The 70,311-nt window shown below is 39.1% G+C and overlaps 9 protein-coding genes and 2 pseudogenes across 11 annotated transcripts; 6 read left to right on the top strand and 5 right to left on the bottom strand.

The window, feature by feature from the left end:
- Positions 1-12,032: 12,032 nt before the first annotated feature.
- Positions 12,033-12,786, top strand: LOC125193142 (uncharacterized). The gene has a single exon (XM_048090885.2). It carries the CDS (start codon positions 12,098-12,100, stop codon positions 12,593-12,595), a length of 498 nt encoding a protein of 165 aa, XP_047946842.2. The 5' UTR covers positions 12,033-12,097; the 3' UTR covers positions 12,596-12,786.
- A 3,420-nt stretch (positions 12,787-16,206) lies between these two features.
- Positions 16,207-16,938, top strand: LOC125192957 (uncharacterized). Its single transcript, XM_048090643.2, has one exon. The coding sequence runs from the start codon at positions 16,266-16,268 to the stop codon at positions 16,818-16,820; it is 555 nt and encodes a 184-aa protein (XP_047946600.1). The 5' UTR covers positions 16,207-16,265; the 3' UTR covers positions 16,821-16,938.
- A 9,373-nt stretch (positions 16,939-26,311) lies between these two features.
- LOC148927446 (uncharacterized) lies at positions 26,312-28,093 on the bottom strand. Its single transcript, XM_089056597.1, has 4 exons — positions 27,563-28,093; positions 27,327-27,483; positions 27,101-27,165; positions 26,312-26,446 (listed from the first exon to the last, which is right to left on the bottom strand). Exons 1-4 carry the CDS (start codon positions 28,091-28,093, stop codon positions 26,312-26,314), a joined length of 888 nt encoding a protein of 295 aa, XP_088912723.1.
- A 1,087-nt stretch (positions 28,094-29,180) lies between these two features.
- Positions 29,181-32,458, top strand: LOC125196458 (alkaline/neutral invertase A, mitochondrial-like). The gene is made up of 6 exons (XM_048094979.2): positions 29,181-29,984; positions 30,378-30,537; positions 30,700-30,911; positions 31,115-31,608; positions 31,699-31,747; positions 31,836-32,458. Exons 1-6 carry the CDS (start codon positions 29,319-29,321, stop codon positions 32,160-32,162), a joined length of 1,908 nt encoding a protein of 635 aa, XP_047950936.1. The 5' UTR covers positions 29,181-29,318; the 3' UTR covers positions 32,163-32,458.
- A 242-nt stretch (positions 32,459-32,700) lies between these two features.
- PGN (Tetratricopeptide repeat (TPR)-like superfamily protein) lies at positions 32,701-34,995 on the top strand. The gene is made up of 2 exons (XM_048089256.2): positions 32,701-33,454; positions 33,547-34,995. The coding sequence occupies exons 1-2, from the start codon at positions 32,867-32,869 to the stop codon at positions 34,747-34,749; spliced, it is 1,791 nt and encodes a 596-aa protein (XP_047945213.1). The 5' UTR covers positions 32,701-32,866; the 3' UTR covers positions 34,750-34,995.
- Positions 34,996-35,090: 95 nt separating this feature from the next.
- LOC148927445 (pentatricopeptide repeat-containing protein At5g48910-like) lies at positions 35,091-35,789 on the bottom strand. Its single transcript, XM_089057660.1, has one exon. It carries the CDS (start codon positions 35,787-35,789, stop codon positions 35,421-35,423), a length of 369 nt encoding a protein of 122 aa, XP_088913786.1. The 3' UTR covers positions 35,091-35,420.
- LOC125191833 (pentatricopeptide repeat-containing protein At2g22410, mitochondrial pseudogene) lies at positions 35,752-37,809 on the bottom strand (annotated as a pseudogene).
- A 565-nt stretch (positions 37,810-38,374) lies between these two features.
- LOC125191663 (AP-3 complex subunit mu-like) lies at positions 38,375-43,214 on the bottom strand. 3 transcript variants are annotated; one of them, XM_048089055.2, is made up of 8 exons: positions 43,068-43,214; positions 42,459-42,558; positions 42,221-42,331; positions 40,746-40,835; positions 39,946-40,193; positions 39,246-39,455; positions 38,962-39,169; positions 38,375-38,797 (listed from the first exon to the last, which is right to left on the bottom strand). In XM_048089055.2, the coding sequence occupies exons 1-8, from the start codon at positions 43,172-43,174 to the stop codon at positions 38,552-38,554; spliced, it is 1,320 nt and encodes a 439-aa protein (XP_047945012.1). In that variant the 5' UTR covers positions 43,175-43,214; the 3' UTR covers positions 38,375-38,551. The 3 variants fall into 3 exon arrangements, with proteins under 3 accessions (XP_047945012.1, XP_047945013.1, XP_088913825.1); XM_048089056.2 differs by having other exon boundaries at positions 39,246-39,320; XM_089057699.1 differs by lacking the exon at positions 39,246-39,455.
- Positions 43,215-47,839: 4,625 nt separating this feature from the next.
- On the top strand, positions 47,840-51,922 carry LOC125194458 (Golgi apparatus membrane protein-like protein ECHIDNA). The gene is made up of 6 exons (XM_048092683.2): positions 47,840-47,999; positions 50,377-50,433; positions 50,538-50,741; positions 50,825-50,884; positions 51,165-51,291; positions 51,624-51,922. The coding sequence occupies exons 1-6, from the start codon at positions 47,985-47,987 to the stop codon at positions 51,710-51,712; spliced, it is 552 nt and encodes a 183-aa protein (XP_047948640.1). The 5' UTR covers positions 47,840-47,984; the 3' UTR covers positions 51,713-51,922.
- A 420-nt stretch (positions 51,923-52,342) lies between these two features.
- LOC125194456 (chloroplast stem-loop binding protein of 41 kDa b, chloroplastic-like) lies at positions 52,343-54,489 on the top strand. Its single transcript, XM_048092682.2, has 10 exons — positions 52,343-52,514; positions 52,741-52,875; positions 52,955-53,041; positions 53,113-53,203; positions 53,290-53,344; positions 53,425-53,485; positions 53,562-53,783; positions 53,875-53,991; positions 54,075-54,164; positions 54,245-54,489. The coding sequence occupies exons 1-10, from the start codon at positions 52,413-52,415 to the stop codon at positions 54,422-54,424; spliced, it is 1,140 nt and encodes a 379-aa protein (XP_047948639.1). The 5' UTR covers positions 52,343-52,412; the 3' UTR covers positions 54,425-54,489.
- Positions 54,490-54,519: 30 nt separating this feature from the next.
- Positions 54,520-55,603, bottom strand: LOC125194457 (putative carboxylesterase 18 pseudogene; annotated as a pseudogene).
- Between the last annotated feature and the right edge of the window lie 14,708 nt (positions 55,604-70,311).

The following is a 70,311-nucleotide window of genomic DNA, read 5'->3' as shown; positions in this document are numbered from 1 at the left end:
ACATATCTACCACTTCATAAATAGCTTGCGCCGAATGGAGTGGTGTTGCCATGTCCAATTTAAGGAGATTAAATGAAGCCACTTTGCGTACTTGATAAGTCGTATTCTAAGCCTTGGTTACTGGTCCGTATGTCGTGAAATGCATGTATTATCTGCAAAACAGTTGCTCAAGTGTGCAGGATTAAGGGATCCAAGTCAGTAGGAGACGATTCAGGTGACGCAAGTGAAAAGGGCGCCAGAAGGGTGCAATACTGACCAGGATGCATACCAGAGAAAAGGCTCGAGATGGAGAAGAAGGATAGCTGGGATGATCATTAACAAGGGCAGAAAAGTCAAAACGTGAAGGAAGTCTACCCTAAAAGCAAGGGCAAGCCTCCCTATAAAAGAAGCCACTTGGAGAGAGAGAAGGGAGTTGGTTCCTTAGAGTTCGGTTAGGAGTTCCAAGTTCTCGGTTCTCAAAACACACTTAGTAGAATTATCTCTAGAAGATCAGTCCTTCTGCATTATCCAATCTCTCGTTCCTCGCCACAGCTATGGTCACTTGACGTCCAAGAGTCTGCCGGAGAAGTCATCGATCCACCGTTACAGCCAGTTGCCGTAGTAGTATAGCAGTATCATCGCCCGGAGTGGCAAAACAATCGTTATTTTGCTTTCTAGTTTAATCTTTACCTGTTTCCGTTGTTGGTTTTGTTGCAAACACTCATTGTTGTTGCCTTTTGAAGTACTTTGTGAAGTTCCAACGTTTAAGTTATGAAGTTTCTATTTCGTATGTCGCTTTGATTCGAGTTTGCTTCATTCTGCCTAAGAAAGTTAGATCTAGTTGTTGCTTTTAATTTCTGAGTGTTTTCTTATCTGGAGTTGTGGATCTAAGGTTGTAGTGATGTTTCAGTCTAATTTTCGTGCAATAGTTTCTATTTTGCGATGTGATCACCGCCTTGCATGTTAATCAGTAGAAGTAAATTGCAGTTTCACCGTTTATTTTAAGTTTGAGCATTTTAATCAATGGATCTTGAGTTTGAGGTTATGAATCTGAAGTTTAGTTATGGTGTTTGTGTTCATCTGATTTTTATTAATGCTTGGTGAAGAAGAAAATGTCAAAATCAACTTTAGTTTGGACCACTTTACTTTTAAGTTACTTTTGCTTTTGTCCCCTACTTTTCAGTTGTACTGTCCAGACCTGTCAGAGAGCCACCAGCCCCCAGATATACCCTTGTTGTCTAAATTTCCTCTTTTAGTAACTGTCTACTTTTCATATGCCTCTGAGACACCTTGTCCCCTATTTTCACGAACACCACCACATGCCTGCTATTTTCACGCCTACTAGTCAGTAGAGTACCACCTTTATTTCTTGCCTAGGTAAAATCTCAACCCAAGCGTGGTAGCTAACCAAAAACACCCAGGAAAGTCACCGCAGTTATCCAAACGTGTCCATCCTTGTGGGATTCGACCCTTACCTCCACTATACTAATCAGTAGAAGTGGGTTGAGGAAACTTGTTTGAAGCCAGGTCCCGGTTGTCGTACCAACGACTCAGCTGGGTCAGGAATCTCTTCCTGATCAGTTGGATACACTCTGCATTTGCATACGTTGACCGAGGGAAACACCTATATCACCCTTCAAAATGGCGCCGTTGCCGGGGATGGATGGCGTTCATACCTGTTATTGTGTGTGATCTTTTTGGTGTACATACTGTTTATAATTTTCCTTTTCTTTTTGTTTCCAGTTTATGAGAAGTGGCTCGGCTCCTGGCCAGTGGAGACCAAGGATACTTCCCCGAGGAACAATACTCGTTACCACTCATTCTGGCCGACAGCACTGTCCGACCTAGGCACGAGCAGTGATGAGGAGAAAGAAGATCTAGAGTACCAACTTCCGGAGCTTCCACCCCAACCAGTAAGAACACACTAGTGAGAATGGCTGACCAAGGTGAGGACGATCCCGAGCTCGCAACACTTACTGCACATGCTGACGGAGATCCCCCACAAGCCATAGTGGTTACCCCAGGCCAGACCGCCTGTGATGTGAAACCCCACGTTATCGCAATCCTACCGACGTACTGTGGGAAGAGCTACGGGGGACCATACGAATTCTTAAATGAGTTCTGTAAAATCTGTTTGTCGAATTAATATGGGGGGATGAAGGGGGTATCGTGATAGGGCTTACCGTTCACGCGCTATTCGATGGTAGATTCAATTTCTGGTTGTGGATGAGCCTAATTTGTTGCTGCAAGACGGAAAGGGGTAAGAAGCAGATCAGGGAAGCTTTAATTTGAAAACCTGCCTACAGTAAGGCCAATAATGGAATTTGGAGGACTTAAGATGTGCATATATCGAGGCATGTTTCTAAACGCCACCCCAAAACTGAGATAGTTAACTTGTGCAACTTGTTTCTACAGTGCAGGCAGACCGGGCCAGAAGAAAACAAACATGGATACCAAACACTCGGTTAAAGTGTGTTATGAGGCTGAAACATAAGATAACATGGGAACCAAACGACCCCTAATAGTACTTATCTTTAGTTGAGTCATATCCATTTAGGGTTATTCTACTATAGTCTATAACTAAGTTATTTCCTTTTTAATAAAAAGCAATACATTTTATTTTATTTATTCTATCTTCGTACCTTGGGGTGGGTTGATACGATATACCTTATCGAAAATTTTGTATCGTTATCGTATCAAAAATATCGATATGAAATTATTTCATATCGTTACCGTATCGAAAGTTTCAGTATACCGAAATTTCGGTATGGAAAAAACTATACCGTTACCGTATCGAAATTTAGGTATATCGTATGAAACTTCGGTATACCGTTTTGAACGGTATATCAATAATTTTTTTTAAATATATAAATAAATTAATGAATATTTATATATGGTTTTAAACTTTTAATTTAAAAAAATTAAATTATATTATTATTATAATCGGTATAACGGTATGTATCGATAATTCAATATGTATTGAATTTCGATATATTTAGATATACCGATAATATCGATATACATCGTATATTCGATATAAAACGGTATACCGCGGTATAAGAAAATTCTTATCGTTATCGTATCGGAAACTTACGATACGGTATTGTTTCATACCAAAAATTTCGGTATACCGAAAATTCGATATTTTTTTATATTTTTCAGTACGATACGATCGATATACCATTTTTCGGTATATTTACCCAGCCATTTTATGCCTTTTTCTACTTTATTATATTATCTCTTTTCTTAATCCACTTAACACAATTTTCTTAAATTTCATATTCAAAAGAAATGCTTTTATTACAGAGGGAGGAGGGGGTATTTTTCTTTTTCTAATTCAGGGAGTATGTGGCGATATATTTCCTTATTTAGTGAGCTAAAATGTGCGAAGTGCATTTTTTTGGGACTAAATTTAAGTAAAATATAAAAATTATACAAAATATTTTTTATATATAATATAAGATTGTATAAAAATGTGCTCCTTGTGTACTATTCAAGATGTCCATCTTTTCTTTTTAGTTGTCTCACTCAAGATCTCTATTTTCTATATTTGAAAATAATTTCTCCTCTCTTCTCTCCTCTCCCCTTATTAAAATGATCAACTATATTTTTCTCCCTACGTACTCCATCTAACAATTCCTAATATTCTATTTACTCCAGCTAACAACTCCTAAAATCTTGTGTGCTACTTAAGAATTTAGACATCTTGAATAAGATGGAGGGAATAAGTGAAGGGGAAAGAGAGAAATTAAAACATAATTTTTGGAAGCGAGAGAAAGAGAATAAAACAGTGGGAGGAAAATAATAGAAGTATCTGCTCTCGAAGTCAAAAAAATTTGGATAAAAATGTCCCAAAAATGTGCGAAAGGAATAAAAACGTGATCACCCCTATGTCTAGATACCATAGATACAACGAAATTTATCAGGAAGCGCAAAAATGTAGTAGTAAATGCAATTGTCCCTGGACCTTTAATTTATGTACTTCACTCATATTTCTTTTTTCTTTTTCTAATTGGTATCCAATTTTATTTTTGGAAGGGGGCACTCGTATTGTAACTAGTTGTCTTTATTTGTTTCCAATTACTTCAATTTTACGAAGAGTACTCGTATCCAATTAATTGTAGGTAGTTACAATCTTTATTCATTGTCACTAATATAATTAATAGGTAATAGAAGAGTTGTGCCACTAAGGACCAATATTTTTATTTCATTAAGAGCATCCGTAATGGTGCTTAGGCCAGCAATAAGCCAGTCATTCTCTCCCCTGCCACATCAGATTTAGGCTAGCCATAGGCCAGCCGCAATAAAAATAATTCAAAATATACTATATTTACGGAATTAAAATTACGATTAAAATACGGAATTAAATTTACGACACATATACGGGAAAATTAATCCATTCCATTAAAAAAAAGTACAAAGATTTAAAAAAAAAAAGTACATGTTTTTTTTTAAAAAAAAAGGGCTTCAACACACGAGCCCCGCCACTCTCTACTCCTCATCGCCGTCGCCGTCGCCGTCGTCCTCGCCGTCGCCGTCGCCGCGCCGCCGCCGCTGCCGCCGCCGCCCGTGGTATCTGAGCCCACGTCGGAACCCGCTAGCCGTGCCCTCGCGATTTCCAAATCAACCCGCATGCTCTCGAGCATCTCGTGAAGAAACATCTTCTCCGTGGGGTCAGTGGCGGTCTTCCACTCTTGGAAGACCTTGTACATCTGATCCCGCGTATGGTTACGCGAATGGAGAGTGTACTCGAGTGGGGCGGGTGGGAGGGCGGAGGACTGGACCTCGCGAGGCGATAGGGGGGATCCGCCCCTCGCAGCCCGCTGCGCCCGCTTCTGTCCAACCGGGCGGGGGCGATCAGTAAATGAAGGAGGGGATGGAAACTCCTCAGCATCCGGGGGGAGGTCGTCGGATCCGCCGTTGCTGCCGCTGTAGTCGCCGCTATAGTTCAGTCGCTGCTTCTTCGGCCACCCAGCGTCGCACCCCGCCCGGAACTTCTCGGAGTCCTTCAGCAACAAGAAGCACTCCCAGAAGTTGAACTCCTTATACTTCCCGTGGAAGGGGAACTGACTCGCGGCGATCCTCCGGGCGTCGTCCTCATTCTGCCCACTACTGAGCTGACGGAGGGCGTTGGCGTACAAATTCGCAAAACGGCCCACCGCGGCCCTGGTGCGCTCCCACCCCTTCCGGACCTCCTCTGGGCTGAAGTCCTTCCCGTGCGGGCAGTGCCTCCTATAGGCAGCTCTGATCTTCGCCCACATGTTGACAATCCGCTGGTTGTTCGCATCCAGCGGATCGTCGCACACCTCCAACCACCCCCTGGCCACCCCGGCGTACTCATCCTCCGGCCAGGGGTGTCGTCAACAGCGGGCTGCGATGACTCGCCGACCGCCTTGGCCTTCCCCCTCGTCTTCTTCTTCGGCGCGGCCCGCCTTGCTGGAACGGGAGTATCCGGATCCCCGAGATCGATCCCCATATCATGCAATGACAGAAGGTCATCGCCAGTGAACTGCGTCTCCACTGGGGTCGACGTGTGAGACGAAGCCGTCAAAAAATCAAGCGAGGGCCGATATACCGTGTCCCCTCCCGGTGACCCCTGAACCCCCCCTGCATCCCGGGATGCATACCGTGCTGCATCCCCCCCTGCATCCCGCCCTGCCACATCATCCCCATCATCTGCTGCAGCATTATCTGCTGCTGCATCTGGGGCATACCCCCCCACCCGGGCGCTGACTGCCCGCCGCCCGGCATCCCCCACGGCATACCCCCCTGCCCCCCCCCCCCCCCCCGGCGCACCGGCCATCATCCCCATCATCTGATTCCAAGGGATGTTAAACCCCGGGCCCATCTGCCCCCATCCAGATCCCACAGGTACCGTGGGAGTCTGAGATCCACTCGTCGCTGGACTGGACTCGTTGTTGTGATCCATCGCTCGATGATGCTCTTGTACAGAAAGTTAGAGAGAGAGAAAACTCGTTAAAACAAGTGGTGCAAATGAAAATGAAACGAAAATCGCGTTTATATAGGTTTTAAAAAAAAAACAAAAAACAAAAATCGGCGCTGGCTGATCGGGCCGCCACAATGACGGCTAGCCGATCGGCCAGCCCACGCCGAAGCGCTCGCCGATTTCGCTCTCGCCGATTCCAATGGTTCGGCTAGCCGATCGGCCAGCGCGACGAATCGGCTAGCCGGTCGCTAGCCGACCATTAAAGATGCTCTAAAACTAGCTAGTACCGAATACCAATAATAATAATAACACATTCTTGGTATTGTGTTAATCTTGAATCTTCGTCATGATTAGTGATGTACTACTTCTTAGAGTTGTTCATAGCATGCATTGTGAGTTATGATAAATATTCTAATTGTTATGTAATAATTTACTCAAGCTAAGTCGTGTACACTTCATCGTAAAATTAGGCCATTTGACATATATAGCTTCTTAACTATTTTAGTCTCTTTCTTCTGTTATTTGAAGGCATTTAAAACAAAATACTTTATGTGATTACAAACGTACTACTATCATCTTAAGAATTTATTTTTAATAAATTATACAATTCATATTGTATGGCGAACCGAGTATATATGATAGGTATTTAGATAAATGAATTGAATGTAAGGAGAAATTGGGAGGCCCACAGCGTTATTGTTAATTATGACGTGAAATAGATATTTGAGCCAACCAAGAATTATAGGATGACGAATTGTGATTCTACTGTTCTAACTGTATCGGTTGCCAACACTCATAGCCTTGTCGAAATAGTTGTTGCCCATTATAACTCTCTTGATATGTCGACAATGATAAAATTAAGGGTATTCACAATATTAGTTATATATATTAGTTATTCATTTTTACACTCAATAGTCTTGCACGGTTGCAAGTTGAACTAATATAGGAATACTACAAACCACTTTAAAGATACTATTTTTTCTCATTTTTAGAATTCTTTGTAATTAAATATTCTAATTAAATTGATGAGCAATTCAATTAAAATGCATAATAATAAAATTTAAATAAAAATTTACATAATTTAAATCCCAGACTTCATATTTAAAAATTCGATAATTACATAATTCAAATGTTAAACTTACATATTTTTAAAAAATTAGAACACGTAGGGGCAAAGCTCATTAACAGCGTCAGTGCGTGAAGCACACATGGTGCCGATTGGCCCAGCCACGAAAGCGAGTTGCGCCATTGCGAGGCGAGAGACGTGTGTTGTGCGCATCTGTATTTTTACATAATATAGGATTGTGTGTAAGCACTATCACTACAAAAAAAATGGCTAATGGCATTTTAATGCTATTAAAGACGCTAATTTATGTTTATAATTATACCACCAACGCTTCATAAAATGTCTGTATTGTTGGTGTCACAATTAAAATTAGAAGATACAAATAAAAGTGTACTAAAAAACAAAAATTAAGATAAATTTTATCCTCAACTTAAGGACGCTTTCTTTTGCGTCCTTAATTGTGATTATCTTAAAAATTTTCAAACGCTAGTACTAAATTTTTAGTAGTATATGTGTAAACATAGCTGCAACATATGGTGCACACTGTATGTTACACTTGTGCATGTCTTAATGTACATGAAAATACAAATGAATAAATATATAATTATTATTGGAATTAAATTTATCATATTAAGCCTTCCATTAACTATGGTGGATGTGTTAATTTGATATCATGTGTTATGATACAATTATGAAAAAGATCACATGTATAAAATGATATTTTGCCTAACTTTAAATTGTCCTTCTTGTTCTACTTTCTTTCGATACCTCGAGTAGGATTGGAATTAACTGTAATTAAATGAAATGTCAGAGTAGTTGATACATGTCATTAATTTCTATAAGACCAGATGATTCTCATTAAAATTATACAGTCCTAGTACAGTACTAAGTACTTATTATTGTTTAAGTAGTTTGCAAATGAATTTCTGCTCGTGAATATACAGCTAATATGGTATAACCGTGCCAATATTAATCACTACCAAATTGAAAGAAAATAATCGATTTTTGTAGTGTAAAATGTGTTAAGAATATGGATAAGAGATAATGGATGGGCAGTGAGAGTTGAGGGAAAAAAAATTAGAGCAATGAATGTGATTTGGTATGTTGCTAATATTGCCCTCATTTATGACTTTTGTTTGGTGGTCAGTTTTTGCAATTGAAGTATTGAGTAATGCCACTTCATTTCTCAACTGTATTCATTTATTGTGCTACCAATTCGTTTTAGGGTTACAATTACAAGTATGTGATTCAACCAAAATATTATGACAAGTCAACTTTTTTCTGCAACCTTGTCATGTCCCCAATTATGGAGGCATCACTATTTTTAGTTTTGGGTGTGTAAAATGCTAAAATCAATCAAGTTTTGAAATGTAAACCATATTATATGTTCATTCAATAGTATTGTAGTACTTGGGAATATTTATACTTTGTTGATAAAAAGTGATAATTATTATGAATAAAAATAATATTTGTTCGAATAAATTTGAGAATGCTGAATAAAAGTGAATATGGGTGCGCTTCATGGTACTTTTACTTGATACCTTGACAATTTTAATTGTAGACAAGTTTCATTGAGACATTATTTTAGTAGGGGAATGGGCCGGTGGGACTGAGAGATTTGTACCAAAGTTTCTCATTATTAAACAAGGAATATCTCTAAGTATATGACTATTAAAAAAGTGATCATATTCCGCAAGATGTATATTTGATCAATCTGATGAATTTTCTATTATGATTTATGCAATTGAAATACTAGTGTTTATTATTCTATTCAAATTAAAGATTCACAGTCTTATTTATACACATAAAATGAGATTATGTTGATGAAGACCATCTCTTCATCAACTATAAAATCAAGAAAACAAAACGTTAGAAGGCATAAATATTAGTCTTTTAATATAGTTACTTAACTCTAAAAAAGAACAATTATAAAATAAAAAGTCAAAACATAAATAGTAAATAGACGTAAATACGTAATCAATTTACTGAATAGGAGAATGATCAATTGCTAACTCAACATTTAATTGCTAACTACAACTAATTTAAGGTCATAAGATTTTAGAAAACGTGTGGTCTATAATTTGTCACGTGTAATTTTTGTTTTTATTAATTAAATTGCAAAAGATAAAAAAAAAAACTCCAAATTAGAGTTTTTGATGAAAATGTCAATATAGTGTTTCAAAAATATCAACACAAGCTTTGAGAATGCCAACACAATGTTTTAAGAATGTTAACTCATTGCTTATATTGACATTCTACATGTATTATATTAATATATTTTATATAGTATGTTGACATTTTTGCTGTACGAAAAAATTAAAAATTTTCAATTTTTTTTTAAATTTTGACTTCGGAACATATGCACGTAGTATATCGTTGGAATCCTTATAAAATTATCTTTAATTTGATATATGTTATATGAATGTAAAGTTTTGGGATTTCTTTTAAAAGTTAGTTATAACTAATTTTGTAGTTAATTGACATTAATACCCCTATTGATATTTTTTATGCATGATATTAATACTCAAGGGTTGAATGATCTTCACCTTTAATTTAAAAATCTAATGCCTATCATTTAGTTGTAGTTAGCAATTTAGGGGTGAGTTAGCAATATAACACGTACGTAGTCAATAACATATATATTTACTTGAGCAAGAAGACCAAATTTTGGCATAAACACAAATCAAACGTGCATAAATACATAAATTTCATAAACAAATTTAAAAAGAGCGAATAAGCATGAGAGTTCAAATCCCATTAAAGACGAATCATCTGTTGATATCATAATTATGAAATTATGTGTTTGTGTAATTTGTGTGTATGAATGATTATCAATTATCACAAGATCTCAACTTTAATATAGAATCAAGTTTGATCAAATGGAAACTTGATTTGGTGCATTGAGTAAGAATCATCCTAGCCATTTACTTATTATAAAAAAAATGGCTAGTGAGAATAGGTTGAATAAACAGTCGTATATTATAATTTTTTAAAATATTCATAATTTTTTTTAATTGTAGGATGATTATATTTTTGCTAATACAAAAATGAGAATATCTGCCTTATTCTGATTCAAAACATAATCACTTTATCTCTCTGTGGCTGCAACTCCCTCCTCCCAACTACGCAGGAATAGTCACTTTTGTTTTTATTTCACTCCTTCCAACCACCTCTTCCTTTCCTTTAATGTGCTGATAAACAAATTCAATTTAATTAATTTTCATGCCTGCCTATCTTTTCCTTATTTATTACTACTATTCGAAATTGATTCATTTAACATGTAAGGCTTTTAAAAAAAAATAATCAATAATAATTCGTCATTTATCTTCGAGATAACTCAAATTCCCAACCTACAAGATCTAAAAGAAGCATTTTACAAATTGAATCAAGTATGGAGCTAGAAATTTATACCGAGCGTATCACGAAAATAAGCAAAATTGATTATGCTTTTACTTGATTAAATAATGCATTAGTAGTGTGAATATTCGTCAAAATAATATAGTAGTATCGAAAATAGAAGACACTATCATCATCTCATCTCAAAATCAATAACTCGGAATATTTCAAACGTTATATGCCCTTATTAGTTACTACTATAAGGCAATATTTATAATTAATTATCATTGTGTTGAAATGATATCTCATCGGAAAGATTAGAAACACGAGCATATATATCGCCACACTGCTACCACCTACCACGGCCCTACGATTTAAAGTCGTAATACAACCGACATTCAATTTTTCAATTTAATAATAAGATTGAAAACATAGGGAGATTGTGATCATGCAAGTGTCGTACGGGCGACTTAATTGACAGTTAGTTTACCAATAATTAGGCAGATCAATATGCCTAAATAGATTAACTATTACATTCAAATTTGATTTCAATGGTAGTAAACCTAACCTAGTTAATTGAGAATTTGAGATATAGGCGCGCACACACATATTAGAGAGTAAATTAAGAAATACTACTAATTTTTTATCTTGTGTAATAAATTGTGAGATATTCATTCAACAAGTATCCCATTTTAATTGTAATAAATGAGATCAAGTATCCCATTTTTAATTTTTTTCACATTCTTTTGGTTTTTTTGGTTATTTTATTTTTATGCACTTTAGTCGATCGAATTCTAGTCTCAAGAATTTATTGCATCAAAATTAGGTTACATAGTCATCTGTGGGAATCTATTACTGTTACTTTTAATAGAATTTATTTTTATATTAGTAAAAATTATTAGAATGGTTGATTTTGAGAAAAAGGACATGCCGATGACACACCAACAAATAGGGACAACATGGGCATGGGCATGGCACACACTCTCAAATGAAACACACAGCAAATTTATGAATAAGCAAGACCCGGGGACAAAAGCACAAACCAACAAGCCAAAAGACAAGAGAAGATAACCTCTTCAATTGTTTTGATATTCATTGATTATTATTCAATCGATCTTTCAAATCTTGATAAACTCTCCATACATTTGTTTTGGTAGAAAAAAAAAATTCTAGACCTTACTCATTGATTGATTCATGCAAATATGATATACCCATGGTTTCCAACAAAATAACCTTTTTCCTACCTCTCAATTTGAATGATAGAGTGCGCATATATATTGTAAAATAGGTTAAATTGTTGTAGATGATATAATCTAGGCTGAATCATAATCAAATCAGCACATGAATTTTACTGGTCCAATTCTAATTCAGAATATTTGAAATCATAATCGGCGTAGAATTGTTGATTTTGCCCCAAAATTGAGAAAAATCTGGTAAAAAAAATTAACGATTTTTATTCAGGATCGAAACATTATTTCCTTTAACATGGCCAATTTAGTCGTAATTATATTTTTAGCATTACAACCATAAATTTCAAACTATAACCGACAATTAACAAAATTCCTTAAAGTCAAAGACACACTATATTACTAGTGAATAGTGACATTATAGTTTAATACCTCCCTTGAAATAATAGAGATAAAATTAAAGCAAAATGAATTGGGGCTGTCATCTCTATATATAGAATAACATAGAGACCATATATGAACATCCCCATCTCATTAGAAAAGCAATCAAACACTCCAATTGAGAGAGAAAGGAAAAACAAAATGTCTGTGATCACCGAAGAAATAAGAGCCGCCGCATCAGAGATGTACCGCGGGGACGAGATCTGTCAGGAGAAATCGAAATTTCTCCTGACAGAAATGGGGCTCCCGAACGGGCTCCTCCCGCTTCGGGACATCGAAGAAGTCGGGTACATCAAGGACACGGGGTTTGTGTGGCTGATCCAGAAGAAGAAGTTCGACCACAAGTTCGAGAAGATCGGGCGGCACGTGCAATACGGGGCCGAGGTGACCGCCTACGTGGAGCAGAAGAAGATCAAGAAGCTGACCGGCGTCAAGGCCAAGGAGATGATGATCTGGCTCTCCATCTGCGACATCTACATCGACGATCCCCCCACCGGGAAGATCACCTTCAAGAGCCCCACCGGCTTCTCCCGTTCCTTCCCTATCGACGCCTTCGTTGTCCAAGACAATAAGCCTCCCATCAAGGACGCCGTTAACCTCGCCGCCAAGGCCGATGCGGTTCAAGTCAAGGAGCTTTAATTAGGCTCATCTTCTCATTAATGTGTTACTATCATTTATTTCATCAAAGAGCTTTATGTTGTTGTCTTTTGTTTTTCTTTTTTAATTTGATCCACCAGTGCTAATCTCATGTGTTTTAAAGGTTTAAGTGAGTTTTAATCCTAATAATTTCTTTATTTATTGGCTAATGAATATAAATTTAAAGGCCGGTATGATTCGAATCTGAGACCTTTGGTTTCAACATTTACTTCTACTATAAGCTCGTGTCCACAATTTTTAATTAATTACTAGTATTACACTATCGAAATGAAATTTAGTCATCCGTTATCAAAATGTAATTATATAAAGTTAAGATTCTTAAATTGATCTAATTATTGTATTGGCAAATTGAATCCTAATAATTTGTGATTGATGCGCCCGTTTGTAAATTATATACGTCTACATGTGCAATTAATACTGATTGCTATATTGATGTGACAATAAGTACGGATGCGATATCAATGTACCAAAAATTATACTAATATGCTGCAACATTGGTATTTTTACGGAATATTTTCTTTTGATATACTCTCTCTGTTCCATAGCAGTGGATGCATTTCTTTTTGGCACGGAGATTAAGAAAAAGTTATATTAGGAGAATTAAATAAATAAAGAATAAAGTAAAAAATGAAAAAGGTAGAGAGATGTAGAGAGAATAAAGTATGAGAGAGTAAAGTAGGTGAGAAGAAATGTGTTGACTTTTATCAAAAAAGGAAATGATCCTGCTACTATGGAACGTACCAAAGTGGCAAAATGACTCTACCACAATGGAACGGAGGGAGTACTAATTTCGCTTTTGTACTGAAATTGATTCCAGCAATTTTCTTAATTAGTGTATGTTAGAAGGTTCCTGGTCGAGGCCCAATTCATTGTGTGGTCTCGTCGGTCTTATTGACTTAACCACACTATATCACTCCATTGAGGGTTTTATTTCTTTCAATTATTGTATTGAAATGAATAAGATATTAGTTTGCTTAAAATGTTGAAATAAATGTATATCTACATTTCTTGTTGATTGTTGATCGTTGCAACGAGATACCAAATGAATGAATTAAATTTTACTTATATGCACTTATGAATAAGATGTCGGTGGTAAATTGTGTAAATAATTTCTCCAATTCCAATATAAATTTGGTGGGAATTAAAAGAATGTATGATTATGGTGGATTATAATTTATCTCTAGAGGACTCAAACCTTAGAATTATTAAATGGAGGACATAAATTGTTCAACTAACTAAGCTACACTTCATTATCTCTTTTAGGGAATTTTACATGTATAATATTTAACCTATATGTAGTATCTTATAATTATACTTCCTAAAAAGTCTAAATCTCTAAATTTTTTAATTTCTGTATGATTTATAAACCTCAATAATTATGACACCACTTTCTAATTTATGAAGTAATAATCAATGCATCACAATGTGAGACTGTTTAATAGTGCGATACGCTAGATACCATTAAACATTATCAATTTTTTTTGTAAATGATCTATGGTCGACGTCACAGCATCACTTGTAACAATAAACATCGTTCACCATCTCATTATTAAAGATTCGGAAAATTCATGGATGATGGATCGGACTTGCTAATAATATACCCATTTATATATGTATGTATATTCGATCATAGAAAAAAAAGAATTATTTAAAGAAATTTGTTTCGTTAATGGTGGTTAAAAAAAATGAGGAGTTTTTCAGAAAACCATTCTCCCAAATTAAGGAGCCATAAATGTGTACAGCAGTGCTAAACGAAGCTCACTATCTCCACCGTCACAGAATTTATGACAGTTTATGGAAAAAATGAACAGTTTACAGCTGTAGAAAACGACACCGTTTCAATATAATGAGTATTTAAACTTACCCACAGTTAGATACGAGCTGACAAAAATTGACTTTCTTTGCCACGTTAGTTAGACATTAATTCTGCAATTAATCTTCTAACGACCTTCATAACTAAGCAAACATTACGAAATAAAATTTCTGAATTTACAGAGTGAAATTGATAAATTGCGTGTAGTGGAAAGTTGTGATTTCTTTTCAAGGTGTCTTATGTAAGACATGTTTATCCTCCCGCGGATGAGAAAACAAAAAAAAATTACTATCAAGTTAACAGTGAGGGTCTTCTAATGATTAACATGTTAAAAATTCATTTCAGACTTGGAGTTACAAGTGAGTGAGAATCCACCGGTTAACAATGAAACCCATGACAAGATCCAAAACATAGCAATAATAGCAAATTAAATACCAACTACCCTCTAATAGTCTAATGATATATCCAAATTAATAGAGAGAAGCGTCAAACAAACACGGAAAACCAAGAGAAAAGGAGCATCTCAACACATCGGAAGATACTAGCAAACAAGTATCTTATCCTTCGGTCCAACTTCTAAGGTCGCTCAAGTTGTTGGTGAAGGACTCTGGTTGGGTGGTGAAGCCCGGACTTCAACTTTTAATACACAATATATATATATATATATATATATATATATATCTCTTAGGTGTCAAATAAGTTTGTTTTTTCATAACCTGATCAAAGGAATATTCTCCAAGAGATAAAAAGCGTTATACTGCAGTAAACATTATTTGTGTACCGTTCTCATTTAATCCATGTTTACTATTTTATATGCTCCCTCTGTCCGCCATTAGGATTTCCATTGACTTTTCTGCATTCGTTTTATAAAAATGATAAATAGTTAAATTGTAAAGTAAGAGAGAGAATAATACAGAGAAGAGCCTCAAACATATACTATCTCCGTTCCACAAGAGTATACAGCCATTTTTTTAGTCCGTCTTACAAGAGTATGCACTTTCTAATTTAAAAAACTATTTTTCCTATCTAATGAGGTGAGACTCATTCTTCACTACTAATACTTTAATTATTTTTTTATTTCTATCTCTTTTGCGGGATGAAGGGATTATTAATTTCACAAATTACATACAAACAAAAGCTCGATTTTATCCATTTTATTAAATAATTTCAAATTCATACATAAAAGAACAAATTAAACATTAATGTCCATGTCATTTATCAAGATATTAAAAAGTACTCCCTCTGTCCCACAAAAGATGTCACACTTTCCTTTTTAGTTTGTCCCACAAAAGATGTCACATTTCCCTTTTCGGAAAAAGTTATCTCTCACATGAATATAAAAATTATATTTTCTCTCTCCATTTAACACACAAAACAAAACCTCCTAAAATCTCGTGTCGTCCCACAAGTGTGACATCTTTTGTGGGACGGAGGGAGTACTGTACTAAATAACAAAGAGAGCAGTGCTTATCGATGATACTCATATTTAGCAATTTCTAAAATGTGTATGTGTTTTTTGTTTAATACTAGCTGCCTAATCTATGCATAAACTTGAACCATGTGTATTACTAGCTATCTTGTACTTACCCTTTTGTTGAAGAAATATGTACGTAGCCTGGCCTTATTAATTCATGATCTCGTGTTAGCTATTTGATAATAGGTACATCTAAACCATAAAGTAGTTGGTAGGTATTGATAACATACATACAATTAATGCACCATGATAATGTTAAAGCTAAGCCATCCCTATATCCATCTATATAACAACCTATCTACTCCTTCATCTCTCAACTGCATTCATTCATTGAAACCATTTGCAAAAATAAAATAAAATAGAAGATGTCTCTAGTAACAGACGCGATCAGAGCGGCGGCGTCGGAGATGTACCAGGGCGACGAAATCTGCAGGGAGAAGTCGAAGCAGCTGCTGACGGAGATGGGGCTGCCCAACGGGCTTCTGCCGCTCAAGGACATCGTGGAAGTCGGCTACGTCAAGGAGACTGGATTCGTGTGGCTGATTCAGAAGAAGAAGTGCGAGCACCGCTTCGAGAAGATCGGGAAGCCCGTGCAGTACGCCACGGAGGTGACTGCCTACATTGAGCCCAACCGGATCACCAAGCTCACCGGCGTCAAGGCCAAGGAGCTCCTGCTCTGGGTCATGCTTAGGGAGATCTACGTTGACGTTCCTCCCACCGGCAAGATCACCTTCAAGACCCCCACTGGCCTCTTCCGCACCTATCCCGTTGACGCCTTCCAGCTTCAAGACGACGACGACAACAACAACAACAACAAGATCGAGAATGAGAGCGAGAAGAAGCCTGCGGTTAATGGACTCAAGGAGGAGCCCAAACCGGCCGTGGAAATCAAGCCCACCGTTGAAGTCAAGGAGGTTTAATTTTAATCTGACTAGTGTCACAAATCAAAATATATTGGACTTGTGCTAATATGTATGTTAAAATATGCCTATGCTTTGATTAATTTTATATAACATGAATTCTCAATTTTCATTTTTATTTGAATGTGTTGGATTAATTTATGGAGAATATATTTGTATGGATGTTATGGAAAAGTTAACTTTGCTTGATTCTAACTCCTAACAAAGACCATTTACCAACTGTCTAATTTAGTGATCTAATGACTCAAACTATGCCACGTGGAATTTTGAACAATTCAATATGAGTAGTAAATACTACCTGAAGGCTGAAATAGTGAAATCTCTCAAACATTGACATATTTTCATCCTCCATATTTTTAAACAGATATTTCGTCCAAATTAATTAAAAGCTGTGGATGTGTGATTTATTACAACTTAATTGTTATTTTATTCCCTATATATTGATATCTCCGATGCATTAAGATTCACTCCATGAACAATTCGATTTTTGAATTATGTTGACAAGGTTAAGGTCAACAGCCTTCACTAATTCTTGTTACTTTCCTTTTTTTTTTTTTTTCATTTTCAAATTTCGGACAATATTATCCAGATAGTTTCCCTTTCAAACTTCTAATCATCGAGTACTCTATGTCTTTTACATGTTTAATACATATACAATAGTCATGTAATCATATTAATTAGGGGTGGCAAAATGGGTACCGGGTAATGGGTGATTCCCATCTCGATCCATTACTCGACAATAACGGGAAACGGGGCGGAATCAGGTAGTGTGTTTTAGAATTTTGCGGGTAGCGGGTATACCCGTTAGTCCTGATAATACCCGTTATTATTAGTATTAGTCATATTCCATCTTTTAATACTCTCTCCGTTCCATATTAATAGAGGTGTTTCAAATAGTTAAAGTGGAGGAAAAAAAAGTAAATAGTTAGATAATGATAGCCATATACACCCTCATTTTGACAAATTAAAAATAAATAGTTAGAACGGAGAAAAAATAAAGTATGAGAGATAATAATGTAGAGAAGAGTGTTTATATTATTATATTTCCAAAATGAGTAAAGAAAATGAAATGCATCTATTAAGGCGGACCAGTGGAGTATTTTATATAATCTAAGAGCATCGGCAACGCGTCTCGTTGCCATCCCTATCTCGTCCCGCAGAGACGAGACGGCGACGAGACGCCGTTGCAAACACCATCTCGTCCCGTTGGGACGAGCCATCCCGTCCCGCGTCGCGCGCGGAAGGGCATCGCCACGAGACAGCGCCTACTCGCCGGCCCGCGAGTGGGCGTCGTAATTATGACGTCATAATTTGATTTTTTTTAAATTCGATTTTTCAAAAAAAAAAAATTAAAAACGGTAATATGACCGTTCAACGGTCGAATTTTTTATTTTTTTATTTATTCTATAAATACTCTTCATTCTCCATTTTACACACAAACACACATCTATTCTTCTCTCATCTCTCTTTCTTTCCTCTCCAATCACTTCTATAAATCATTCCCACAAATTTTTCTTTTCCCAAATTTAATCCATTCATGGATCCATTTGAGCAAATGCGTCAAATAATGGAAGAATCGCTAGAAGAAGATCGACGTAGGGAGGAGGAAGCCGCCACGCCTTCTCAAAGGCGATCCCGGACTTACATCCATCGTAACCGGGAGGAAGCCGCCGCAAGGTTGGAACGCGATTACTTCAGTCGGAACCCGGTATGGGGAGATATCTACTTCCGTTGTCGTTTTCGTATGTCACGCGCACTATTTTTGCATATCGCGAATACATTGGCGGCCCGGGAAGAGTACTTCATAGAAGGGTTTGACGCTGTTGGACGTCCTAGCCACACGACCCTCCAGAAATGTACTGCAGCGATCTGTCAGCTTGCTACTGGACAAACGGCGGAGTCGTTCGACGAATACCTGCACGTCGGAGAAACCACTGGGAGACTTTGTTTGATGAACTTCTGCAAAGGCGTCCGGGCAACCTTCACCGACGAATTTCTGAAGAAGCCAACCACCGCAGATTGTCAGTTTCTGCTCCAACTTCACGAACAAGTGCACGGATTCCCCGGGATGCTCGGGAGCGTCGATTACATGCATTGGCAATGAAAGAATTGCCTCGTGGAGGGGGTCATACACGAGAGGCCACAAAGGCACCCACCCCACCGTTATACTCAAGGTTGTCGCCGACTACCGGCTATGGATTTGGCATGCCTATTTTGGGGTCCCCGGCTCGAACAATGACGTCAACGTGCTCAACCATTCCAACCTCTTCAGCGAAGTTCTGAATGGTAAAGCACCGGCCATCAACTTCATCGCTAACAATCGCCAGTATATAATGGGGTACTATCATGCCGACGGCATCTATCCGAAGTGGCCAACCTTCGTGAAGACGTTCAACAGGCTTGCGAACGAAAAACATGCTCTTTTTGCGCAGAAGCAAGAGGCTGCTCGCAAGGATGTGGAGAGAGCGTTCGGGGTTCTCCAAGCTCGATTTAACATTATCAAAGCCCTGGCTCGTATGTGGTTTATGGATAATATGGTCGACATCATGTATACGTGCATAATCTTGCACAACATGATTGTCGCCGGCGAACGACCTGAGGCGGGAAATTAGTTCGACCCTGAAACCCCGGGAAGCTCAACCGCAAGTAGTCCGCCTCGAAGGGGAGTGCATCCGTCTTTGAAAGAGCGGTTGTCTATTCGGGCAAGGACACGTGATTCTACCGCCCACGCCCAACTCCAGGAGGATCTAATGGAGCACATTTGGGCAAAATTTGGCAACTGTTAGATGATCGTCACTAGAGAACTCCTTCTTCTACTTCTTTGCCTCCATTTTTTTGTGATTTGAATTTAAATTTGCAATTTGTAATTTCTAGTTTTTTAAATTATGTCTTTTTTATTTTTTTAGGTTTTTAAATTGTAATTTTATTTTATTTAATGAAGTGTGTTTTTATTAATTGAATTTGTTGGAAATAAAAATAAAAAATGAAATTGAATGAATAGTTAAGGGAAGAGATGGAGGGATGCAGGTATTGTCTCTTAGTTAAGAGATATGCTGAAAAGTACAGTGGGGCCCATGAATAGTTAAGGGATGAGACGGTTAATGGATGAATAAGAGATAGCGTTGTGGAAGGCCTAAGAGATTTTTTAAAACATTTTTATATTCTAACGAATATACAATTGAAAACTCACTGGAACTAGCTATAGAGCGTCCCCTCACTTTTATGCTCAATCTATTCAACGTTTGCCATCGATATTAATAAAGTAAATTATGGAACATTGACGGTTATTATGATTTATATATTTTTTATTAGGATTTCGGATTAGGTACCCGCAATGTCGGGTACGGGATACCCGACACGAGTATCGGGTAATCCCGGTATGTCGCGGAGTGGGTATTGGAACAACAAATTTGGCTAAAAATCGGGTACGGGTACCTAACTTGTCGGGTGTTGGTACCCGCAAATATTAATGTATTATATAAGACATAGATTTTAATATGAAATCGGTAAAGTAAGTTAGAAATAGAGAGAAAAAGTTATTTGAGGTAACAAAACTTCGAACTCAGGACCTTTAGCATCACTTAAAATCATGTACACAATAATATTCCCTCTGTCCCGAAATAAGAGTCCTATTTAGTTATGACATGAGTTTTAAGAAATGTTAAAGAAAGTGAATTGAATAAGTTAGTGGAATATGAGTCCCACATATATATATATATTACTCCCTCCGTTCCCCAATGTTGTCCTACTTTGATCCAGCACGAGTTTTAAGAAATGTAATGAAAAGTGAGTTGAAAAAGTTAGTGGAATATGAGTCATATTTATATATATATTAGTTTTATAATAAAATGTGACTAGGAATGGGTTAATGGAATATGAGGTCCACTACCAAAAATGGTAAAAAAGTGAAATGAGACTAATTTTGTGAGACGGGCGGAAATGGAAAAATGGGACAAACTTTCAGGGACGGTGGGAGTAGTTTATAATAAAATGTGGAGGAAATACGATGGTGGAATGTGTGCCCTACATACCATTTATGGTAAAAGCGAAATAGAACTCTTATTATGGGATGGACCAAAATGGCAAAACAAAACTCTTAGGGCTTGTTCAATGTTTCTAATATGGGTTGTTCTATATAAATCTGGTTTAGATTTGATACTGTAGGGCCCACCAAAATGGGGCCCTATTTCTGCAGTTCAATGTTTTAGATATTGGGTGGCTTTTACCACCAAAATACTGGCATTATTTTAAAGGTAATTATTGAAAGACGGAAGTGCCCCTAAAATTATGAAAAAATTGAAATTTCGCGGCTATAGAAAATGAGCACGGCAGAGTGGGTGTGTTTAATTTTTTGGGTGTATACAAATAAACCAGGCAGAAGGCGTTCAGTAGAATAAATTCTGCAAAATCAGAGCGCATTCAATCTAGGGTTTTGTCGAAATGCAGGTATGCCATTTTCGCTTCTCCTTACTGGCTTAATTAGGTTAGGCCTTATTTTTTTTTTGAAGAATCGAACTGGTTGTTACGATAGTATTTGCTGTTACGATATAAGGTATGCGGTTGGATGAGTTAGAGGACTAACGATCATTTAGTTTGTGATCAAGATGCTCCTTTGAATTCTGTTGAAATAATTTGATAGTGTTATCAAAACAACCCACGCTTTATTTTTATTGTGTCTGCGAAGCATTTTTCCAACGTTTTGTTGAGTAACTGATGTCTGATTTGTCATATTATTGTTTGGTTGCAGGGTGGGATGTCTGGGTCTTAGAGGAGTTTCATGGTTCATGATAGTGTAACTGCAAGCCAAGGTATTTGGGCCTACATAGTGGATAAATTCCGTTAATTTATCGTCCTGTATTCCAAAATTCTCCTTTGTTTTGTGTTGCTTGATGTAGGTCTTCAACACACACCTCGGCAGAAGTACCGCAAGGGCGACCACACACGGAGAATGTGGGTTGAACGTGAGGAAGAGATTTTGGCAACAAGTTTATAGGGCTTGGTTGCGACGGGATGGAAATCCGACAACAGATTTCGCTCGGGGTATCTAAGCATAATCGAGGATAACCTTCGTCAAGAGTTCCCGATCACCGACCTGAAGGGAAACCCTCACATACAATCTAAGATTTCAGTATGGAAAAAGAGCTATGGACTCCTAAGATCAATCCTTTCGCGCACCGGAATTGGTTTCAATTCTGATGGAGATCATAAGATTGAATGCACGGATGAACAGTGGGAGCAAATTGTTGCGGTGAGTAGCCGGATATAACTAAAGTGTTCGTTCATATGGATAAAATTGATTTCTTTGGTACTTGATGATTAAATACAGTTTTAAATGTATTATTGTAGGCTGACAAAGAAGCTAAATTTATGCGAACCAAGTCATGGCTTTATTGGGAGACATGAAAATGTATCTTTGGTAAGGACAGAGCATCCGGCCTGGGGGTAGATCACTTCATAAGTCAGCAGAGCGCACACGTGCCCAGATGACTGGAGGTCAGATGGGGGGAGGCCAGATGCCTGGAGGCCATATGGCTGGAAGTTAGATGGCTGGAGGGAGCCAGGTTAACGAGAACGATTACCACCCCTCACTTGATGATATTTTTTTCGACACATCTCCAATTGGGAAAACAGCCGAGGTTAATGACACGGCGTCCAGGCAAAGTGATAAGGAAATGTCGTATACCAAAACCAGTGGCGGTAAGCGCAAACGCGATATGAGTGATGCCCCTCTGATAGAGTACCTCGGTAACCTACATGCGGAAACAAATGCACGTCTGGAGATGATTTCCAAAAGGATTGGTTATGAGTTTAACTGTGGCCAAGCGAGGGATGACGTGTTCGAAAAGTTGTCAACAGTCGAGGGCCTCAATCTCGCTCAGAAATACGAGCTTTGCAACATATTGGGGGACAAGCCACAACGTCTTCAGGTGTTCAATGGTATGCCCCCAACAGCTCGTCTTGGTTATCTACTAAAGCTCATTGAGGACAAGTAGAAAACATAACTGAACGGCCACCATGGATCTTACTTATGGTACTTGTCATATCTAACTAGTTATTGATCTACATATTTAGGACATATGGTTGGAATTAACCTTTTTTTTACTGTTTTGTTGAATCAATGGGATGAATATGCTGCAAATAAGCAGCCCCCTTTGAGCGTAATTAGTTCCACTTTTTGTATGTCCAAAGTGGTGTGAACTTTTTGTAATATTAATGCACCTTATGATATGGCTATTACTAGTAAGAATTTTCGGTCATACTTATAGCATTGAGTAATCATTTCCATTGTTTCTGCCTTACATATAGCAATGAGTAAATAATTCCTTTGTTTTGTTCCTAAATAACAGCCCGGGCTCCACATTTGGAAAGAACGTCGTATAAAACAATGATGAATGTACAAGTGTAGATCAGCTCAACTCAACTCAATGTAATGTATATTTCATTGTTTAAATTATTTAATCCCCATTTCAGTCATTTGTATTGAGAACCTATCTGGGGACTACCGAATTGTTTAAATTATTTAATCCCCATTTCAGTCATTAGTGCCAATAAAAAGAAGCTCATCCTTGCACCAATTGGTAATAAGATGGTCATATTTCAAAGCAAGGAAACACCAACGTATGCATCTATTACATAAACTACCTTACTGATCTAGTTCTTAAATTATTTAGACAGTACCTAGCTACTAATACATATCCTTAGCAATGATGTTCTTAACTAGTTGAAGGAAGCAACAACAACCCAAAAGAGCAATGACTGTAATGGCAAAAACATGGAACGAAAAAAAAAACCATTACATACTACAGTTAGTCTTGTTGGCATTGTGTTTCCCTCATCATCATACGGACACACTCATTTGCGAGTTTGCGGCAGCCACCTAATAGGAGAGTTGGAGGCGCAAGAACTAGTATGTGGGGACCTTGTAGATGGGCCAACATCTCCACTCCCAAATGTCGTCGGCCTTGGTAGGGATCGCCTCATTTCAACTCGAGGCTGCAGCTGGACTCGAGCAGCAACTTCAATGAGGTCTGATCCCTCAGTAGTGGATGACTCTCTGTCGGTCAACATCTCATCCTCATCGAACAGTTTCTTCTTGACATTTGGCCTCCGGAATACCGCGAGGGAGTTAACTTCGTCATCATCCTCCTTAAATCAACAGGCATAGTGTCCTCCGACATTATTATGGCGGTGTTATCTGATACCTCAATAACCTCCCTTTCTCCCTCCACCTTGATGTCATCCATCCCGAATAAACATGCAAGAGAGGAGTACATATGTGCATCGTGGTAGTAGTAAGCTCCCGCAAACTCGTTTTTCTTGCATATTGAAACCAAATTGTTAAACGCCTCACCAGACAAATATTTTTATACATATTGAGAAGATGATTTGATGCAATGGTGAAAGTAAATACACATACCTTTATTATCTTATGCCATAAACCATCGGAAGCTCGGACAAACCTGTTTTCCATGTCCCAAAACGCACCATTAGTGTGGACAATAGCCCTGAATGTCTTGTAGCGTTTGTGCAGGTGCTCCACACGCTGGCTTAGCTGGGCCTTGGAGAAGAACACACTTTGCTTTTGCTGGACCTGACGTTGAGCTGTGAGTAGGAACCAACTTGGAAAGTATTTGAGCGTCCACTATGTATCTGACTTGAGGGACATGAGACACTTGACAAGGTGTCGTCGCAATCGGCTGATCATTTTCCGACGTAGAAAAAAGCCGCTAGACCGGGTATATTCAAATCCATGTAGGAGAAGGTGAGTGTTTATGCTTATGTGGTTATGGTAAACAATAACACTGATATTATATAGAGGATTGAGGCATAGGCTGCATTAAATATTTTGACAACTTTCTGCTAAGACTTTCGACGAATTCAACATTTTTTGCACCAAAAATCTGGACAAATTGTTGTCATTCAAAAAGAAAATCGGAGAAGTATACGCATATATGCATCTTACTTGTGGGTGGAGGTTGTGACATTTAATGGTGTGTGCTAAAGCTTATTGCTTTAGTGCAACCTACTCAACCCATTAATCTCACCACACCAATCCAAAGTCTTGTTGATAATAAATAAGCCATTCTCTCCAAACCAACTCCATGTAAAAAAGGCCGAATCATTTTGTCCTTTTGATTTGGTGTAGTAAAGTTTGTTGATCTCACAGGTGAATTGAAATTTTTGTTCTCTAGTGTGTTGAATAAAGGTGTCTGTTTACAATAACCATAACCACTATAAAAAATACTCCCTCCGTCCCAATAAATATGAAACATTTGGTTTCTGGCACAGGATTTTATGCAAGTGTTGTTTTGTGAGTTAATGAAGAGAGAGTAAAGTAAGAGAGAGGGAAAAGTAGAGAGAGTGATGTTTCCATTTTAGGAAACATTTCATTTTTAGTGGGACAACCCAAAAAGGAAAACGTTGCATTTCTAATGGGACAGAGGGAGTATTAACTTAGTACATTGTTATATGTCAGCTAAAACAAGAGCCAAAAAACATAGAAACGTTCGGTGTTAAACTGACATTACATCCACTTCACAATCAAAATACACACCGCGACAAGCGATTGCCTCTACGTCGGGAAAATTTGGCTAATTTTTGAATGTGTTATATTCACGATAATCTCATTTTTTTTTACGGCAGCAAACCAACCAGACAAAGCAACACATTAATCTTCATTTCGGTATTTGAGTTCGATGCACAACCATGCGCCCGTGAACTCTTCGGATGACGGTGATCCCTTACAACTGATGGTCTGGCCTCTCGGATGCGTTTGCTTGTAGCCTCTGTTGGATGCCACTTGTTGTGACTTCGGTATTCGTCATACCATTGGAATGAGATGGGATGGTTCTCATTAGCAGGGCACTTTAAGTAGTACCTTCCCGCATTCACTGCGTTCGGGCCGGCACATCGGAGCTCCATCTTGCCAGCACCACAGTGACATTCCGGTGTTTCACCGCCTTGATACATCAAGCTGCAATATGGGTTTTAGAAATTAAAATGCATTCATGAAACAAGGTTCTTACAACTGGTCAAGCAAAGTAAAGATCAACATAATCCAAGTGAGACAGAGTACCAAAGCGGACAAGTTAAAAACATTGTATCGCACACACGCATAAACCTACTAAAAACAACAACATTTTCTAACGGTTATTCCACATATTTAGGGCTATGTCATCCCGCATCTGAGTCCATTCCGGCGAAGGCTCCACATAGTCAATGTACTCTCGTGCAACATGGTCTTCATCACTCATTAGAGGCGTGGATTACCCGTTGAGCTCGAGCTCAATTGGGTCGGTTGCCATTTCCAGACGAATGAAGTTGTGCAGCAAAAAGCATGCCATTATTAGTCGGATTTGTGTTTCGATTGGGTAGTATGAAGCAGTGTTTTAAAAACCGGACCGGACCGGCCGGTCCGACCGGTTTGGCCGCTAACCGGTAGGTTCTCCGGTCCGGTTTGGCCTTTTGAACCGTCAGCTAGTTAAGCCGTTTTAGATCAGACAAACTGGCTTGTTGAACCGGTTCTTGAAACATTTCTGAAAATCGTCGAGAATATCCAGTGCAACTACTATGAGATTCACTTGCCCACTGCATTGTTTGTTTCCCTTCTCCAATAGATCAAAAATCTGTTGATTTAAAGCAGTGAACATCACAAGATTGAGTGGCAAAATAAGAGAATTGAAAAAGATAAGAATATCTCAAACCAAGAAGGAAGTAAAGGGTTTTAAAATGGAGATGGAAGGGGTGGCGAATTTCTGAGAGGCAGCTGCAGGTGTGGGGATTGAAAATAGGGTTAGGGTATTTATCAAAGTGGTTGCGTGACGTATGGGTGTGTGGGAAAGCATTTAAAATTATAATTTATATTCTATTTTATTAAAATTATACTAGAGACATGCTTTTATATTCAATTAGTAGTATTACATAGGTATTACGCTAGGACAAGTATTTTGAATTCATTATTTTGAGTTCTATTTTATATAAAAATACATTATATATATATTTTTATGTAATAAATATATTATTGCTACAGTATTCCGGTTCAACTAGTGGTTCGGTCGAACCAGTTGAACCGTGAACCGATAGTCACACCGGTTCACTTGCCGGTCCGATTTTTAAAACATTGGTATGAAGCACTTCGAAGAATCCCCCCACTGCATTTTCAGCACTGCAAAAGCCCGTTCGATTACATTACGAACCTTTGTGTGTTGCATGTTAAATAATTCCTTGGGATTCTGAGGCGTATCTGTACCCGGACCTCATTCTTTTAGATGATAACGTACATCTCTATATGACATCAGAAACCCATTGCTGTTTGCATACCCATTATCACACAAGTAGTAATAACCTGCGATGCATCAACACCAACAACAATTGATAAATACACTATAAAATGGAACAGTATAGAGGTGTATAGGACATAATAAACTTAGTTATGACCTTAGGGGACCTTGAAAACATGCTCTTGCGTTACAACGTCTTTTAGTACGAGTGAGTCGCCTGCTAAACCTTCCCATCCCGGCAATAAATACACGAACTGCATTTGGTGATCGCATACGGCTAGAGTATTTGTAGCAATGTGCCCTTTTCGAGTCTGATACCTTGGCTTGTCCTCATTACTAACCAACACATCGATATGGGTCCCGTTCAAAGCACCAATTGCAACCTTGCAAAATTAGTATATGATTATAACAAAGATAGTTGTTCACATCTATGAAGCTGAAGGGACTAACACTTTGCACTACATGGAACCACTTCCATCCATTATCTGGGCAGTCGGCTGTCACCGGGGTGGGTTTTTGCAGGAGTATAGAATGTAAGCTCAAAACGGCACAAAGGACTTTCTGCATATAATAGGACACGGTTGCCCCGGATCGCCTGTACCTGAATTTGACTACCCGATTTTTGTTGTGATGTGCTAGAACACCAAGGAATATTGCTACTTGTTCCTCTACAAGTAGGGACTTCCCTGTTATCAGCCTACCCCTTTCGGATAAAATTCTACAAAGTTTACCAAAGGTATTTACGTCCATACGAAGATTAGCTACACAATCTACGTTTGAAAAACGAACTAGGCGATTCAGGTATTTTGTTTGATCTGGAATTTTTTTCAACAAACTGAACCGTCTGGCATGGTCTAAAATTCTCCTTTCCGCAGATCTGCTTCGTGCGCTCATGTACCTATGTACAAGTAGCTTGGTCTCCGATTGGTAAATTAGCATAATGTCTTCCAGCATCAACATCAAGCTCGCATAATTTGTTGTGCTGGACCTCATCATAGTGTGTAAATTTACCTGCCTTATATGTAGGTCGCCTCTTAATTAAACTCCGATGGAGCAGTTGGCCGAAAATCTGAACAAAAATTGGACCAATTTTTCTCACTAGGGTTCCCTCAGCAGAAAGGGGGAAATTGAAAAATGAAATCTAACAAGACAGAGAGAGGGGGGGGGGGGGGGGAAGTGAAAAAAATGAGAAGGCTAACTCCGTAAAATTGTCATCAATTCTGGGGGTGCTCTTAGCACCCATCGAAGAATTGATTTAAGGCAAAAACAGAGAGGAACACTGCGGGCCTTCGTTTTGTAGTCGGGCCCAATGGAAATGATACAAAAACACCAAACGGTCATAATACGACGAAAATGGGCCCATTTCTCCCTATCTCTAAAATACTGAACACGCCCTTATTGTGGGACCGTGGGAGTAATTTTGACATGTACAAGTAAATGAAGCAACGCCAACTTTTAGTAAGTACTCCCTCTGTCCCAATTTAATTGTCAATCTTTGAGTGAACACGAGTTTTAAGTAATATAAAGAAAAGTTGGTTGGAAAAGTTAGTGAAATGTGAGATCCACTTTTTTATATTGATTTTATAATAAAATGTGAGTGAAGTGAGTTAGTGGAATGAGTGACCTATTAACTATTTATTGTAAAAATGAAGTGTGACAATTAAGTTGGGACGGACCGAAATGGAAAAGAGTGAAAATTAAATTGGGAAGGAGAGATTATTTGTCTATGATAAGAAATCATTCACAACTAACTACTCTCCACTCAAGGTAATACACAATGCCTAAATTATAAGTATATGCCCACGATAAAAATCATTCACAAGTCACAACTATCAATTTTCCAATGGTTTCTTTCCAGATTGTAACTAAATTTATTCCTAAATAATAGTGATCTCAACGATCCCTGATTTCTTTGCAGGTTGTAACTAAATTTATTCGTAAATATTAGTGATAGAATTTGATTAGAATACAAGAATTAAAATATGCGTCGTAAAAAATGCAACAGTTTTAACTGCAGAATATGCGTATATATAATTGATACTTCCCGTTCCCTCTTCATATTTGAATCCTCCCTCCGCAATCCCTTCCCCTCTTCCCATTTCTGGAATCCATTCCATTTTCTTTTACTTTTTTTTCTAATTCGGATTAACTAAGTCGTCTCTCTTCAACATCCCATTAATCTTCCCCACAACTCAAATTGCTGTTTCGATCGAAAGAAATGGCCACCATTTTCAAATTCAAGAACATGAAGCCATGTTCCAGAATCCTGTCGCCCTCCAAGAACGTGGGCGTCCCTCTCCCCAAATCCTCCAATTTCTCATCCAATCCGAATCACTTCTCCGCTTCCCGATTTCGCACCATTCTTGGTCGGACCCAGAAGCGGAATTCGGCATTGTCTTCCACATGGGGCCAATCCAGAATCTTCTCCAGCTCCTGCTGTTTCAATCCCAGCAAGAGGACAAGGGCCCATTTCGCGGTTGCGCCGCATTTGAGGAATTTCTCGTCTCCGGTGGAGAGGCGCGTCAGCGACAAGAAATGCGATCGGATTTACGTGAAGGGAGGCATCAATGTGAAGCCCCCGCCGGAGGATGAGGGGGTTGAAGAGTGTGGGGAGAATGAGTGCTCGAGGGAGGCGATGCTTGCGGAGGCGGGGAAGGAGGAGACTGATGTGGAGAAGGAGGCGTGGAGGCTGCTGAGGAACGCCATTGTCACGTATTGCGGGAGCCCCGTGGGCACTGTGGCCGCAAATGATCCCGACGACAAGACGCCGCTTAACTACGATCAGGTGTTTATACGTGATTTTGTCCCTTCTGCCTTTGCCTTTTTGCTCAAGGGTGAGGGAGAGATCGTCAAGAACTTCTTGCTTCACACTCTGCAGCTGCAGGTAATCAACTCTGCTTTGCTTTTATTGCATCGTTTTGTGATAATCTACGATGAATCATTGGGACTTAATATATAGAGAAAGATGGATTATGGATTACACTGCATTTGTTGAGTAGCTAATCTTTTACTAGTTCGACTTAATCGTTGATGTATGTGGCTACTTGATAAAAGAATGTTCCTTATCTTCCCTGGTTTTGTAGTATACTTGATTGATCATTGATGTGACTACTTGATTCATGTTCCTTCACCTTCTTGATTCAAGAAAGTTCCTTGTCTTGATTCTGGATTACAGTGCATTTGTTGAATAGCTAATCTTTTACTAGTTGACTTAATCATTGATGTGGCTACTTGACTGACGTTCCTTCGTTTTCTTATATTACCTCATTGTTTCAAGAGTTGGGAGAAAACAGTGGATTGCTATAGTCCTGGACAAGGCCTAATGCCAGCAAGTTTTAAAGTTAGATCTGTTGCCGTAGAAGATGATAAGTCTGAGGAAGTTCTTGATCCAGATTTTGGGGAGTCGGCTATTGGACGTGTTGCTCCTGTAGATTCTGGTATGCAAGTTGTTTCTTTATTAGGTTCTTTTTCTTCTCTGTTTACTTTACCAGTGTTTAGCAGTGAACCTCAATGATGGATACATTTAAGGTGTTGGCTAAATGGGCTTCATGTTTTAGTTTTCATTTCTGTGATGTTGCAACTGTTCCTAATTTATCTAGGACTCTGGTGGATTATCTTACTACGAGCTTATGGGAAGCTCACCGGGGACTACTCCTTGCAGGAAAGAGTGGATGTCCAGACAGGGATAAAACTTATTATAAACCTCTGTTTGTCAGATGGCTTTGATATGTTTCCTTCTTTACTTGTTACTGATGGTTCCTGTATGATTGATCGTCGGATGGGTATTCATGGTCATCCATTAGAGATTCAAGTAAGTTTGCTGCATATCCTCATAAGAATTGTTTGTTTCTTAGCAGATTTATTATCTAGTTTATATGGTCAGAGACTCAGAATGATAGTTTGTTATGGGATTCTTAAATTTTTTTGGAAGTTAAGAACGATGAGTTCACTCATCGATTGCAGGTCAACTTTATGCAAGTATCATGAATGATTCATTTTAATTTTATTTTGCAGTCCTTATTTTACTCAGCTCTCCGGTGCTCTCGTGAGATGCTGGAAATAGAGGAGGGATCCAAGAATTTGGTGAAGGCCATCAACAATAGACTGAGTGCATTGTCTTTTCACATCAGGGAGTATTATTGGGTCGATCTGAAGAAAATTAATGAGATCTATCGTTATAAGACTGAGGAGTACTCGACTGAAGCCACTAACAAGTTTAATATCTACCCTGATCAAATTCCTCATTGGTTAATGCATTGGATTCCTGAGACGGGCGGTTATCTCATTGGCAACCTGCAGCCGGCTCATATGGATTTTAGGTTCTTTACCCTCGGAAACCTCTGGTCTATCATTTCATCTCTGGGTACTCCAAGACAGAATGAGGCTGTACTGAATCTGATCGAAGCCAAATGGGATGATCTTATTGGTCAAATGCCACTTAAAGTGTGTTATCCTGCTGTCGAGTCAGAGGAGTGGCGAATAATCACTGGAAGCGATCCCAAGAATACGTAAGCTCCCTTAACTACCTTACCGTATATGCTTTCATGTGGATGTAGTTTTGTAGTATATATCTTATAAAATCTGAGTGATTATTGCAGACCTTGGTCATATCATAATGGTGGATCCTGGCCAACACTTCTATGGCAGGTAAGAATATCTTTTATAAAAATAACAGATCATTTGATGCTTAAATGTGTGTTTTGTGTGGAGTTGATGAATTGATTTGTTTACGCAGTTCACGCTGGCGTGCATGAAGATGCGTAGGACGGATATGGCGAAGAAGGCTCTGGACATAGTTGAGAAGCGGCTTCCTATGGATGGGTGGCCTGAATACTACGACACAAAGAACGGGAAGTTCATAGGGAAGCAGGCGCGGTTGTACCAGACATGGTCTATTGCAGGATACCTGACATCGAAGATGCTGATAGAGAAGCCCGATGCAGCTGCCCTTTTGTTGTGGGAGGAAGACTACGATATTCTCGAAAACTGTGTGTGTGCTGTGAGCAACTCCAACCGGAAGAATTGCTCGCGCATGCTTGCCAAGTCTCAGATTCTGGTCTGATCTATTCTACTTTGGATCAAGAAAACACCATACATATATACATATACATATAATACATATAACGGTTCTGTGCTGTACAGACGATAGGTTACTAGTGTTGTTTTTTAGATTTGTGAAATGTTAGAGAAGCCAACTGTTGTATACTAATATAGCAAGGAAAATAGGAGAGCCCCATATATTATGTAATGGTGGCGTGGCCTATTAGTGTTGTGTTGATGCAGCACATTATAGTAGCTAGATAGGAGAGGATTAAATTCATATATGAATTTGAGTCACATTTCTCTTTTTGTTCATCATTACTACTTATCTAATTACAAAGTACAAACTGAAATAAATTGTTATGGTTATGTTCTTACATGCGCAAAAACTAAAAAAAATATTTTAAAAAGAAAATATTCTTTTAGGATGGGTTGAGTTATTGATGGTAGTAGAAATTATAATAGGTTGTGGGTCATGTATTTGGATGAAAGTGAATTATTTTATTAAAAAAATTGAACTAATTTGACCTCTATTTAAAAATATCCTGAATTAAAGTTCATCCATGAAATAGTCGAGTTGTAAATTAAAATTCACCGTTTCTATCAATTTATTTTCCCCTATCTATTTACTGTCTCTGTTGAGGCATGAAGAGCAAAGAGTAAGTATAATCTTTTGTTAAATACGTTGTGTGTCTTTACATTGTCAATTTAAAAACAACACAAGAAATGACATCAAGAAAGCTAGTCCATCATCTGAATCCCAGATTCCCCAACTTTCTCCCACTCTCCTCATCAACCCATTTCAGTTCACCGTTTGCCCCGAAACCCCCTTCAGTCCTTGCCACAAATGTCATCAAATCATACCTGGAGGCGGGCCTCGTCAATGACGCCCGCATCCTGTTCGACGAAATGCCTGACCGAGACGTGGTGGCTTGGTCCGCCATGATCAGCGGCTACACCTCCTGCAACCGCCCCGCCGATGCCTGGGCCGCCTTCCGCGACATGCTTCCTGACGTCCGCCCCAACGAGTTCACCTTCTCCAGCGTACTTAAGGCCTGCAAGACCATGAATTCTCTCCCCCGTGGCGCCATGACCCACGCGCTCGCCCTCCGGCATGGCTTCCTTGGGAGCATCTACGTTGCCAACGCGCTCATGGACATGTACGCTGCATGCTGCGATGATATGGACAGAGCCCGCACCGCGTTTGAGGAGATTGGTGTTAAGAACTCGGTCACGTGGACAACTCTGATTGCTGGTTATACGCATATGGGAGACGGCCATGGCGGTCTTGATGTTTTTAGGAGAATGTTGTTGGTATCCACTCACCTCCATACGTGATCGTTCATTCCTTCGTTTGTAAATTCTTGCTTTTAGTTCTCATGTGTATGTGTGCTTGCTGGCTGCAGGAGGAGGCTGAATTGAATCCGTTCAACGTTTCTATTGCTATTAGGGCTTGCGCTTCGATTGGATCGCAAGCCTTTGGGAAGCAGATACATTCTACAGTGTTCAAACATGGATTCGAAACGAATATCCCTGTGATGAACTCTGTTCTAGACATGTACTGCCGGTGTGTTGGTCTGACTGATGCAGATCGATGCTTTGGTGAGATGGTTGAAAGAGATATAATCACATGGAACACCATGATTGCAGGGTATGAGAAGTCGGATCCGTACAAGGCCCTGGACCTCTACTCTAGATTGATGCTTGAAGGCCACGTGCCAAACTGTTTCACATTCACCTCTGTCGTAGCTGCAGTAGCTAACATTGCAATCTTGGGGCTTGGAGAGCAGGTTCGTGGTGGGGTCGTGAGAAGAGGCCTTGACGACGACATGGGGGTGGCCAATGCCTTGATCGACATGTATGCCAAGTGCGGTAGCATTGTGAGCGCGTGCAAGATTTTCAAGGCGATGCATTGCAAGAATGTTGTGTCTTGGACCTCTATGATGATTGGATATGGCAGCCATGGGCATGGGAAGGAAGCTGTTGCACTGTTCAATAAGATGGTTGAGTCCGGAGTCAGACCTGATCGGATTGTGTTTGTTGCTGTTTTGAACGCTTGCAGCCACACAGGGCTTGTTGACGAGGGCCTGGAGTACTTCAAAGCAATGGTGTACAGGTACAACATAACTCCGGATCAGGAGATCTATGGGTGTGTCGTGGATTTGCTTGGTCGTGCAGGGAGGCTTCAGGAAGCGTACAAGCTGATAGAAGCTATGCCGTTTATGCCGGATGAATCTGTTTGGGGGGCGTTTCTTGGAGCCTGCAAAGCACATAAGCTTGCAGAGCTGGGGAGCAAAGCTGCAAGAAGGGTGTTGGACTTGAGGCCCGGTGTTGCTGGGACGTATCTGGCGCTGTCTAGCTTATATGCTGCTAACGGGAAGTGGGGGGATTTTGCGAGGATAAGAAAATTATTGAAAGGGATGGGGAGCAAGAAAGAGGCGGGGATGAGCTGGATCGAGGTGAAGAATCAGATCTGTACTTTCGTTGCAGGAGATAAGATGGGATCCCATATCGATTGGGTTTATGAAGCTGTAGATACGTTGGGACTGCATATAAAAGATGCTCGATACAATCCTGATTTGCAATGCTTAGAAGATGATTTGGAGTGAGGAGCTGACAGTCATTGGGAAGCAAGTGACTTCGAGGCAGTGTCTTTAAAAGTGCGGACTCGTAGAGGCACCGGTGAGATTCAAACACGAAATCTTTGGCCTTGAGGAGTTACATCAGATTTTGAAGAAAAGACTCATTCTTTCATTTATTTATTTATTCAAGTGATGCCCAGAAATGAAGAAATCTTAGCATGAGATTTGGATCATACCACTAATGACTGAATCTAACTGCAGAGTTATGTTGTATGTTGTAAATGTGCTATGGTTTCCTGCGAAGCATGTGCATATTTTGTATTGTTATGCTCACTTTTTGAGCAAAGAAAATGATACAATGACACACATTATGATTTATGAAATTATTCCAAAAAGTGAAGATTGTGCTAGACTTGGTGAAGAATAATTCAGAGGGCAATTGATACAATAACACACTACTTCTAAATTGATGCTACACCCAAATTATGATGAGCATTAAGGCATAAATACATGTAACCTTGACTCAGTGGCCAGGCTCTTGTTCACTGCAAAGCCTCGTATCTTCATATTGTGTCATAATCTTGGCAATCCCAGCAATGTTCGTGCAGTAACTATGAACGCACTCTCGGTCAGCTTGGAGAATGCTCCTTAAATCATAATCAATCCTTGCATTTGGCATCACGCCATATAGGCATCTGCTACCAATAATCGTTGCAGGAACAAGAACCACAGTTGAAATGGTGGAACCTGTGCCGATCCCTCACCACAATCTCACGATCAAAAGCTTTGGACACCAATTTTGCTGCTTCGTGACAATCACTGCAGGTTCTCAAATTCTTAACTATTCTTATCGGTGCAGGAGCATTTGTTGCAAACAAGCCAAAGGCAATTGCCAGCTTCTCGCTATGTCTAAACAGATTTGTTTCCTTCTCTTCTTCATCTATATCAAGCAGAACCTCATCTGTACCCGGTGCATAACCTAGGCTCCTTAATCTCCTAACCATTTCAGCCAACATTGCCTCAATTTCCTTAATCCTTGGGTGTGATGTCTCCAGCCATGAATTCATGCACAACACCACCGGCTTCGATTATACTGCAACCTGGGGTTTTAACCACACCTTGCCTCACCATAATGTCTCTTATCTCCTCCACGTTCTCCCAGTTCCCTTTAGAGGCATAAATATTCGACAATAATACATGAAACCCATCGTGCTCAGGCTGAAGCTCGATAAGTTTCCTTCCTAATTTCTCTCCCATTTCCTTGTCACCATGTTTCTTGCAAGCTCCGAGCAGAGCGCCCCAAGTAGCAACATCGGCTGGCATAGGCATCGTGTCAATAACTTCCACTGCTTCTTTAAGCAACCCCGCTCTCCCAAGAAGATCTACCAAGCATCCATAGTGTTTAATGCCAGGTTCAATGTCATAATCTTTCACCATCGAATCAAAATACTCACGGCCCTTCTCTACCAGACCTATATGCCGGCAAGCACCAAGAACAGCCACAAAAGTTATCTCATTTGGCACCATTCCACATCTTTTCATCTCCTCAAACCTCTCAAGTGACCTTTCAACTTGCCCGTTCATTGCCAGGCCGAGGATCAGAGCATTCCAAGAAGAAACTCCCTTTTCGTCCATCCCATCGAAAACCTCCATTGCTTCCTCCACACTTCCACACTTCATGTACATGTTAATAAGAGTTGTGCCAAGAATAATGTTAACCTTCATCCCACTCTTCCGTATGTAAGCATGAGCCCACTTTCCTTGGTCGAGAGCAGCAAGCTGAGCGCTCGCTGAAACGACACTCACGAGAGTGGTCTCATCAGGCTTAACACCTTGATGCAGCATCTCATGAAACAACGCCAATGTCTCAGAGAAGTTACCATGTTGCGCATTGCCTGATATCATTGAACTCCACGATACAACATCCTTCTCAGGCATCCTATCGAACAACTCTCTAGCCTTCTCAACCAATCCACACTTAACATAGCCAGATATCATAGAATTCCAAGATATCAAGTCCAAAACACAACCAGCTTTGAACAACTTCTCCGCTGCTGAGACATTCTCACATCTTGAATACATGTGAATTAGAGCATTCTGTAGATTTATATAAGATTCAAAACCAACTTTTGCAACCAAACCATGAACTGATTCCCCCATTCTCACACTCGTCAAATGCGAACAAGCTGAAAGCACAGACACGATGACTACCTCATCAACACTAATTCCTTTCCTAAACATTGTCAAGAACACATCTAAGGCCTCTTTATACATCATATTCTGCTCATAACAAGATATCATAGCAGTCCAAGATACCACATCCTTCTTATCCATCTCCTCGAAAAATTCCCGCGCCTCACTCAACCTACCACTCCTCCCCAACAACACTATCATAGAGTTTGATGCAATAATGTTTCGCTCAGGCATTCGAGCATACAGCACCTTCGCATTCTCAACGCTCCCCGCTAAAACATATCCAGCCAACATTGAATTCCAGGAAACCAAATCCAAAACAGGACTTTCATCGAACACCTTTCGGGCATCTTCAACTCGCCCGCACACGCTGTACATGTTTATCAAATTATTTACAACGTAAACATCACCACAGAAACCAATCTTGACAACATGATCGTGCACCTCTCTCCCCTCGAATTCAGAGAAACGGAGAGAGCAGCCCTGAATCAAGATGGGGTAGGTATAGTTGTCCATGAACATATAACCATTCTTTAACATTGATTTGTACAGAAAGATTGCATCTTTTGGTCTGTTCCGTTGGACAAAAGCTTTCAGCATTGTATTCCAGATGAACCCATTTGAGTTGTCAATTTTGGCGAAGATTTTGTGAGGATAATCAAATGGAATAAACGATGAGTCGGTGGAAAATTTGAGAATTCTGCTAGCAGCATAAGTGTCTTTAATAAGACCAGAGCAGATGGTTTGACACAGAATCTGATTAAAGAAGCGCGGAGTATGGCATTGAGACAAAAGAGTCTCCAATTCCGAGCAAGTTATTGTAGCTCTTGAAGTGGATTTCTGGTTTAGGGATGATCTAATTGCTGATAATGCACTTCGCTTTGCAGAACTCATAAGAAAGATATCGATGCACAAAGGCTTTCAGCAAAGAGAGAACGCGAAATTTTGAGAGAGAGATCAGATTAAATCTCAAGGTTTAAAAGTTTCAATAATATAAGTAATGAATTTTAATTCAAGTTTTTCTGCAGATTCGCTCAACTGCTGTATATGACTATAGCCCAATAAGGGCCCTTAATAGATAATTTCGCAGCCTTATAAAGCCCATTAAGGTGCCTTACACAGTAATAATAGATTTAAAATTGACCCTCTTTGTCGATTTTTTTTAACCCGCATTAAATATATTAATTATTTTTTAATCTCAAAACAATATGTTTTTGATTCATAACTAATTGTTAAAAGTTAATGGTCAATTGCTTTTTGATTCATAACTAATTGTTAAAAAATTAATGGTCAGTTGCTTTTTGACCTGATCTGAAACAGTAAGTTTTGATCCATGATTTATTGTAAAAAATTAACAATCACATTTTTAGAGCAAGAGCTAACATATTTCACAATGGACCAAAATATATTTTATCTTGGGAATCGAACCCCAACAAACTATGCAATCATTTCACCCGAGTAAAACTCAAATCACAGAGATTGATGGAGGAGTATTTGAAACAAAAAAATTCAAAAAATAATTACTTATGATTAAAAACAAGGGCTATTCATGCACCAATACCCTTCAATGTATAAATGTACAACTGAAACACTGAAGGTCACACTTGATATTATGCTTCTTGCATCGATAATCTGATCATGATCTCACTTGAAACTCACCTCCTCTTGTAAGAGCCCGAAAACCTTTATGCGGCCGAGAAAGTGGATTCTTTAGGTCCAACTTATCGATTTTTAAGCCGGAGAGAGCAACTCCCATGATCCTGAAACCAACTTGGAAAGTCGGAAATACATGAAGCCGGTCCATGCCTGTTTCAAGAACTAAGGTTCCAGACATGGAAGGAGCTTTATCTTTTGGCATCCGCCCGATCGTCCACGAGCAGGTCTGCAGAAACAGAAGATGTCGAAATGCACCAACATTAGTAATCCAATACTATAAACCACTCCAAATGCCACAGTAATGCAAAATTCGAATTCAACTGAATGGCAATATAATGAATCCTGTAACTATGATGAAATTCATTATTGCTGCACTGGAAAATTATATACCTTGTCAGCAAGAACATTCACGGATCCATAATTTGACGAAAGATCAGATGATTTGACACAAGGTGGTAGTTTGAACTGAACTGCAATATTATCAATTGACTTCCCAGGATCATTCCGAATTCCAACCAAAACACTTACACGACATGTCCCTGAATCTGAGGTGAATTGTGGCTTCACATAGATTGGAGTACTCTTCAACTTCTTTACCCTAAAAGATAACATGTATTTAAACTACGGTGAAGAAGCTGTACTGATATGCATGAGCATAATGAAACTCAGCAAACCTGTAACTCATGAGGGTAAATTGTCCATCAGGTGGCACAAAGGATAAAATCTGGTTAGCTTCCCATGGCCGAAGTCTAACACAAGGGTGAAATCTCACATCGTTAAAAATCGAAGGGTTCGCAAACAACAGAGTTAGATCCGGAAGACCTGATAAATTTGAATTTACTTCAACTTCACCGTATATCTCGCATTTTACCAGATTCCCATCTCTAAGCAGAAGCAATATGAGAAGCGGCGACAAATCAGAACATGATAAACTATACAGATAAAATACATTTGCCAATTGCTTTGGATGTCGAAACCAAGAAGTGCCAGAAAACATAATTTTGAAATATGTTTATCATTTTAGTCTTTTTAAAGATTCCAGCTAGTTTTCTACCAGACAGCCATTGCAATGGTGCTTTGTATTAGCAGATGAAAAGATGAAGATTCCATATCCACAAATACCAGGCATTTGAAACTGGATTTAGTCCTTTTGTTCTATCATCTATGAATACCCATCTATGAATACCGGACAACCAGAGCAAAGTTGAGCATACTGTAGAGAGGAGAGAGAGAGAGAGAGAGAGAGAGAGAGGAAAACTGAAAAACCCGAAAGAACAAAACTGAAGAGCGCAAACATGTGATGTCAGACCATGAGATGGAGCAGAGTTTTTAAGTAATAAAGTGTCAGACAAGTTTCTATGTTTATCCAAGCACCTGTTTATAGTGGCATCCATTTCTTCCACAAGATCAACATAAACTTCATTCGTGGCGTGCTTAAGGTCTGTCTTTCTCCATGGAACACAAGAAGCAGTTGCCCCGGGAAGTGTATTGCTCACATTGGATGTGCTACCAGTGACAACACTCAGAACCTTACTAACAATGTTTGGAGGAGCTATCATTTCCCTTAGGATATTAGGTTCTGTTGTTAGAGGGAAGCCATTGTCTATCATCTCATCTAGCAGCTGCATATCATTTATTTGTGTCAGCTCTGGATTCTACAATAGCTTAGAAGTATATAAAGTTTATTATAAAAGATTAAGAATTGAAGATAAAATTCTTGACTTATTGTGCCTTGTACCATAATTATAATCCTTAAACCTGGCATAATACTAGGATAAGAAATAAGAATGAAGTGTATGGTAGGATTCACGCCAAATAAAAAAAAAAACAACAGACATAACACGCTGGATTGGTATCACAGAAATAAAGGGCTGACAAGGGATTATCATTTTTACCAAAAATATAACCAGCCAGAAAAATCATACTCCCTCTGTCCCAGAAAAGTATTCTTTCTAATTTTGGAATAGTTAACCAACACATTACCCCTACACATCATTTTATTTACAACTTATACTATTACACTACACTACTAATGATGTGGAGCCTACTACCCATTAACACTACTTACTCTACCCTTAATCACTTTCTCTTTTACTTTACCAATTATACATTAAAACCCGTGCCGAACCAAATGTTCCCACTTTTCATGGACGGAGGGAGTAGTAAATAGATACCTCATAAACAATAACAAAGTTATCCTTAATCACGTCTTCATTCAAGCCATCCAAATAATTTAAAAGAACATCAGCGACCCTGCAAAGGAACTAGAAATCAAACTGTCAAGTGTTAAATAAGTAATCACATCTGCTCAGTATATATTTAAATCCATAAAATATCATATGGTGTGGTGGTATGGAAAAGAAAAGGAATAAAATAATCATCAAGAACATTAAAAGCAGAAACACTGGAACTTTATTGTTTTGACATATGTGTTCTATTTCTACAGTGCATGCTTGCATACGTGAAACGTGAATACATTCTCAATATCAACATCTTTTATACTGATGATATATATCCCATTTGAAACTGTTTGTGGCATGATCAGCATCAAACAATTATGCTATCACTGTTATAATAGATAAATAACAAAATGCACATTGTCAAATGTAAAAATAAACTCTCTTGTTGCATCAGTGATTCTAGTACTTCCCCCGTCCCATAAAAATAGGAACATTTGGGACGACACAGGAATTAATGCATAATTATTAAGTAAGAGAGATGAGGAGGGTAGTTAAACTAGTGTTAGTGGAGAGTGGGAACCACATTATTATTAGTGTTTAATGGTGGGCCCTAATGGTATAAGTTGTAAATAAATTGATGTATATGGGTAATGAGTTGCGGAGAACTTTCCATAAATGGAAATGGGCTATTTTTATGGGACGGACAGAAAAGTAAAGTGTCCCTATTTTTATGGGACAGAGGGAGTATCATTCTTTCGGATGGTTGTGGCAGGTAAAAAAAGGTTAAGTTAATTTTTTATGAATATGAGTATCAAAGAAGAAACTATGCAGACAGAGTGGTATAAAAATACAGAGCAATCATCCAACTACTGATTTCATATGATGAATTCTGCGGCTACATTGAGATTATCAATTTACACTTTCTACGGGTTTCGTGAAATATTGGGGTTTCCTAACAATATTTTTCATATATTCATTCGGCCTAAGCCATGCATTTGCTATTCAAGCCACAAAAGGATAGTGAAGTTTTTACAGGTGAGGTATCCTTTCTCAATTGCCTACACATTATTTTTTTAACCTTCTCTATGAAGACTGCCTAAGTCACCGTCTTTGTTGTCTTGTTCATTCATAAATTCTCAAAGCATCTGTAGACAAACACTGAAAGTCTAACAATTCTTGAAGAAAATGTTGATTCCATTTTCTTTGAGTAGTAGAGAGGCTATAGTTGATTGCTGATAGGTCTCAACAGAGGAGCAAGCAAAAGAAACAGTTCAAAAAATTGCACCTCAAATCAGGAATATGGATAGTTACTGCCTACAATTACATCTGCTCATTTCTTCAATTATGTCAACAAAATTACACGTCGGCAGTTCATTATACTTCAAGGAATTTACATTGAAAATCCACAGTTCACGAACTGAAAGCGATGACTATAGTTAAATAAAAGAACTAGGACCGACGTTACCCACCTCAATTGCCATCAAAGGTGGCATCTCAACTTGGGTGCACGCCAAGAAGGTGATCCCCTCACGAACAACTTGAAACAGGTAGTGGGTGGGTGAAGCAATAACAGGTACAAGCTATTTTATCACCAGGGAAAGAAAATCATACACAGAAATGCCAAATACTCAAATAGGCATCAAAAATATAAAAAATTGTTATCTGTGCAGAATCGAATCGAATCAAAATTATAGTGGCTGGGGATACCTTCAAAGATTCACCTTGAGTAAGTATATGGTCCCAGAACCAATCACATATGGCGCGGTCAACCCGGTGACCAGTAAGCTGCTTCTCAAGCAACACTTCCCTGAAATTTCAGATCATTTCAGAATCGTCAGCCCATTCTCTTTTTCCATTCCGTAAATTCAATTACTGAAGAAAATTCCCGTTCGGAAATTCAAGCATTCCTATATGAAGCACAACTAATGTACTATCACTCTTCACTGCAAAAACAGCTAGAGCCAATCCAAATCCTAGAACAGCCTACTATTTTGTTACCCAGTTGCAACAGAAATTGTATCCAAGAATTTATGTTTTGGTCCCATCAACAATTTATCAAAGCTGAAAATATCCAGGTCTAGTAAAATATGTAAACCCTTAAATACAGTAATTTTCAACAATTTATTAGTACCATTCAATCTAATAACCTTCTCAACAAATTTATTTCTGCTAGCAGGTAATGATTTTCAATTCTGACAGCTGAATATGTAAAACCTTAAATCTGAATATACCAAGGATTGAAATTTACATAAACCAGCAACAATTTCTTGACGCATATATCATGAAAATAGTTGGGGTGGGGATTTGAGATCATACCCGGAATCTGATAGAAGAAATATACACTGCATCATGTTTTCCCGATTTTGTTCCCTAAATTTGTAAAGGCTGTTCCAAACTGCGCTGGCTCTGCTGTTCCAATCCATTTTAAGCTCTAATCCTCAAACTATTTTTCTTTTTTTTCCACGTGTGTATAGAGTATAAATTATAAAATGACAAGTTTAACTTCTATTCATTTTAAGCTATTAAATTGGATTGTTTATTACACAAATCAAGTTAGGGACGAGCATTCGGATTATTACATATTTAATTAAATATCTAAAATTCAAATTAAAAAGTCCAAAAATTTTATGAATCTATCGAACAAAAAATAATAACTACTATATTATAGTTATATTTGCTGAAATCTCAAATAAAATATTATAGTTGAGCATCTCCAATGGCGCCTAGCGGATTGGCTAGCCGCTCCGCGCACGCTCGCCAGTCCGCTAGTCGACCATTGGGACCGGCTAGCGACAAATCCGCGAGCGCATCGGCTAGCTCACCGATCCGCTGGCCGCCATTGTGGCGTCCCGATCAGCTAGCGATCGGCGAGCGCCCCTTTTTTTAAAAAAAATTTCAAGACTCTATATATACGCGATTTAACGTCATTTTCATTCACACCGTTTGTTTTAACAAGTATCTCTCTCTTTAATTTATAAATAAAATTATCGCATTTTCCCGTATTTGTGTCGTAAATTTAATTCCGTAATTTGCGTGATTGTAATTTATTTGTTTTTTATAATTTAGCTGGCCTATAACTGACCTATTTCTTGTCTTGATGACGTGGCAGGAGGAGTTTCTTGTCCTGATGATATGGCAAGAGGAGTTTTTGGCTAGGCTATGGCTAACCTATTGCCATTGGAGATGCTCTAAGCATCTCCATTAACGGCTAGCCCACCGGCTAATCGATTCGCGTCGCTAGCCGAACTACTGCAACCGGCGAGCGCCGAATCGGCGAGAAATTAGGCGAGCGCACGCCGATTTCCAGGTGCTGGCCGATTCGCTCACCGATGCGCTGGCCGCCATTGCAGGCTGGCGGTCAGCGAGCGATCGGCCAGCGCAAATTTTTTTTTTTTTAAATTTTTGAAACACTATATATTCGCGATTTTCACGTCATTTTAATTTGCACCACTTGTTTTAACGTGTTTTCTCTCTATCTAAATTTCTGGAGTCTACTCCGGCGACGAGCGGTTCTCAGACTCCCAAGGTACCCGGGGGGCTGGATGGGGGCAGATGGGCAGCACTACAACATGTACTCTTGGCAACAGTTAATGAGATTGATGGCGGGGCAGGCCAGCGGCGGGCAGGCAATGCCGGGGTGGGGAGGTATGCCGCAGATGATACAACAGATGATGGGGATGATGCCGGTATGGCGGGGTGGGGGGGGGAGGGGCACGGTCTATCATCCCACTCTTGACTTTTTGACGGTTTCATCTCACACATCGACCCTAGTGGAGACGCAGTTCACTGGGGATGAGACTTTCTCATTACAGGAGTTGGGGATCTATGTCGATGAGGCGGACACTCCCGTTCCAACGGGGGGAGTAGGGCGGGTTCGGGCCGCGCCGAAGAAGAAGAAGAATAAGGGGAAGAGCAAGGTGGTCGGCGAGTCGTCGTAGCCGGCTGTTGACGACACCACCCCACAGAGGAAGTGGATGGACGATGAGAACGTCGCCCTATCCAAGGTGTGGGTGTAGGGTTGCAACGATCCCCTGGTCGAATAACCAGAGGATCGTCAACATGTGGGCTAAGATTAGAGCAGCCTACAAGAGAAACTGCCCGCATGGAAAGGACTACACCGGGGAGGAGTGCCGGAAGGCGTGGGAACGCATCAGGGCCGCGGTTGGCTGATTTTCGGGCTTGTACGCCAACGCCCTCCGCATGCAGACTAGTGGGCAGACTGAGAGGATTGCCGGAGGATAGCGGAGAGTCAGTTCCCCGTGCCGTAGACTTATAAGGAATTCACCTACTGGAACTGCTATCTGGTGCTGAAGTACTCCGAGAAGTTTCGGCCGGGGGTCGACGCTGGGTGGCCGAAGAAGCAGAAGCTGAACTATTCTGGCGATTATAGCGGCAGCAGCGGCGGTTCCCACGACCTCCCCCCGGATGCTGAGGATTTTCCGTCCCCTCCATCGTTTGCTCGCTGCACTCGCCCGGTTGGCCAAAGGCGGGCGCAACGGGCAGCAAGGGGATCCTCCCCCCTATCGCCCCAGGAGGTCCATTCGGCAACCCCCCCACTCGCGCTCACCTTCTTCTCGCGTCAAAAAATGCGGGAGCAGATGTACATGGTCTTCCAAGATTGGAAGGCCGCAACTGACCCCATGGAGAAGAGGTTTCTTCACTCGATGCTCGAGAGTATGCGGGTCGATTTGGATGCCGCGAGGGCACAGTTGGGGGGCTCAGACGCGGGCTCAGATGCCACAGATGTGGAGGTCTCGGGTGGCGGCGGCAACGGCGGCGAGGACGGCGGCGACGGCGACGAGGAGTAGAGAGAGGCGGGGCTCGTGTGTGGAAGCCCGTTTTTTTTTATTAATGTAATTTTTTTCAATTAATGTACCTTTTTTTATTTAAATGAAATTAATGAATTTTTCTGTATATGTCTCGTAAATTTAATTCCGTAAATTGAATTATTTTTATTGCGGCTAGCCTGTGGCTAGCCTATTTGCTCAAAATGATGATGTGACAGGTGAAATTTTAGTGCTGATGACGTGGCAGGGAGAGAGAGTGGCTAGCCTGTGGCTAGCCTATCTCTATTGGAGATGCTTTTAGAGCATCTCCAATGCAAATAGGCCAGTCATATGCCAGCCACTCTCTCTCCCTGCCACGTCAGCAGCACTAAAAATCCACCTGCCACATCAGATTTAGGCCAGCCATAGGCAAGCCGCAATAAAAATAATTCAAAATATACTACATTTACGGAATTAAAATTACGATTAAATTACGAAATTAAATTTACGAGACATATACGGAAAAATTCATTAATTGCATTAAAAAAAGGTACATAGATAAAAAAAAATTACATAATAAAGAAAAAAAACTATCGGCGTGCAGTCCTCCGTGCCCACAACTCTTCAATTATATCCTTTTGGAGTTGAATACGAGCTTCCACTTGGCGCATGTCGGCATATTCCTTGAGGCGGCCGACTTCATCAAGAGGTACCCCACGTCGTACGCTAGGGGTGGCCGTTCCGTGGCTTGGACCGGCTTCATCGTCATTGGCCCAACTAGTCAGTTGTACGCCTTCGTCTTCGACGATCATGTTGTGCATGATAATGCAGACGTACATTATTTGGGAAACGCATCTGACATCCCACAAACGCGTTGGACCCTTAATTGCCGCCCATCGAGACTGGAGCACACCAAATGCGCACTCCACGTCCTTGCGCACCGACTCCTGCCTTTCCGCAAAGTAGGCCTTCCTTTCATCACTTGCGTGCCTGATCGTCTTCACAAAGACAGGCCACCTAGGGTATATCCCATCCGCCAAGTAGTAGCCCATATCATGCCGGTTGCCGTTGGCCACAAATGAGACGGCTGGACCGATGCCCTGACACTTCTCGTTGAATAGGGGCGACAAGTTGAGGACGTTGAGGTCGTTGTTCGACCCGGCTACCCCAAAATATGCATGCCAGATCCACAACCGGTAATCAGCTACGGCCTCGAGGATCATCGTGAGATTCTTTGACTTGTAGCCGGTCGTGTAGGCCCCCTTCCAGGCAGTCGGACAGTTCTTCCACTCCCAATGCATACAATCTATGCTGCCTAACATCCCGGGGAACCCATGCTGCTCCCCGTGCATCTGCATCAAATGCTGACAATCTTGGGGAGTAGGGCTTCGAAGGTACTGCTCACCGAAAATGTTTATCACGCCCGCACAGAAATACTTCAGACATTCCAGGGCTGTCGACTCACCGATGTGGAGGTACTCATCCCACATGTCTGCCGCGCCTCCGTAGGCCAACTGCCTGATTGCCGCCGTGCACTTTTGAATAAGGGTGTGACCGGGTCTGCCAACCGCATCGTGCCTGAAGCGGAAACACAGATATCGACGCTCCAAAGCGTCAACGATACGCATAAATAACTCCCTGCGCATTCTAAAACGCCGCCTGAACATGTTTGCGGGAACCGCGGGTTCTCTGAAAAGTAGTCGTCATACAGCCGATGATGTGCAGCTACGTGATCCCGATCAATCACTGCTCGGCGGTGGACAACCCGTGGAGGGCGAGGTATCGCCTGCTGTTCCACCCTACGCATGTACCGCTCCATCTCACGGTTCTGTAGGCCTCCATAGCCTCGTTCATCCTCCGTTCGTACTCCTCAGCATCCCCACCACTACCACCACTGCTACCACCCGTGTTACTCATCGCTCGATGATGCTCTTGTACAGAAAGTTAGAGAGAGAGAAAACTCGTTAAAACAAGTGGTGCAAATGAAAATGAAACTAAAATCGCGTTTATAAAGGTTTGAAAAAAAAAATCGAAATTCGGCGCTGGCCGATCGGGCCGCCACAATGGCGGTCAGCGCATCGGCCAGCACCACGCAATCGGCCAGCCTACGCCGGTTTTTTCGCCGATTCGGCGCTGGCCTGCTCCAATGGTTCAGCTAGCGACCGGCTAGCCGGCATTGGAGATGCTCTTATATTTGATCCCAAAATCCAAATAATTCGTTTGTATTAAAAAACGTGATTGTATATAAAGTAGGGGTTAATTTTAGATATGACAAAATACCGGGGTCAATCTACGATTACCAAAAACTCGAAATTCAGCACTCATTTACCAAGATGGGAATGGAGCTCAGTAGATCTGAATTTGTATAACTGGAATAAGCATAAGGAGACGCCCATCCACCACACCATAGAAAATTATCCCAAGGGTTGGAATTCGAGGAGATCTTGCAATCGTAAATCCCCAAAGCATGGATCTTAATCCAGTAAGTGATTTCTTCACCATTGTTCAGTCGTTTCTCAATTATTCAATTATTATGTGAAAAATTCCCCTGTCGGGACATGGATGATGAATCCTGTGATTCTTTTACGACTAATTAAACCTATTAGTATAATGCAGCATGGATCGGTAAATTTAACTTATTTTTAAGCTGCATTTCTTGTTCGCGGCAAGTTTCACCCCTGCCATGGCGAGATCACCAATCCAAGGGTTTCAGTTCTGATAATTTGATGCATTAGAAATCATGGTGTGTGGGTCTCGAGTCGGGGAAATGGCTGATTGACTTGGAAAAACAAAGCGATCTTCATTTTTTTTTGTTAGTTATTGTTCTTTACTTCAGTTATTGATCTAGGATTCTAAAACCTATATCATGAGCTCTGCTTGAAAAAATTTGCTCATTGATTTGGGAGGCTTCAGATATCTGAAACTATCTGATGAAATTATTTTTCAGTGTCATGCAAAGCTATATTAACAGATTTATAGGAAATTTAGTTTGTTTCATCCCCATCTCTGTTTGAAATTGACCCATTGAGCTCTAGTATGATAGGTCAGTTGTTTATTGCCAGCAATCAGCATTATGTCATGTATATTTCTCTTTGAAACTCGCATTAGCTAGAGTCAACTTAATAAACCTAACCAAATAACTTTTTTTTCTACTTCGCTGATCTTTAGGCAGTTTAACTAACTGATCCAATGTCCACGACTCCCCTAATCTCTGTTAATAAACAGAGATTCATTTTGAAGTGCTTTTGTAATCTAATGGTTTGTTGAGGAACTTTTTTGCTTCATGAGTTGGAGCTTAAAGTTTTTAAAATCTGTTATGTAACCTTCAACTGTTTTAGTGTCTTATGGGTAAAAAACCATGATGTTTATCACTTTAATTTGTATTCAGATTTACAATAGCTCTTAGATTCCTGTCTGATCGAGTGCATCTGTGTACCTCATTTATCTCTCTGTTGATATCATGGGGTGGAAGATGATATGTCGGAGCCATGTAACCTTGTTGAAGATTCAGTGGTTAAGTGTTTTTAGAGACACTGTGGTTATTCAATAAAGTATAGTGAAATTTGTCAATTTGTATGAGGTTCAGTTTTGAAATGTTACTCTTAGGCTATAATGTTTGTTTTATTTTTTTCATTCATTCACAACCAGATGACCGATAACACAATAAAAACTGACATATTCAGCACTAAAAATTAAAATAAGTAAATGTGAATTGTGAAGACTGAAGAGTTCAATTTGATGGCTCTACTTTTTAGGTGTCTAGGTTATCCTCACTTTTTAAATAGTTTTATAACTTTAGGTATACTAGTTGTTACTTATTGATTCTCTCTCATGAATCCCTCACTTGAACCCATCACCTAATCATTGATGGCACCCTCTAACGTTTGTTTTACAGCTTAATTTCTACAAAGTACAAACTACTAGTTGAGAAACTCCCTAGGCTTCTTTGATTGAACAACTGTATGTCCAGTATTACCTTAAAACTGCATCTTCTTACCCAAAATTTCTTAAAATCAATCAGATTTGTCTTCTCTCCACTGTGCTGGATCGTTTTATACTTTAATACAATGCCCTTGTTTTTCTGTGACAGGTTGTTGAGTTTAATTTGTCAATTTACTAGTAGCAGGGAAAATATTGTGTTCTAGTTAATGTCACATTGCCACTGAAGGAATATTGAAACTTAAACTCCTTGTCCAATATTAGCTTAATATTTGCTGTGAATATATGGAATCCTTAATTTCATTATCTTATTTGTCTTTGTGGAATGTGAATTAATCGATTATTATCTTTCTATGCTCCCTACAACCACAAGTTATCATATTTTGTATTGTTATTTCAACCGCATTTTCTTCAAGAATCTCTCGTGTCAATTGGATTCCTTCTATTTTAGTGAAATAAGACCTACTTAATTCCATTCCATCTTGACCAAAAAATGCTATGGTAGCCTTTAAATGCTTTGCATATCTATAGTTCCTTTTGCATCCTTAAAGTGAAGGATTTGAAGATTGTTAGGATCTTGTGATGTACCCTATTGTTTTCATGTATAAGTTCATCGATTTCTACAATTTGTTGATTGCACATTCCACAATTTCTACAACTTCTACGAAGTAGTACATTGAACTATAGGGCAGACAGAAATTGTAGTTGGTCTAAGTTGAAAAGTTTAATTTGTTCCACTATGAGCATCATGATTTCATGAATTTAGATAAAAATGTATAGAATGAAAATATTTTTTTTTATTATTCCACACTTGTGTTCTTTCCACCCTAGAGGAGTACAAGAATATGTGGGAGAGAAAGAGTGGAGAAAAGTGCCAGAGAGGCAGAGAACTAATTTCGGTCTCTTTTCTTTCTCTGCAGCCTCAAGGGGAGAATTATGCTCATCCACAAATATGCTTCTTCCATGTGCTTTTCAAGGTTTATTGCATTTTACCTATCTGACTTTTCAGTTTTGTCATAGTCTTGTGTTTTGCTTCTGAATTTGTCAATATTCTAACTCCACGAAAGTGATATCTTTCTAGGGGGCTGCCTTGGCTTTTTATATTCTTTCAGCACTATTTGTGAATAATTTTGTCATCATATTCGTGATCACCGTACTTCTAGCTGCACTTGATTTTTGGGTTGTCAAGAATGTAAGTGGGCGCATCTTAGTGGGCCTCAGGTGGTGGAATGAAATCAATGATGATGGTGAGAGTGTGTGGAAATTTGAATGCCTTGACCAAGAGGTGAGGATATATTGCCACTTTAATGCTCTTATCTGTTCTACTCTGCCATAACCATGTTTACTCATCATTTTCATTTTATTCAGTCAATGGCTCGAATGAACAAGAAGGATTCATGGCTGTTCTGGTGGACCATATACCTTACGGTAAATAAAGAATCTTGAGTTAAGATACCATACGGATATTATATTTAGTTCAATTGGAAAGGAAAGGATAATGGTAGATAGATGATGTTCAAAAGGTTAGGCTAATGAGGAGTTGCATATGAATGATGATGTGTGTTATTGTTGACTTATCAATTCTTTCGCAGCAATCATATAGGAGTATTATATTTTTGCAAGTGAAGCCTTCTCCATTTGATGGCATCGGATCTTCCTTAAGCTATTTATTTTTTCTAATTAATTAATTAATTTATTTTCTTGGCAGGCGGTTGTATGGATCTTTTTTGCCATATTCTCTCTGATTAGGTTCCAAGCTGATTACCTTCTTGTTGTTGGCGTGTGCTTGACACTTAGCATTGCTAATATCATCGGCTTCACAAAATGTCGGAAAGGTTTGTCTACTATGGATGTCTATCTCAAGTGTCGGATTTTACAGTTCTACTTAAGTCCTCAACTGTTTTTACTTGTTTTTCTGTATTGATGCTCATACTATCCTGCTTAGTGCATAATTTTCTTTGACTGCTGCTGCTGGTTTTCTGTAGTGATTGATGCTCATACTTATTGTTGAATGTTGTTACTTATTGTAGCCTCCTGGATTCTGTTTTTTACTGTAGTGAATTATTCATGCAAATTAGAGTCCTCACTTTTAACCTAGGAAGTAAAAATAGTCATCTGATTATTTTCGTTCTTGACGTAACTGTATGTGGTTCAATTTTTCGTCCAGATGCTAAGAAGCAGCTTCAGGCATTTGCTTCCCAGACCATTGCTTCTCGTTTCCAATCCACCATTCAGTCAGCATTTAGTGTTGTTTGAGTTGCTTAACTCATTGAGAGGAACGCACCGCAAGCTGCTGTCAAGCAGATTTTATTTTCCTAGTGTAAATGAACATTTAGAAGAGTTGCTCATATACATTCATGTAGACAGAAGAAGGTGCATGTCTATGTACCATTTTTTGATATCTAAAGGTGTTGTAATACGTAAAAAAATCCTGGTTTGTTAGGTTCTATTTATTTTATTTTATTTTTTGTGGGTTTTGGGGGGGGGGTCATTTGTGATTACTGAATGTGGTAATAATTTCATGAATTTTTTTCAATGATCGAGAGGAAATTTGATTGAAGAAACATCAAGCAAGCAAGATGCACTTAATAAATTTTGTGATATTTGTGGAATTAGGCTAAGGTATTCGTCTAAATTTCATAGTATTTCGTAGTATATCCCACCACAAGCATAACATGGTATATTTTCAGAACAGAAAAAATATTTATTCAATGTTTTGATGAAATTAAAGTTTAGGGACAAAATTGTCTAAACACATTAGCAACCCAGCGTAGAGGTTTTGATGTATGAGGAAAATATGGATATAATGAAGGTTGTGGTGAGAGTGTGGCCTTGTCTTATCCCTATTGTAAGAATCACACACTCGCAAATGATAACCCCATAAAATGTTTATGTCCCATTTCAGTTTTCCTCTCAACGAACTAACTGATCACGGTGGTGGTGGTTGATATTCAATATGGCAAGTCTGGTGGTGGTGCAACACAGACAACCGTCTTCCACCGTCCTCTCATCTTCTCTCTCTGACTTCAACGGCGCCAGACTTACTTCCTCAGTCCAGGTATTCCCACAACACAAATGTCAGCAAAATACACTTTGTTATGGTTTGAAATTCCCATGTCTCTCTTCTTTACTTATAAGCTACTATTACAATCTTGTTCTTGAAAACCATCTTGGCTTTTGGAGCAAATGATGCCTCAACTCAATGCAAGTAAAAAAGAATAATGATCCTCCACGAAAGCTGCAAATCCTTTTTAGTATGCAATCTAATCAAGATTTTGGTGCAGTTGAGGAGGAAAGTATGGCAGCCGAAAGGAGCATTACGTATTAGTGCATCGAGTGCCAAGAAAATCCTTATAATGGGAGGCACTCGATTCATCGGCATATTCTTGTCCAGACTCCTCGTCAAAGAAGGCCACCAGGTTCACTCATTCTCCCCTGCTTCTGATTCTGTGTTGATGTTGTTCCTTGCCTTTGAAAACCTGAAACACCGAATGGCAGGTCACACTTTTCACTAGAGGGAAAGCTCCAATTGCTCAACAATTGCCTGGTGAATCTGACGCTGAATTCTCTGATTTCTCCTCCAAGGTATGCTAACTTCTACCTGATACGAATGCACCGGATAGTACACGATTCTTCAATTTTTGTGGTACGTGTAGATCTTACACTTGAAGGGAGACAGACAAGATTTTGATTTTGTCAAGACCAGTCTTGCTGCAGAAGGATTTGATGTTGTATATGATATCAATGGTGTGTGTCGATCAATATCTCTCTTAACTTGTTTCATTTTGTGTTGTAAAAAAGTCTCCCTCACATTTCATGGCATTGTGGAATAGGGCGTGAAGCAGTTGAAGTTGAACCTATACTCGATGCTCTTCCAAATCTTGAACAGTTAGGATCTTTAATTCTTGGATTGTATTATACAATTCTATTGCTTTCTTTTTCTGAGATATGTGTGTGTGTGTTTACAGGTATATTTACTGCTCTTCAGCAGGAGTTTACCTCAAAACTGATTACCCTCCACATTATGAGGTCAGAATTTATCTTGTTTAGAATCAAAATCACTTGCATACATATATCGGCATCTGATCTTCACGCTTCGTTGAAGGTCGATGCAGTTGATCCGAAGAGCAGACACAAGGGCAAGCTCGAGACAGAGAGCTTGCTAGCATCAAGAGATGTGAACTGGACTTCTATAAGGCCAGTCTACATCTACGGGCCACTGAACTACAACCCTGTTGAGGAATGGTTCTTCCACCGGCTGAAAGAAGGCCGGCCCATCCCCGTCCCCAACTCAGGCATACAGATCACACAGCTTGGTCATGTCAAGGTATCTCACTCAAAACACCATCTTCACTTCCCTATAATCTTGCCACTACTACTCAAGACACAACTTCATTCTCTTGTATCCAAACTTACAGGACCTCGCCACGGCCTTCATCAAGGTGCTTGGCAATCCGAAAGCAAGCAAGGAAGTGTTCAACATCTCTGGAGATAAATATGTCACCTTTGATGGTCTAGCAAGAGCATGTGCTAAGGTAAATCCTCACAAAATGCACTTCCAGAAAAAAGGTAAATCCTCACAGCTTATAATAGCTTACTAAACACATAAAATTGACAGGCCGGTGGCTTCCCTGAGCCCGAGATTGTTCATTACAACCCCAAAGAGTACGATTTTGGCAAGAAGAAGGCGTTCCCTTTCCGTGACCAGGTACTGGAACGAGCAACACAGACCTATTTATAGTATTTTTTGCATTGCAAAGATTGCTTAGATGTTGTGCTTGAATGCAGCATTTCTTCGCCTCGATTGACAAGGCAAAGAGCTTACTGGGATGGATGCCGGAGTTTGATCTCGTGGCAGGCCTTACAGACTCTTACAACCTAGACTTTGGCAGAGGGACATTCAGGAAAGCAGCTGATTTCACAACTGATGACATTATCCTGGGCAAGTCTCTTGTTACTCAGTCCTAGAACAATAATATACCTTTATTTGTTGTTATTGTACAATCAGCAATCAAATGAAATTTTTGTTGTTATTGCACAATCAAAAGCAATGCACTAGTTCCTTAATGAGGAGTGCTAACAAAGGCCCTAACATCACGAATAAGAAATTGAAACTCAGGCAATTCTTGAAAAGCATAGAAACTATGAAAGGCATTTGGATACTCAACCAACTCCACTTGCTTCCCACACTTGGTAAGCCACTGAGCATAACTTCTCTGGCGATCTTGCAACAAATCATCCCCTCCCACCACCACCAACGCTCTCCAAATCACCCTCACCGCCAAGAACATTCGCCGCAGCATGGTCCCGGTCGGCCCCCATTCGCCAGCCTCACCTCCGACTCCGTCCGCTCCTCCCCTCCGAAAAACGGCTGCACCGCCACCACCCCAGCGAGCCTCACCTTATCAAGCACGTGCCTTTCGCTCTCACTCCCCGCCCTGACCGCCACGTGGTGCGCTATATTCCCGCCGGCGCTGTCTCCCGCCAGAAAGCAGCGCTGCAAATCGATGCTCGGCGGCAGGCCTTCATCGTTGATGAAGCGGAGGGCGTCGAAGGCGTCGTGGTACTGGGAGGGGCACCTGTGCTCGGGGGCGAGGCGGTAGTTGACGGAGGCGGCGGCGGCGAGGGAGAGGCAGAGGTCGTGGCAGGGCTTGCAGTCGGGGGAGAAGAAGGAGAAGCCGCCGCCGTGGAAGTAGACAAGGAGGGGGAGTTTTTGGGAGTGGGAGGAGGGGACGAAGAGGCGGAACCAGAGGTCGCGGGAGGGGTCGACGGAGATGTCGGAGAAGGAGACAGGGGAGGCGGAGGGGGAGGCCGGGATTTTGGGGTCCATGAGGCTGAGGAGGCGGCGGTTGATGGTTCCGTCGGAGCGGATGAAGCGGTTGAAGAGGAATGAGCCGATGAAGAATTTGAGCCTCATCATGAGTGGGCGGGTGATGGTTCTACTCCTGTTATCATCTTCATCGCCTATGTTTGCTCATGATTTTCTGTTTTCACCTCTGCAAATACTCCATTTATAATAGTTAGTTACACGTAAACGATTAAATGCTCTCAACTTGTTTAACGGGAAACGAGGAACCTAACCAATAGTATGATAAAAATAATGTAAATTCAGAATGAACCATGATTCCGTGATGCATATTTGTGATAGTTTATAAAAATAAATTGCGAGATGTATATAAACTAAAGTTTTAATTGAATTGTATACTCTTTTAATTTTTAATATTATTCTCTTTTATACTTCCAATGTCTCTAAAATTTTGTTATTATTTTCATTTTCGTTTTTCTCTAAAAATTTATCGTCTTTCACTATTACTACCTCCGTCCCTCAAATTTTGACACGGTTTGACCCGATACGAGTTTTAAGAAATGTAATGGAAAGTGTGTTGAAAAAGTTGGTGGGATGTGGGTCCTACTTTTAAAGTATTAGTTTTATAATAAAATGTGAGTAGGAATGAGTTAGTGGAATATGTGGTCCACTATCAAAAATGGTAAAAAGTGAAGTGTGTTAAACTTTCAGGGACAGATCGAAATGGTAAACTGTGTCAAAATTTGGGGGACGGAGGTAGTACCATTTTTTGTACTGGACCATAACCCCACATTGCACTAACTCATTCACAATCACATTTTAATACTACCTCCGTCCCACAATAAAAATCCATTTTTGCATATTAGTTCGTCCCACAATAAAAATCCACTTTTACTTTTACTATGAATGATAAGTAGATCTGACATTTCACTAACTCATTCCACACACATTCATTATGAAACTAATAAATAAAAGTGAGACACTTACTTCACTAACTTTTTCAACTCACTTTTGTTTAAATTTCTTAAAATCTGTGTTGAGTCGAATGTGTAATCCTATTGTGGTACGAAGGTAGTATAAAGGTAGGTTTCATATGTCACTAACTTTTTCAACACACTTTCTATTATTGCCTGTCTGTCACTAAGTGTCCTATTTTTCTTTTGTTGTCTATCTGCCAATGAATGTCACATTTCATTTTTACTATATTTGATAAGTGGATCCTACATTTCACTCACACTATATGATTAAATTAATATATAAAAGTATGTCACACATTCCACTTTAATTTATAAAGTCAAACAATTTCTTAAGAGATGTGTTGATTAGATATGAGACATTTAATCACTGAAGGGAGTACATTTTTTAAAACTTAGAGCTCCCCATTCGTGCCTTATTTTAAGAGTACGGAAGTGGACCCGGACTCACTTTTACTCCATGTCCTTAGGCAAGAGCACAACACCCACATCCATACTCTTCCGCAAGGACAAGCTCAAGGGTCCCACCATTTTATTATTCAATTTAAATACTTCAATTACTAAAACCATTTCTATAATATAAAAATACATTAAAATATAAAAATTACATAATTAAATCCTAAAAAATAAAAATTACATAATTAAGATCCTAAAAAATCAAAATACATAATAAAAATCCTAGAAAATAAAAAAATACATAATTAAAATCCTACAAATTAAAAATTACATAATTAATGACTAAAAAATACCCGCGTGGAAGACTAGTCCTCTATCCCCAATGTTCTTCGGAGACCCCGTATCGTTGCCACATGTGTTGCAAGTTGGTCGGGAGTCATGTTAGACCTATCGGCCATATTGACTTGACCCAAGAGCGTCCACAACGAGTTGGTCCGGGGTTGAGGTGGCACAAAGGGAGCGGGAGCGGGATCGGGATCGGGGGCGGATGGAGTTGGGGCGCGATGGCGGTTGGCCGTCGCCTTCTTTCTTCCTTGCGGCCAGCGGAAACTGCTCGGGCCAGCGTCGGGGCTACCCAAGTTAGTGTTAGAATTGGTATACTGAAAAGCATATTTCGAGCATATTGCACGGATAGAATTGCTTGTAATTTGTATCTACAATCCATTTTTAACCCAAGGCGAGAAGAAGTAATTTTATCGCATTGATGTTTGCTTGTGCATTTATAAGATGTTTCTCAAACATTTAAATGTATAAGAAGCAAATAAGTCTAATTCTTCTACATAATAGACTGGTCGTGAACGACGTTCACAGAAGGTGACGCAGTCGGTTCTTTGTAGAAGAGAAATAGAATTTCACAACCTAGATAGGCTTTGGCTACCTATCGTGAAAGGTTGCAGTGTCAGTCCGCATGTTTCCTTACCTTAGGAAATAAACGACACTGGTGTGGTATAGCACTGAAGGATCTAATAGTTGAGATAAGTCTTTCTTGCTATTTATTGAAAGACGAGGTCTCAGTGATTGTTATTTCTTAATCATTGTTGATATAACATTGAGCATACGATATTGATTATGCACTACTTTGATTGATCAAATGGTGCAGATTTTTCGTAATCCAAGAATCCTGATATCTTGGGTAGTGGTGATCAATGTCTAGAGGTGCTAGTATTGTTATTGCAATGAATCGTGTGCTGGGAGAGTCCAATTTGATAATATCCTCAAGAGGTGTTCGAAAAAAGGTTTTATTATTCAGAAACCCGGCCGGTTGGAATTTATTCCAGAATAATAAATAAAGATTAGACAACTCTTGGAAAAAGATATTATTTAAGTAAAGTCAAATGGCAGACTTAAATTGATTAATGGATATTTATATCTTTAACACGAGAAATAATAAATTAAAGAGGTAAAACCTGGATTACTCGTAATTTGGGATTGGACGGGCAGTCAATATTATTTTACTATAGTGGATGATAATAATATTCTGTTTGGACTTCTATTAAATTGGGGCTCAATTTAATTAGTAAAAGTCCAACAGGTTTGCCCAAGTCCAACCTCCATGGATCCCTAATCTAACCCATCATAACTCAATATAAAAGGAGATTAGAAAGGGGATTTAATGTGATTTAATACATAAATTTCGTTCTCCCCTCTCTGGAGTGAACGTGATTTTCAGTTCTCTCCGGAACAGAAAATCTGTCTTCTTTCTAATCAAGCCCTTTTTGATTCTGACAAGCTTTGCCCACCCAAAGGTCATAATCTGAGTTCGGGATACAGATTAGAAGGTTCGTGGTTGAGTACGAAGATCATCACGTGGAGAAGGTGCAAGCAATCACGATTCTTTGGAGAATCAGATCGGTAATTCTAAACCGTAGGAAATTCATGAATTAGGGTTTTAATTCCTTTTACATGAATTATTTGTGTTCTTGAATGCAATTTGTTTTTTTAACATGTAGATAATTAATCTCATAATCGGTCAAATAGATATGTAGAGCTGATTTATTTGTTTATGCATGTCTTCCGCTGTGCAAGGGGCACCAATCCCCAGTAGTTAGTTCCGGCAAGCTGGGTAGCCACCTCATCGAAGGCGCCGTCGGATAGGGCTACCGACCTCGACCGTTTGTTGGAGGAGCTGGAGGAGGATGCTAGTATGACACTCCTATACTTCTCATGATGGCGCACCTCCTGCCAACAACTGAGGTACTTGGACAGTTTCAAAGTCATGGATTGGTAGGTCGCCAAAGCGGCACTGATTATGTCAAGCTCGCTTTTGCCGCTCCCCACCGACCGCTCTTCCTGGAGATAATACCCCTGGAACTTACTGATTGCTTCGTTGGCTCTGAAGATGGAATTGCGCACCATATGATCATTGCGATGATGGTTCCCCCCGGCCGAATTTCATTGTACATACGAGTGACGCGGAACCAAAACTTTTCCCCGCTTTGGTTCGTGCCAATCTCCGGATCTTCGGAGACCTCCAAGTAGGCTTTGAATAACTGACTCATCTCTGCCGGAGTGTACGGAGTGTGGGTACCACGAGTAGGAGGAGTAGGAGTAGAGCTTCCACTCCCTCCCGAGCTGGATTCGGGTGCCCACCCGTATCGCCCATCGGAGGCATCTTGGTCGTCCACCGGGTAAGGCCGGTAGCCACCCGGAACTTGAGAACCTTGGGTTTGAGGAGGGGCCGTGACTTGCGTTTTCGGACTAGGGAATGGTTGTGAGCCAAACCATTCGTTTTTCCAACTGCGGGAGTCGAAGGGGTGATCGCCGGAGCCAGACATTGTTTTTGTAAGAGTGAAAGATTGAGAATTGATGAGAGAATTTAGACGAGAGAATAGATGAGAATTGTGTAGTGGGGTGGGAATTTTTTTGTGTTGAAGTGGGTGTATATATAGATGAAAATGTGAATTTTTGGGAAAAAAAAATTAAAAAATAAATTAAAAGTGTGTAGAAAACGGATATAATTTATTGGGAAGTGGAAAAATATTTTTTATTTATTTAAAAACATTTTTTTATATTAAATTTCGAATTTATTAAAAAAAACGAAAATGCCAACGGTTAAACCGTTGGCCAATCGCAGCCCGCCATGCCAGCCTGCTCAGCGGCACAAACGTGCTCTTATTTAAGAGCACCGCCCTGCTTCTGGCACGGACGAACAACGTGCAGCGGCGAGCAGCGGTCGCCTTGCCGCTGGCATGGACGACGTCCGTCGGCAAGGACGACCGCTGCGGATGCTCTTATGCCAAATCAAATGGTGACACATTATTATAGACAAATGAGTGGAAATGAGTTTGTGGTATGTATGATCAAGAATCAACCATAAAAAATGATAAAAGTCAAAAGTGACAAATTTCTGGAGACGAACGAAAATGAAAATAAGTGATAAATTTTTAGGGTCAGAGGGAGTACTTATTTGTAGTGTCAAAGGAAAATTTAACCATTTCTATTTTTTCTTATTTTTGGCTCGTCTCCCTCATATTTTTTATTATAACTAGTATTATCACCCGTGCTATGCATATGTCATATAATTTTCATTTATTGAATACAAATTCAAAATAATTAAATAGAATTAAGAAAGGTGCTATGCACATGTCATATAATTTTCATTTATTGAATAAAAATTCAATATAATTAAATAGAATTAAGAAATTAATATCATTATATGCACTTTTAACAAAAAGGAAATGTATTAAAAATATGATTAATAATTTTACTATACAAATAATTATATCTATAAATATTCATTACAACAATTTAAATATACCACAATAAATTTGATTTACAAACTAATAAAATAAATAAAATATACCTTTAAAGTCTAAATTATAGTAATAATAAATATTTATTATAGTGACTCAACTATTTTGTACAACCTAGAAGGAACAAAATTATTGATTAGTATGGTTTGTTAACATGAATTTATTTTAAATATTATACATATAATTAAAATAAAAAATAATAACAATAATATTTATAAAATAATACTATATTATATGAGTACAGATTGTAAAAGCATAAATTGTACTCCCTCCGTCCCACAAAAGATGTCACACTTTCCTTTTTAGTTTGTCCCATAAAAGATGTCACATTTCCCTTTTTGGAAAAAGTTCTCTCTCACATGAATATAAAAATTATATTTTCTCTCTCCATTTAACACACAAAATAAAACCTCCTAAAATCCCGTGTCGTCCCACAAGTGTGACATCTTTTGTGGGACGGAGGGAGTAAGTATTTATTATAATAGTTTTGTTAACAAACTAATTTTTTTAATAAATGATTACCAAATACTATAATAAAGTATAAGGGATAAAGAGAGAGTAAAGTACTAAAAAAGATAATACTAAAAAAGATAATACTTAGTAAAATATTTTGCCATAAATTAAATGACTCAATTACTTATCACATGTCCGAAAGAAATAGTACAACTCAAATACCTTCTAATGAAGGAAATGTAATTTAATTGGAGAGGGTGTATTAAGAATTAAAAACAGTTAGCTAATGAATTTTTAGGTTTGCTTTTAGTTTTTTTTCAATTTTATTATACTATTGTTGGGGTTTGGTGACTTGTCCATAGCGGCATGCATAAACAAATAAATAAGATCTACAAATCTATTTGACTGATTATGGAATTAATTAACCACATGTTAAACAATCAATAGTATGCTAGAACACATATAATTCACAAATATGGAATCGAAATCCTAATTCATGAATTCCTATGGTTTAGAATTACTGAACAAATTCTCCAAAGAATCGACAATTGCTTGCGCCTTCTCCACTTGAAGATCTTCGTACTCGACCACGAATCTTCTAATCTGTATCCCGAACTCAAATTATGACCTTTTGGTGGGCAAAACTTGTCAGAATCAAAAGGACTTGATTAGAGAAGAAGACAAAAAAATCAGTTCTGGAGAGAACTGAAAAACTCATTCAATCTGAGAGAGAAACGATTAAAATGATTGAAGTAATTTTTTTAATTTGTCCTCTGTCTAATCTTCTTTATATACAATTATGATGGGTCAGATTAGTGATCCCTGAAGGTTGGAATTTGGCCAAATCTGTTGGAATTTTACTAATTAAATTGAGGCCAATTTAATGCAAGTCTAACATAATATTATTATCAGCCACTAGAGTAAAATAATATTGACGGCCCGTGAAATCCTAAATTACGAGTAATCCGGGCTTTACCGCTTTAGTTTATTATTTCTCGTGTTTAAGATATAAATATCAATTAATTAATTTAAGTTTCTATTTGACTTTTGTTATGAAAAATAGGACAATTGTGAATCGAGAAACAAAAGAACGTAAATAGACACAGAATTTATGTGGTTCACCAACGTTGTGTTGGCTACGTCCACGGGCAAAAACGGAGAACAAATTGTATTATGACTACAGTTTTCAGATACATATCATGTGCTCTACTCCCATATATATAGACACACATTAGACACACTGGGCCTAGGAAACATAATCCCATCCCAATTAGGAAACCTAATCCTATACAAATTCAAGACATACTAACAAATCTCCACCTTGACTTGAATTCTCCCTTGCAGACGCATCATCATAACACCAGACGAACAAACTTCTCCATTTTTGCCTCAGATTTTCCCTCCACGGGCAACTAACAGCTCATGACATTAAGCAAGTCCAAACAATGTTGGAACTTGCTCTGTGGGACCGACTTGGTGAACATAAAAGCAGGATTATCAGCAGTACCTACTTTCTTTACCTCTATTCTCTTCTCATCTCTTAGAAAATGATACCTCACATCAATATGCTTAGTCCTCTCATGATGGACTTGATCCTTGGCTAAAGAAATAGCGCTCTGACTGTCACAGAACACAACAGCTTGATCTTGATGTAAACCAAGATCACCAACTAGCCCTTGCAACCATATTCCCTCTTTAGCAGCTTCTGTCAACGCCATATACTCTACTTCAGTAGTAGACAAAGTAACTGCAGCCTGCAAAGTTGCTTTTCAACTAACAATAGAACCACTAAGAGTGAAAACATAACCGGTCATAGATCTTCTACTATCAACATCTCCAGCGTAGTCAGAATCAGAATAACCAGTCACTAAACAGTGAGTATCACCTCCATAAATGAGACCAACATCAGACGTACCTCTCAAGTAACGAAAAATCCTCTTCACAGCCTGCCAGTGCTCCTTTCCAGGATTTCCCATGAACCTGCTAACAACGCTGACAGCATGCGCTATATCTGGCCTAGTACAGACCATGGCGTACATCAAACTCCTTACTGCATTAGAGTACGGGACTCGAGACATGTACTCCTCCTCAACTTCGGATTTCGGTGCAAGATCAGATGACAAATGAATGTTTGTGGCACTTGGAGTATCAATAGCCTTAGATGCAGACATGCCAAATCTTGACAAAATCTTCTCAATGTAGCTCTTCTGTGACAGAGAAAGCTTTTTCTTTTCTCTATCTCTAGAAATCTCCATGCCCATAATTTTCTTCGCAACACCCAAATCCTTCATATCAAACTCAGCACTAAGCTGAGCTTTCAACTTCTGTACTTCAGACTTCGACTTCGGAGCTATGAGCATATCATCCACATATAGAACAAGATAGACCATAGAACCATCATCAACTTTGTTGTGATAGACACAACAATCATACGGACTCCTGCTGAATCCCAGCTTGATCATGTAACTGTCAAACCTCTTATACCACTGCCTCGGAGACTGACTTCTTCAACTTGCACACATAATCCTCCTTGCCCGGAACCACAAATCCCTCTGGCTGAGTCATGTAGATATCCTCCTCAAGAAATCCGTGTAGGAAAGCCGTCTTCACATCTAGTTGCTCAAGCTCCAAATCATAATGTGCAACTATCGCAAGTAACACTCTGATGGAAGTGTGTCTGACCACTGGTGAGAATATCTCATTATAGTCAACCCCCTCCTTTTGCGTGAACCCTCTTGTAACTAGACGAGCCTTGTATCTAATGCCCTCATCTGGTGTAGTGCCTTCCTTCTTCTTGAAAATCCATTCGCGAGTGACAATCTTTCTCCCCTTAGGCCGTGGAACCAATTCCCAAGTCAGGTTCTTCAAAAGTGATTCTATCTCTTCTTGCATTGCAGCGAGCCACTTGACACGCTCACTGCCTGAAATAGCTTCCTTGTAGGTAGGTGGTTCATCTGCCGAAGGCTCATCTTCGACCTCATTGGCAACCTGCAATGCATATGCCATCATATCCTCAAAACCATACCTCAACGGAGGCTTCACATTTGTCCTCCTAGCTCTGTCAATAGCAATGCTTCTCTGACGAGCTTGTGGATGAACATCCGAACTAGAAGTATCGGCGGCTTCAGCAGTAGTGTGTTGATCTTCTCCACCTTGGAGTTGTGATTCACTCACATCGTGAGTGACTTGCAGCTCCACCTGTTCATCAACACCATCCAAATTCTCTGTAGCAATAGACTTCACAGTAGAGTTAAGCATAGAATTTTCATCAAATACCACATTCTGACTGAGAATAATTCTATCCTCTGAAGATGACCAAATTCTGTACCCCTTAACTCCATCTCCATAACCAACAAATACTCCCTTCTTAGCTCTTGGCTCCAATTTACCTTCACTCACATGATAGTAAACAGTACTCCCAAAAACTCTCAACATAGAGTAATCTGCAGGTGAATCAGACCATACCTCGTACGGTGTCTTGCAGTCAATGTCAGTGTGAGGTCCACGGTTGATCAGATAACAAGCCGTGTTTACTGCCTCTGCCCAAAACTTCCTAGTTAAACCGGCTTGGAAGAGCATGCATCTTGCTCTCTCCAACAACGTCTGACTCATGCGTTCTGCCACACCATTCTGCTGTGGTGTATGTCTAACGGTGTGATGGCGAATGATCCTTTCACTCCTACAAAACTCATCGAACTCAGACGAATAAAATTCCAGACCGTTATCTGTTCTCAATCGCTTGATCTTCTTCCCAGTTTGGTTTTCAATTAGAGTCTTCCACTCTTTGAACTTCTTGAATGCCTCACCTTTATGCTTCATCATAAACACCCAAGTCATTCTCGAGTAGTCATCAATCATCGACACAAAATACTTGTGTCTTCCAATAGACTCAACACGTGAGGGACCCTAACAATCCATATGAATGTAGTCAAGTGTCCCCTTCGTTCGATGAACACCCTTCTTTGGAAACTTGCTGCGATGAAGCTTCCTCAACACACAGTGTTCGCAAAAATCAAGTTTCTGCACCTTATGGCCCGAAAGAAAATCACGATTCGACATGATTCTCATGCCACGTTCTCCCATATGACCGAGCCTCATATGCCACAGCTTGGTCATATCCTTGGTTGCAACCTCGGATGATGCAATATCAACAAAATTTGCTATGATGGAACCTCTCAGAACATACAAGGTACCCCGTTTCAAAGCTGTCAGAACCACCTTCGAACCTTTCAAAATACGCATTACTCCACCTTCACATTTGAAACTGAACCCCTTACTATCAAATGTACTCAGGGATATCAGATTCTTTGTCATCTGTGGAACATGCCTAACATCGTTCAAGGTGCAGAAGACCCCATCATGAGTCCTAATACTGATTGAGCCGATGCCAACCACCTTGCAGACAACACTGTTGCCCATGGTAACATTGCCTCCATATATCTGCTCATAAGTGTTGAAATACTCCCTGTGAGGACAGAGATGATATGACGCTCCAAAATCCAAAATCCACACATCATTACAGTGTGGCTGTTCATCTGCAACCAAGGCCAATTCTTCTTCCGAATTTGTGTCATCAGCTTCTGCCACAGTCGCAGAACCGTTAGCATCTTCCTTCTTGCCCAATTTCTTCTTTATCCTTGGACAATCAGCCTTCCAATGCCCTGGTTCTTTACAATATCTGCAAATGTCATCTGGCTTAGGGCCTTTAGGACCTTTTGAACCTTTTGGGTTCTGTTTCTTTTGTCCGAATTTCTTCTGTCCTTTACCCGTAACAGATAATCCTGATGGCGGATCTTCTGTGGCTGAACTCGTTGCCTGTTGACGATCCTCTCTGATGTAGAGAGAAGATCGAACATCCTCCGATGAAAGAGTTTCCTTGCCAGTCATAAAAGACTCAACAAAATTTTCGTAAGATTCAGGCAGAGACACAAGCAAAATTAAAGCAGCATCCTCGTCTTCTACTTTAACTTCAACATTACGCAAATCTAGCAAAATTTTATTCAAATTTTCCAGATGATCCCGAAGGGGCGTACCTTCTTGCATGCGTAACCGAAACAAACGTTGCTTCAAGAGCAACTTGTTGGTTAGAGACTTCGTAATGTATAGACTCTCCAACTTCGCCCAAAGAGCAACAGCCGTCTCCTGATCCGCAACTTCGATGATAACATCGTCAGACATGCTCAGTATGATGGTCGAGTGGGCCTTTTCGTCTAGGGTTGTCCACTCCTTATCATCCTCCGTAGCCTTCTTTGTTTTGAGCGGCTCCCACAAACCCTGCTGCTTCAGCAGAGATCGCATCTTGATCTGCCATAAACCAAAACTATTTCACCTGGTGAATTTGTCAACCTTCACGTTCAGAGCAGACATCTCGATTTTATCAGACAAAACCATCGCAGCGGAATTCAAAACCCTAGTTCGAAAACCAAGGCTCTAGATACCAGTTTGTTATGACAAATAGGGCAATTGTGAATCGAGAAACAAAAGAACGTAAATAGACACAGAATTTACGTGGTTCACCAACGTTGTGTTGGCTACGTCCACGAGCAAAAACGGAGAACAAATTGTATTATGACTGCAGTTTTCATATACAGATCATGTGCTCTACTCCCATATATATAGGCACACATTTGACAGACTGGGCCTAGGAAACATAATCCTATCCCAATTAGGAAACCTAATCCTATACAAATTCAAGGCATACTAACAACTTTAGTTAATTAATATATTTTTTTATGAGTTGTCTAGTTCAAAATCATTATTTATTAATCTAAAATAAATTCAAACAACCAGGTTTCAGAATAATAAAACTTTTTCAAACACCCTTTGAGGATATTATTGAACTGGACTCACCCATCATATTATTCATTGCAATAACAATACTAGCACCTCTAGACATTGATCACCACTACCCAAGATATCATAAATCTTGTATTACGAAAAATCCGCACCATTTGATAAATCAAAGTAGTGCATAACCAATATCATATGCTCAATGTTATGTCAACAATAATTAAAAAATAACAATCATCGAGACCTTGTCTTTTTGTAAATAGCAAGAAAGACTTATCTCAACTGTTAGATCAGTTAGTGTTATACCACACCGGTGTCGTTTATTTCCTAAGGTAAGGAAACATACGGCGGATATTGCAACCTTTGCGATAGGTAGCCAAAGTTGATCTAGGTTGTTAAATTATACTTCTCTTGTACAAAGAACCGACTGCGCCACCTTCTGTGAACGTCATTCATGACCAGTCTACTATGTAGAAGAATTAGACTTGTTTGTTTCTTATACATTTAAATATTTGAGAAACATCTTGTAGATGCATAAGCTAACATCGATGCGATAAAATTACTTCTTATCGCCTTGGGTTGGTGGAATATAGAGTTTATTGTATACAAGCAATTCTATCTGTGCAACATACTCGAAATATGCTTTTCAGTGTACAACATACTCGAAATATGCTTTTCAGTGTACCGATCCTAACAGGTACTCCATCTTTTCTATAACAATATGCATTTTTGGTAGGGCACAAATTTTAATGCACAATTGATAAAGTAAGAGAGAGGTAAAAAGAAAAAGTAATTAAATATTGTTAGTTAAGAATGAGTCTCCCTCATTAAAGAGAAAGAGTTTTCAAAATTAGAAAATGCATATTCTTTTGGACAGAGTAAAAATAAAAGAGTACATATTCTTGTAGGACGGATGAAGTATTACTCTTTATTTACTTATAATTAATTAAGTTTAATTTTATCATTTTAGATATAATTATTTTGTAATTGAATATAGTTAATACTATAGACCTTCCTATATTTAAATTCTAGAATTAATTGAGAATGAACTCCATAAATACACCTAAAAAATATTCAAATCTTACTGTACTTTTGAAATTTTAGCTTTGTTATTTGAATATAATTCATGATATAACATCTATATATAATAAGTAATATGGACCTTGCTTTAACTAACTTCTAGAATTAATTGGGAATTAACTCCATAATATGCCTTAATGAATATTCAACTCTTCATATAATTAAAAACTGATAGCTAATGACTTTTTAGGTTTGGTATTTTTAGTTTTTATTTTATTTTGATATTATATTACTCTTTATTTACTTATAATCAATTAAATTTTATCTTACAGTTGTAGATATAATTATTTAATAATTGAATATAATTAGTGTTATAGACTTACAATAATTAGTCTCATAATCATATTTCAAGGAATTCCATTAACAAATAGTACTCCATTTATTATGGTTAGTTATACCTAAAACAATTAAATACTCTTTAACATATTTAAAGGAAAACGAGAAACCTAACTAATATTAGTATAATAAAAATAATGTAAATTTACAATGAATCAAGAAGATATTTGTGATAGCAGTTTATATGCATAGGATCATGATAAATTGAGATTATATAGGCTAATTGAGAAATGAGATGCAATATCAGCCACTCATTTTTATTAAATGAGTGGTCCAGATTTTGCCACACAATAAATATTATTAGATTAATTTAATATGAAAGGGTAAAACTGTCTTTTCGCATTTTAATCTAGGGTTCTTCATCATATTCCATTGATATTGGCGATTCTGGTGAGAATTTAACGATTCAATCATATCACTGATTGGATCTATTTTAACGATTTATGATTCAATTGATTCGCAAAATTAGACTCAGACGATTTCAACGATTTCTGATTTGCGATTCAATTTTCGAAAAACAGACGACCAGTTCGATGGATTTCTGTGTTGATTTTGAAGTTTTTCGGTCGATTTTACCGACTTTGATTCTGTTTGTATGTTTTATTTGTTTATCTCCAGTCAAATTTATTCCTAATCAATTTTTTCTTTTTTTTTAATTTTCTCATCTTTAGGTTTGACTTTAGTTCGTAATCAACAAATAAGTGTTATTTGATGGATTCTTCATCTTATTCCGAGTCTACGTCGACGAATGGTAGAGGTAGTTTGGTTTGATTTTCATTAACATGATTTGTTTTGTGTTATGTTGGTGATTTATGCTCTGTTGACATGACTTGAAAATCTGTTGACATGATTTATGTTACTCCCTCCGTCCCGCTTAAGATGACACGTTTTCCTTTTTAGTCTGTCCCAACTAAGATGACACATTTCCTTTTTTGGTAACTTTCTCTCTCCAATTAATACACTCAACCACTTTTTCCCACTCCTATTAAAATATTCATCTTTCTTTATCTCTCTACTTTAATACTTCCACCCACCTTCTCTCTCTCCAATTAAACACTTTAACTAATAACTCCTAAAATCCCGTGCCGGCTAAGCAATGTGTCATCTTAGCCGGGACGGAGGGAGTACTTGGTAAATATTCTGTGTTGTTGCTATGCTCTTTGTTGACATTCTGTTTCATTAACATTATTTTGTTGGGTTATGTTGGTGATTTATGCTCTATTGACATGATTTATGTTACTTATTAAATATTCTGTTGACATCGTGTGTAAATCTGGGTGTTACATTGTATAGAATCATCTTCTTAGGATGAGTGAAAGGTTCTCTGGTCTACGCGTGTTCAAATAGGAAATAGCAGGTTCCCTAGATCCAGCAAGTCCACCGGATCACTCGGTCTAGGAACTCGTGGGTCGCGAGGAATCCCGGTCGTCGGACACACAGAGCACTTTTTCTTTCAAAAAACCCTCAACCACTTTACTAAACCTAGTATAGGGAAGTAGGGATCGATCCCACAGAGAAGGATGCGTAATACTCATGTTCAAGGATTTGAGAGTGTTTTTGGTGTTGGCTGCTGCCACGCATTTTCTTGGGTTGAGGAAAATCAAAATTAACTTGACTTGGGAACTTTTAAAAATTCTTAAACTAACAGCTAGACCTAGGAAATAAACCTACTGTGGGGACCATGTCTGAAAAAAAAGCAAGGTACGGCTGAAAAGTTGGCAGAATAACTAACTCTCGTACCGACTGACAGTGACATCGTCTTCTACAACCAAAATTGCGTAAAACTTCTTAAGAAAAGCAGCATGAGCAAAATAGAAACAGAGCTACTGACTTGAAATCAAATTTATGCATAATAAACGAAGAACTTAACAGATCTGCATACCCTAGATGAAGTAAAATAGAAACCAAGAAGAAAAAAAACAAGATCTATCGAACTACTATCTTTCCACACGTCGAATCCAACCTCAGACGCTAAATCCACTCCGATCCAAGCGTCCGACATGAACTCCAAACAGCAGAAACTCTCCATCACGTCAAATTAAAAAAAAAAAAAAAAGAACTCCGAATACTCAAACAACCACAGATCTGTCACCAAATTCCACATCAAACACCTCAACATCAAAATAAACAGAGATCGACATAACAATTGAAGAAATAAGCTAACAGCAGAGAGATCTATGCAAAATGACTTGAAATTTAACCGCTAAA

This window comes from Salvia hispanica, chromosome 4 (genome assembly GCF_029641045.1).
Source record: "Salvia hispanica isolate PSC_SH4W2 chromosome 4, Shi_PSC_v1, whole genome shotgun sequence".
NCBI classification, from domain to species: domain Eukaryota; kingdom Viridiplantae; phylum Streptophyta; class Magnoliopsida; order Lamiales; family Lamiaceae; genus Salvia; species Salvia hispanica.
Note: the sequence above shows the minus strand (reverse complement) of the source record. Positions and strands in the feature narration are given on the sequence as shown.

Coding starts and splice junctions, on each gene's coding strand:
- LOC125194458 (XM_048092683.2), top strand. Junction 50,742..50,824: donor TTGAATGCCTTGACCAAGAG/GTGAGGATATAT, acceptor CATTTTATTCAG/TCAATGGCTCGAATGAACAA. Junction 50,885..51,164: donor GGTGGACCATATACCTTACG/GTAAATAAAGAA, acceptor TTTTCTTGGCAG/GCGGTTGTATGGATCTTTTT.
- LOC125191663 (XM_048089055.2), bottom strand. CDS start 43,174: ATGGATTGGAACAGCAGAGCCAGCGCAGTTTGGAACAGCCTTTACAAA. Junction 40,836..42,220: donor CACCTTTGATGGCAATTGAG/GTGGGTAACGTC, acceptor TTTGATTTCTAG/TTCCTTTGCAGGGTCGCTGA. Junction 38,798..38,961: donor TGAATGTTCTTGCTGACAAG/GTATATAATTTT, acceptor CTGTTTCTGCAG/ACCTGCTCGTGGACGATCGG.
- LOC125194456 (XM_048092682.2), top strand. CDS start 52,413: ATGGCAAGTCTGGTGGTGGTGCAACACAGACAACCGTCTTCCACCGTC. Junction 53,042..53,112: donor TCTCTGATTTCTCCTCCAAG/GTATGCTAACTT, acceptor TGGTACGTGTAG/ATCTTACACTTGAAGGGAGA. Junction 53,992..54,074: donor TAGCAAGAGCATGTGCTAAG/GTAAATCCTCAC, acceptor TAAAATTGACAG/GCCGGTGGCTTCCCTGAGCC.
- LOC125192957 (XM_048090643.2), top strand. CDS start 16,266: ATGTCTCTAGTAACAGACGCGATCAGAGCGGCGGCGTCGGAGATGTAC.
- PGN (XM_048089256.2), top strand. CDS start 32,867: ATGACATCAAGAAAGCTAGTCCATCATCTGAATCCCAGATTCCCCAAC. Junction 33,455..33,546: donor TTTTTAGGAGAATGTTGTTG/GTATCCACTCAC, acceptor TGCTGGCTGCAG/GAGGAGGCTGAATTGAATCC.
- LOC125193142 (XM_048090885.2), top strand. CDS start 12,098: ATGTCTGTGATCACCGAAGAAATAAGAGCCGCCGCATCAGAGATGTAC.
- LOC125196458 (XM_048094979.2), top strand. CDS start 29,319: ATGGCCACCATTTTCAAATTCAAGAACATGAAGCCATGTTCCAGAATC. Junction 29,985..30,377: donor TTCACACTCTGCAGCTGCAG/GTAATCAACTCT, acceptor CATTGTTTCAAG/AGTTGGGAGAAAACAGTGGA. Junction 30,912..31,114: donor GTCATCCATTAGAGATTCAA/GTAAGTTTGCTG, acceptor TTTATTTTGCAG/TCCTTATTTTACTCAGCTCT.
- LOC148927445 (XM_089057660.1), bottom strand. CDS start 35,789: ATGAATTCATGGCTGGAGACATCACACCCAAGGATTAAGGAAATTGAG.
- LOC148927446 (XM_089056597.1), bottom strand. CDS start 28,093: ATGAGGTCCAGCACAACAAATTATGCGAGCTTGATGTTGATGCTGGAA. Junction 27,484..27,562: donor ATGGATGGAAGTGGTTCCAT/GTAGTGCAAAGT, acceptor TAATTTTGCAAG/GTTGCAATTGGTGCTTTGAA. Junction 26,447..27,100: donor TTCTGATGTCATATAGAGAT/GTACGTTATCAT, acceptor TTAAATCAACAG/ATTTTTGATCTATTGGAGAA.